The sequence below is a fragment of the Lytechinus pictus genome, chromosome 4 (genome assembly GCF_037042905.1).
Source record: "Lytechinus pictus isolate F3 Inbred chromosome 4, Lp3.0, whole genome shotgun sequence".
NCBI classification, from domain to species: domain Eukaryota; kingdom Metazoa; phylum Echinodermata; class Echinoidea; order Temnopleuroida; family Toxopneustidae; genus Lytechinus; species Lytechinus pictus.
The window spans coordinates 12009112-12077741 of record NC_087248.1 but is presented as its reverse complement, the minus strand read 5'-3'; the positions used below and the strand labels follow the sequence as shown (position 1 = coordinate 12077741).

At 35.5% G+C, this 68630-nt stretch overlaps 1 protein-coding gene, 2 long non-coding RNA genes and 1 pseudogene across 3 annotated transcripts; 2 read left to right on the top strand and 2 right to left on the bottom strand.

The window, feature by feature from the left end:
- Window positions 1–10536: 10536 nt before the first annotated feature.
- On the bottom strand, window positions 10537–35288 carry LOC129281412 (uncharacterized; annotated as a pseudogene).
- Window positions 35289–40518: 5230 nt separating this feature from the next.
- LOC129282404 (uncharacterized) lies at window positions 40519–45029 on the top strand. Its single transcript, XR_010293361.1, has 2 exons — window positions 40519–40620; window positions 41584–45029. It is a non-coding gene; the product is annotated as an uncharacterized LOC129282404 (long non-coding RNA).
- A 4176-nt stretch (window positions 45030–49205) lies between these two features.
- Window positions 49206–54743, bottom strand: LOC129270869 (uncharacterized). The gene is made up of 3 exons (XR_010293360.1): window positions 54578–54743; window positions 52927–53116; window positions 49206–51847 (listed from the first exon to the last, which is right to left on the bottom strand). It is a non-coding gene; the product is annotated as an uncharacterized LOC129270869 (long non-coding RNA).
- A 3053-nt stretch (window positions 54744–57796) lies between these two features.
- On the top strand, window positions 57797–64846 carry LOC129259013 (carbohydrate sulfotransferase 11-like). The gene is made up of 3 exons (XM_054897279.2): window positions 57797–58855; window positions 60426–60511; window positions 62528–64846. The coding sequence occupies exons 1-3, from the start codon at window positions 58735–58737 to the stop codon at window positions 63440–63442; spliced, it is 1122 nt and encodes a 373-aa protein (XP_054753254.2). The 5' UTR covers window positions 57797–58734; the 3' UTR covers window positions 63443–64846.
- The last annotated feature ends 3784 nt before the right edge of the window (window positions 64847–68630 follow it).

Below are 68630 nucleotides of genomic sequence, written 5' to 3'. Positions count from 1 at the left end.
CATATATTATGTAAGATGTATATCTTCTATTAATTTATGTACATTTTTAATGCAAGAAAGATTGTGTAATGATTGAAATGGGGCTCACGTATTCCTTGTCAATCATTCCAATGCACGTGCAGTTATTCGATAGAGTTTTTGGTCCTTTTATTAAAGGTGATGGAGTTGGCCATGAGTTAGCAGCAGCCATGGTAGCTCCTTGATTTATGAAATCAGGTTGGGGCATATATTTTGCAGGCCCTTCAGATTGTTGGAACAGAAAAACCGTATATTTGGATCGTTTAAATGACTATTATTCTTGTCAATTCCATTCAAATTCTACGTGTGCCGCATTCACGGTTAGCAGCAACAATTAAGTGACACTTCGAAGGTTAAGGAGAAACAACAATAATAGCCCTTCGGTCATTGTTCGTTTGGAGAGTATACTTGTCATGCTCTTCAAACGACTGGGTAAACACAGGACCAAGTTGTATGAATCCACCTAAACAGCTTCTCCAAACAATTATGATGGGTATATATTCTTCGTCTTTGGGTGTGTGTTTGGGAAGAGTATTGTCTAATTAGGTCCATTGTGGCAATTTCGGTAGACAGATGAGCTCAAAATGAGTATACAGTAAGCATAAATAGGCTAATTGATTCACCGGCTATTTTCACTATTTTCATATTATTATTGAATGAATCAACGACAACAACAAAAAGATGAACTATATGGTTGACCATGTGGTCAGGGTATGTAAGCGGCTGCTGACTGAATAAAGGCCATGATCGAGAGTATCGAGAAATTTGTTGCTACTATCCAGCGTGTTATTTATATATATATAATAAGTCTGCATAGCTTGTTATGAAAACAGGTAGAAATTTTACTCGTCCTTTGTAATCAAAGAATATAAAGTCAACATAAAGTTTATTCGCACTTCTGAACACCATACAGGGAGTTAATAAATAAATCGCTTCCATAGAGTTGAACGGGTCTGGCGACGATCATGGGGAAACGACCAAAAGAGGGGATGGGTGGGGTTTGGGGTGATGGGAGTAAATCCGAAATATCGATTAATTTGGGATATATGACATATTGATAATATTATATTGTCAAACCGGATAAATAAAGGTGTGAGTGTCTTTGGGGTTTATATAATTGGGAAATGTGTATTATTTTATTGTCACTATACCCGGTACAGGAGATTCATTTTTATAATGTAATAAAACAACAAAATTATAATGTAATGTACTAATAACATTTGTTACAGTGGCGATTGTAAAAAGATATATATATATACAGTATATATAAATGAATGTATGTAAATGATGTGTGTAATGAGACAATATTTAAATAATCATGCAATAATATTTTGACAGTTGATTACTATAAGTGTTGATCCGTACATGGTCCTCTCATGTAATTTCAGACAGTTCAGTTTAGGTAGACAAGACAATATGATAAATGTGGAAAATAAAATCGATAACAGTTAACAGCTGAAAGGAATCTGATAGAACTTCGGATATAATTGGTGGAGTCGAATTGAAAAGGTTATTTGTAAACATTGTGATATGTAATCAGTACACATAATCAAAGAAAATTGTTTGAAGAAAACAGTTGTGATCTTGATGATAATAATTACGAACTGTGGGTCAGTGCAGAAAATTCATTTTGAGCAGGAGTGGTGGTATAGTACTCTGACTACCGAAGGAAATTGTGTTTTTTTATGATGATGTATCATAGAAAAAACTGTCTCTAATTATTAACTACCAAATGGAAATTACAAGGGCAATAGATGATCTTCAATAGGGTTTGGTTTTTCGTAGTGAAAACGACAGTTTTCTTTTCGAGAACTTATGTTACGATATACTGTATGTAGTGTATTTATTAATTCTCGAATGGATCACTACCCTGATTACATAGATTATTGATAAATTGGAAAAAGATTATATTAATAAATATTTAGATAGCACAGCCACATGGCATATAATCAAATAGTAGTAGTCTATTAAAGAATAATAATGAATAAGGAGACACCAATCAAAATCTAGATTAACATATTTTCCGTTTCCGAACAAACGAAATACAAACATGATATGACATATTAAATATTACAGCACACGGTGAAGTCAAATATCAAACGTAGCATTTATACGCCATTAGCACAATTAACAAAATAAATATTTCACCACACTCAACATTATATACATTATGTTTGAGTTTAACAGTAACGCAATACTTTTAACTCACCGCTTGAGCACAGTCCCAATTTGAAGAAAAAAGTGGGGTACATAATTATGAAAAATCGTAAATGCATTTTCGCGTTTTTCCAGAAAATTGTTAACAAGTAATTGTATATTCCTCCTTCGTAATTTCCAAATAAAATCACAATGCGATATCCTTATTTATTCAAGGCAGTTTTGTACATCCTTCGCATCGTTGAGGACTGTACTGCGACCGAGTTTGGAGGCCACCATAAGACAACAAATTATTTTGGTTTCATCATTCTCGATGGCGCCCCCCGAGTCGACCATCGACCAGTATTGTATGCAGTTATGGCGACGGCTGCGGGCAAATACAGGGTGCGATAGCGTCGTTGATCTGGATTCAAGTACACCAGGCATTCATGCAATCTTGGTTGATGAAATTAATAATGAGCCATCAAGTATGCTATACATGCAGAAAGCACTCTTAGAATGTTTAAATGAAATCATTAACCCAAGCAAATATTTTGCTCAGATTATCAATGTGCCAAGAAGCAAGTGACCATCACCAGTGTGACCTTTGTATGGCGATTGTGATATACAGGGGCCGCGGAAGCGGGGGGGGGGGGGGGGGCTGGGGGCTTCAGCCCACCCCCCCCCCCGCTTTTTCCAAAACCGTGTACAAAAACGTAAAAATGACCATATCATTGTGATTTTTTGCATGGTCAGCCCCCCCCCCCCCCCATTTTGAAAACCGTTCCGCGGCCCCTTATATAGGTCACAGCAAGATTCGAAATCAAATCGGCGTCTCGAACTGATATAACAACTCGACAGGGCAGCGGAATGGTATTTAAGAAGGAAATGAAGACCGTATGACTTTTATCACTTTCAGTATAACTCTCTGATCAAGACCAGTCCCGTGCTAAGTCGTAACATTTAAATCCCGGTCCCGCTGCACTCAACGCCCGGTCTCGTGACACATACAGATGCAAAGCGGATGTAAAACAGATTAAAAAAAATCGTACATCCGTCGGAAAACGCTACGCATCCGTTGTGTAAATAACGCCTCATACGCTCTATCCATCGAGCATCCGTCCACTGTGATTTCATCCGCGCAAAAAGTTTTGAACTGCGCAAAACTTATAGAACGGATGGACTTCCCGCCTTGTACGATGTAAATCCGCAACATATACGAGCAACAAACGTTCCATGTCCGTATCATCCGTTAAACACCCATTATCTCCTCTCTGCATCCTCTATGAATCCTCGCAACTCAGATCCACTGAAGTTCAACAACGGAGAGAGGGAGGAAATATAAGGTACATGGAACGTCTATGAATCATACATAGCGCGGAAATAGAAAGGATGTAAGCGTATGCATCTCGTTGATAAAGTCTTATAAACCCCAGGTAACCCCTTCGGAGTTGTCATCCACTTCAATCCTTTTTATATCTGCCATTTTCCCGATGAACAATCGTTTAACACCCGCGCTACATACCACTCACGTCCGTTCTTTTTCGTTACGAATAAGTATTTGGTATCGCAAAATCGTAAAATAACCTTAAAACCAGACATACTGAAACTTTTCGGAGCTAAATCGCATGAATGACTGAAACGCTAGAGCAAAACAATAAAGACCAAAAGACTAGACAATGGACGCTAAATGGCAGTGAGGAAGAAAGAAAGAAAATGAAAAAGAACAGAAAGGAAATAAAAACAAGATGGGAGAAAAAAAGAGGAAAGAAAAGAACTGGACAACATCGGCTTGTACGAATACATTTCAGCTTTTTAGCTGCAGTATGTGTATGATTGTTTTACTGGAAATAAATAAGCCATGAAATGAATGAATGAATGAATGATTCGCTGATTGATTAATGTAGATATATTGTGTGCCCCTTTTGACCTCCTATGACCCTCCATTAGCATACTGGACCAATTATCGTATATCTAGATTACAAAGTTTCCTCCGTTAATATAATGTACGTAATTCATTTTTGTATAGTTTGCAGGAAACAATCCAAATGGTATTGACGGATTTGGCAAAATGCATTTTCGTGGACATTAAGATAACATGGTGTCAAGAGTTATTATTTTATTATTTCGGTTTGTTTCGGTTCGTGCGTGATAAAGCATCTGGGGAGCGTTTCATCAACATTTCTATCCGACAAGTTGTCAGATCTGACATCTTTCCTTGATTCTGATTGGCTGAGAGGCATTGTTACTATGGTAACTGTCGGATAAAACAGGACTTGTCGGACAAGTCCTTTCATGAAACGCTCAGCAGATGTAAACATAAAGAGTAGCGTGTGTATCCATGTGTGTGAGAGGGAATTTAAGAATGGGGGGGGGGGGGGTTGTAGCATACAGCGGTATCAGCAGTGCATATAGGAAAGAGCTAGGCCCCATCCCCAAACCTACGTGTATAATGTTATGACAACTTGAGAAGTTTCGATGACCGCATGATATATACGTTTGCCCCTCTATAAGACGAAGAGGCCCAATCGATTAGATAAATCGGCTTTATTTATATGCATGCAGCTGATAAAACCAAGTTAATTTCCGATGACTCTCCAACGATCTGACGATAGCGATTCTTTATATACACATACTTATATTAATACCACATGCACCAATGCTACACTGATGTCAAATTAAATGAATAAATGGACGGATTGTATAAGAGGGTTGGAGATTGATCTGCAGCAGTACCTAGATAATGTCAAAATAGGACGTGAATGTTATTTCATGTCAATTTGTGTTTGAATGTGAACAAAATTTGGAAATAATTGAACATTTCTGATTTATTTCGTATATGTGAAGTATTTAATACGAAACAATGTGTGTGTGAGGGTGGGTGTGTGTGTGTGTGAGGGTGTATGTGTGTGTGTGTTTGCAGATGAAAGGTTAATAAAGATAACCGGGCCCCATTCACATGATCAAAGGGTGGATTAATCTTGTTGAAAGTAGAAACAATGTATTTTGTTTAATTAATGAATTGTTGTATGATCAACAATCACCGAGAGACTAATCGGTGTTTTGAAACGTCGATTAGAAGACTGGAACGCGACGATAAACACATCAATTGACGAAATCTAAGTCATTTACTCTCTTAAAAGGCGACCAAAAAATTAACTTACACTACACCGTGCAAGAGCACCCAGCTGGTAAACCGCGTGGGTCAAAAGGTGTAACACTCGTGGAGATACTGCTTGCCGGGAGAATATTCTAAAGTTTCGCGGTGATGCCCATGACGCCATTTCATTTTATCTGATGATAAAGTGAATTGGCTCTCTTCTCAATCTAAGTGATTGCAATTATGCTATTATTAGCAGCTGAAATCAATTATTTTTACTTTGGATTACTGGACAAAGTTAGGGACTGCCATTGGATTCCAATACTTTCTAGCGCAGGATGCTTTATGACCCTGGAAAAAAATACGTTTTGGGTGTTGCGTGTATTATGCTCCATAGGCAGCACTCCCAGGTATTCTGGAAGATGTGTATAAATGTAAAATTTATTACCAAAAAGACCTTCATTTTGTAGTGAAACACTTTTTTAAAGCATTTTAAATAATTATATCGGGACCAATTTTATATCCTTTTGGTAGGGAAACCTTTTTTTCAAATTTTCTCGGAACCAAGTGATAACTTTTTGTTATTTTGCTTTTCAAATTAACTTCAGCACCCCTTTTAATTAAAAAAAGTCGTCCCCAGGGCCCTGTTATAATTGTAGAAAAGTGAGACCGCTCGCACTTCTTTATGATGTCATTTGTCCAAAATAATATTTTCATCGAAGGTGATGTTTCAAAGAAAACGTTCCATGCATGTGTCAAACTGTCTTTAAACGAAGTTAGTCATGTTAGTTGTAAAGAAAAAAAAACGGTTTCCCCCTTAAGTGGGCGCTACTTTTGACGCCGAAACCCATAATTCATTTTGAAATGCTTGTTGCCATAGTTACTTTTTGAGGTGTTTTAAATGGTCTCCTCAAAGTGTGATAAAGAAATTATTATTTGATAACGACATGGAATTTGCGACAGAGAGCATAGTCTACAAACACAGTCTCCTGTCACTCGTCAAATGATTGTTGTCGTTACAGTGATTGTAAGTTGAGACTCTATGTTAGCGAATTGCGACGACCTCCTAGCTGTGTGTGTGCACTGAAAAAAATACGAATCAGTAGTTAATACTTGTATATAAGTAAAATTTATAATTTTTAATTATTTTTTTTTTCAGTAGTTTTAACTTGTCTTTTAATTTACTTGAAACAGTAAATCTTTTCAAAGTGAATGAATCTTTGTTCATTTTTCTTCAAATGTTCATCATATTCATTCCATAATATTTATTTCACATTTTTGCACTTAACAACCACTTGTATCACTTGTTCTCTCTTCTACACATTCTCTCCAATCACTCTATTTAATGACTATTGGCAATTCAATGTATGTTTGCAAGTCTCTAACAATAAAAGAAACAAACGGGAACAGCATTTCAATTAAAACAACCATTTAATAGGAATAACAGATCAAATAAATATATCATACAAATCTATTACAATTATAAGGATTAGTTCATCCTGCTAATACTACAGCAGGATAAATTTATCTTAATTTCAAGGCTACATGAGGATAAATTTATCCTAATTTCAAGGCTACGCAAGGATAAATTTATCTTAATTTCAAAGCTACATGAGGATAAATTTATCTTAATTTCAAAGCTACACGAGGATAAATTTATCTTAATTTCAAAGCTACACGAGGATAAATTTATCCTAATTTCAAGGCTACACGAGGATAAATTTATCCTAATTTCAAGGCTACACGAGGATAAATTTATCCTAATTTCAATGCTACATGAGGATAAATTTATCTTAATTTCAAAGCTACATGAGGATAAATTTATCTTAATTTCAAAGTTTCACGAGGATAAATTTATCCTAATTTCAAGGCTACACGAGGATAAATTTATCTTAATTTCAAGGATACATGAGGATAAATTTATCTTAATTTCAAAGCTTCACGAGGATAAATTTATCCTAATTTCAAGGCTACACGAGGATAAATTTATCTTAATTTCAAGGCTACACGAGGATAAATATATCTTAATTTCAAGGATACACGAGGATAAATTTATCTTAATTTCAAGGCTTCATGAGGATAAATTCATCCTAATTTCAAGAATACATGAGGATAAATTTATCTTAATTTCAAAGCTACATGAGGATAAATTTATCCTAATTTCAAAGCTACACGAGGATAAATTTATCCTAATTTCAAGACTACACGAGGATAAATTTATCCTAATTTCAAGGCTACACGAGGATAAATTTATCCTAATTTCAATGCTACATGAGGATAAATTTATCTTAATTTCAAAGCTACATGAGGATAAATTTATCTTAATTTCAAAGCTTCACGAGGATAAATTTATCCTAATTTCAAGGCTACACGAGGATAAATATATCTTAATTTCAAGGATACACGAGGATAAATTTATCTTAATTTCAAGGCTTCATGAGGATAAATTCATCCTAATTTCAAGAATACATGAGGATAAATTTATCTTAATTTCAAAGCTACATGAGGATAAATTTATCCTAATTTCAAAGCTACACGAGGATAAATTTATCCTAATTTCAAGACTACACGAGGATAAATTTATCCTAATTTCAAGGCTACACGAGGATAAATTTATCCTAATTTCAATGCTACATGAGGATAAATTTATCTTAATTTCAAAGCTACATGAGGATAAATTTATCTTAATTTCAAAGCTTCACGAGGATAAATTTATCCTAATTTCAAGACTACACGAGGATAAATTTATCCTAATTTCAAGGCTACACGAGGATAAATTTATCCTAATTTCAATGCTACATGAGGATAAATTTATCTTAATTTCAAAGCTACATGAGGATAAATTTATCTTAATTTCAAAGCTTCACGAGGATAAATTTATCCTAATTTCAAGGCTACACGAGGATAAATTTATCCTAATTTCAAGGATACACGAGGATAAATTTATCTTATTTTCAAAGCTACACGAGGATAAATTTATCCTAATTTCATGGCTACACGAGGATAAATTTATCTTAATTTCAAGACTACATGAGGATAAATTTATCCTAACTTCAAGGCTACATGAGGATAAATTTATCCTAATTTCAAGGCTACACGAGGATAAATTTATCTTAATTTCAGTCTACATGAGGATAAATTTATCCTAACTTCAAGGCTACACGAGGATAAATTTATCTTAATTTCAGTCTACATGAGGATAAATTTATCCTAACTTCAAGGCTACATGAGGATAAATTTATCCTAATTTCAAAGCTACACGAGGATAAATTTATCCTAATTTCATGGCTACACGAGGATAAATTTATCTTAATTTCAAGACTACATGAGGATAAATTTATCCTAACTTCAAGGCTACATGAGGATAAATTTATCCTAATTTCAAGGCTACACGAGGATAAATTTATCTTAATTTCAGTCTACATGAGGATGAATTTATCCTAACTTCAAGGCTACATGAGGATAAATTTATCCTAATTTCAAGGCTACATGAGGATAAATTTATCTTAATTTTAAAGCTACATGAGGATAAATTTATCCTAATTTCAAAGCTACATGAGGATAAATTTATCTTAATTTCAAAGCTACACGAGGATAAATTTATCCTAATTTCAAGGCTACAAGAGGATAAATTTATCCTAATTTCAAGGCTACATGAGGATAAATTTATCCTAATTTCAAAGCTACATGAGGATAAATTTATCTGAATTTCAAGGCTACACGAGGATAAATTTATCTTATTTTCAAAGCTACACGAGGATAAATTTATCCTAATTTCATGGCTACACGAGGATAAATTTATCTTAATTTCAAGGCTACATGAGGATAAATTTATCTTAATTTCAAAGCTGCACGAGGATAAATTTATCCTAATTTCATGGCTACACGAGGATAAATTTATCTTAATTTCAAGGCTACATGAGGATAAATTTATCTTAATTTCAAAGCTGCACGAGGATAAATTTATCCTAATTTCAAGGCTACACGAGGATAAATTTATCCTAATTTCAAGACTACATGAGGATAAATTTATCCTAACTTCAAGGCTACATGAGGATAAATTTATCCTAATTTCAAGGCTACATGAGGATAAATTTATCCTAATTTCAAGGCTACATGAGGATAAATTTATCTTAATTTCAAAGCTACATGAGGATAAATTTATCTTAATTTCAAGGCTTCATGAGGATAAATTCATCCTAATTTCAAGAATACACGAGGATAAATTTATCTTAATTTCAAAGCTACACGAGGATAAATTTATCCTAATTTCATGGCTACACGAGGATAAATTTATCTTAATTTCAAGGCTTCATGAGGATAAATTTATCTTAATTTCAAGGCTGCATGAGGATAAATTTATCCTAATTTCAAGGCTACACGAGGATAAATTTATCCTAATTTCAAAGCTACACGAGGATAAATTTATCTTAATTTCAAGGCTACACGAGGATAAATTTATCTTAATTTCAAAGCTACACCATTACATCAACTAGATCAACAACAATGAAAAACAAAAGAAATAAATAAATATATATACTCGAGGTTAAGATTTCGATATTCATTCCCCCAACATGGTCTAAGTTCACTGATTCAGCCCCTCCTTATGATCTCGGCCATCGATCGCGACGAAAATTGGCACGCCCCTTACCCATGGCAAACTATAATATCAAATTTTGCGAAAAATCTCATTGCTCATTAATTATGCTAATTTATGCATAAAATCATAAGTTTGCTCTAATTAATAAAATAATGCCCCTAAAATTCTAATTTTTGTTTCACAGACTCAAGATAGGCATCTGATCAAATTTATTTTTCAAAAATTTCAACATCACATTTATTTTCTTATGTATTCTATTGTTTTCTAAATTTCTTATGTATTTCTATGTTTTTTGACTTTTTGTTTTTTATTGTTTTTTCAATGAAAATTGTCGGGGACTTTATTTTGACCATAAGCAAGATAAAATAAATTGATTTTAAGCAGTAAAAGGAAAAATAATGATACATTTTATGAATTTTGGCTTATAACATTATTTGCATTGGATTTGCACACAAATTCACGTTTTTGAGTAATTTTGGGTCTGCATGCACTTACGAAATGTTGCGTAATTTCGGAACCGCGTACCCGGGGATCACAATTTTGGTCTCAAAAGTTGCGCAAGACTTGAAAGTAAAAAGTCCGTGAACGACGCGGTCAAAAAATTTCGAGCGACGGATTTATCGCGAAAAATGTCGAGGGGGGGGGGGGGCTGAATCAATTCAGCCCCCCCCCCCAGTATTCTTAGGATGATGACAATTCCTCCTATACCCCCAATATGGCCAAAGTTCGTTGACCCTAATGGTTGCTCTTATGTCCAAGTTTCATGAACTAGATCCATAAAGTTTTAAAGTTATGATGATAATTCCTCAAATAACCCCAACATGGCCATAGATTGACCCTAAGTGACCTTTGACCTTAATCATGTGACCTGAAACTCAAGCAGGATCTTTAGTGATACACTATTACCCTTATGTCTAAGTTTTATGAACTAGGTCTATATAATTTCAAAGTTATGACAACATTTCAAAAACTGGACCTTGGTTAAAATTTCGATATTGATTCCCCCAACATGGTATAGTTCATTGACCCTAATTGAACTTTGACCTTGGTCATGTGACCTGAAACTCAAGCAGGATGTTTCGTCATACTTGATTACCCTTGTTCAAATATCATGAACTAGGCCCATATACTTTCTAAGTTATGATGACATTTCAAAAACTTAACCTTGGTTAAGATTTCAATGTTGACGACGCCGCCGCCGTCGAAAAAGCGGCGCCTATAGTCTCACTCTGCTATGCAGGCGAGACAAAAACTTAACCTTGGGGAAATTCCATAAAATGATAAGCCTTTTTGTACATCCGACCCCCATTTTTCTAAATTCTTACTTCACTTCATAAACTGACCGAATCAAATGTTGCATAATGAGTTCCATGGTAAGGAGCTTACCTCTTGAGCACTGAGAGGGTAAACTTTCCATTGGCAGTGGAACTCAATTCATTACCTACTTCAGGTACCAACTCTCTATCAATCATTGTGCATTTATCTCTTCTAAATGTAGATACATGTGGGTGATCAAAATTATGTGAAGATAAACCCTGGAAATTATCACCATATCCCAGGGGGGCCACTTCCGTTGACGAGTGGATACCATGCGCGACCATGGGGTCTCGAAAAGCACCCTAAACAAGTATTTTCCATATTCTGAAAATGCACCCCTTAACAAGTATTGGCATCTGAAACCCTACCCTTAACAAGTATTGGTAACAAATCAACACTCTTGGCAAGTATTCCCTGAAATGAACCCCTAAACAAGTACAGCGATATGTTATGTCACGGGTCCGTCGGTCGTCGGTTTTACCTTTACACACCATTTGGTGCACGTCCCCCACCTTCCACACCTCGCGCAAATCGGACTCTAAACACGTAGTGTTGGGGCAAAGAGGACAAACTTTATAAAACATTTTAATTTTGTTTCATTATTCCCGCAAATTTGACCCTAAACACGTAACTTTCCTAGCGAAATAGATACCCTTTTTCCATTATTTTTGTGTTTTTGACACCCTTGTTACGTACGTAACATGCCCAATCTTGAATAAGACATCCTTTTTTCATGTTTTTTTGGTCGCGCATGGTATCCACTCGTCAATGTAAGTGGTCCCCCCGGGCACCATATCCAATGTGGAAACATATAGGTACATTGTAATATCGCAAAAATACATAATTCAAGTGGCTTCCATATAGACATACAGCTTTTGAGTCCTGGACAAACAAACTCATTCCAAATTGGTATGAATACAGTGTATGTTCATACAGACCTAATATGCAAAGTATTCTTCACGTTTTTCCTTCAAGTAACACTGGATATCCTATGGTAATTTGTTTGTTTTAGTGAGACTGTAGGGGAAAGAAATGACTTCTTGAAGAGAGACTTCTCCTGTGTACGGCTGACCCTTCTGTCCTTGAACTGATGTGGTAGGTGATATCCACGTGGACGTTTCTGATCCTGAGTACCAATGCAGCTTCACACTGTCTCAAGTCATTCCCAACACTTTGCTCACTCGCGGCAACTCATTACTGAACTCTTCTAAGTAGACTGCAACCATATCTCCCAGTTTTAATACTAGCTGATGAGGCCTTTTCTGCATAGTACCTAGATGGACCTGAAATATTGCAATGAGAAAAATCTAAATATTTATTACAAAGGCAATACAAGTTAACAGTGTTATAGTGCACATACACATATTATGGGGCACAAGTGATTAACTCTGAGTGTTTGGAATCCCAGCTATGGGTTAACTTTCTTCAGCAAGAAATTGAACCACATTGTGCTGCAATCAACCCAAGTGAGGAAAGCGGGTACTGGCAGGATTAATTTGGCTACTTTTACACATTTACTTACCGCTTGAATAGGTTGCTGTTCATCATTTGAGAATTCCGAAGTTGGATCAAGATGTCTTTGTGGTGTATTCTGAGACTCTTTATCCATCAATATATCCACCAGTGGCCATTTACCAGAGTCTTCTATTCCTAAAAAAAATCCCCAATAGAATGAAAAGAAGTATATACACAAGTGGTAAGATAAATCCGACCCAAATTTCAAACTATAAGTGCTTGCATAAATGATTGGAAGTTCCAACCCTTATCCCCTATTGATATTAATTATACCTTATTATAGTATAAAAATATACCAGGCTGATTTTGCCAGTACAACCGAGGATGAATAATTCCCTCTATAGTTTTCCAAATAATGGCCTGGTATATTGGTTTTATATCCTACTTTAATAAGTTAGAGCAATAGATCTTGATAATCTAGTTCTTGTACATCCTTTTTTTTTTAAATCTGAACCAAACCAGCCGCTGACTCAGTGACTGACCTGCTTTTCCTGAAGTGCTTAGCTACGTGCTCAGTGCGCGTATTAGTGCTTGCAAGTGACGTCAGTGATAACGGAATAGCACATTTTCTTCCGTGGGCTTTCATTTTCGACATCACCGCAAAATAATGAGAATATGTTTGGTCACATGATGCTATTTAAACCAATCAGCATACAGGATTTAATCTATGTAGGATATAATAATTACTATTTTCATACAACAGGACTAAGATGCAAAACAGTCATTATATCTCTGATCCTATGAACCTGTTTAGACATGTGAATAAATAAATGCTTTCATTCTTTTAATACTTTTGATTTGAAGGGTGTACGTATAAAGGAGATGCCAGTATTGAGTGACAAACTTTTTATTATTTCCACAGGAAATTCTTCTTCTTTGTAAATTTTGTCCATCAATATTTTTTAAAAAGCTTTTGCAACACCTGTCAACAAAATTAATGCGGAAAATTACTTCCTCATATACCTAGGACTATTGAAGTTTATAATGGAAGCCACATCAAATTAAAAAATTTATCGGCCATTTCAGCAACCTTGCCCTCCCTCTTACAAACAAAGCCAATACAAAGACATGAAGATGATCTACTGTACTTACCACCTTCCTCCATGCTAGCTAGCAGATTCTCCCATTCCTGTCTTTCTTCAATACTAAAGTAGGGGGCATACTTTGGCATATCCCGTTGGAGGTTGGTAAGTGTAATAGCATCATGTACTTTAGGGACAATGGATGGTTGGCCTGGAGGGTGATGTGTGATGATGTTATCCCATCCAGTTGTAGCCTGCCATGCACTGCTGTTGCTCCACTTCTTGGTGTGTAATGTTCACAGCTTTTCCATTGTGTTTTGTGATTCTAAATTGATGTGGAAAGCTGTGCAGTGACATCTTGTTCAGGCAAGGTTTGAGCCAGTCTCTCACATTGTAGACTGCGTTGAGTCTTTCCGATGTGGTATTTGGTTTTCGATAAGAGAGTGGGATATGATGAAAGTGTTGGTATGTTTTGCGGTGTTATGCATGTTGAAACCCGGGTGAATAGCTGGTCAATGTCCTCGTGTGCGTGGCCCTTCATTAAAAATCCTACCTTTACCTGCATTGAAAATGATAAGAAAAAGAATATAACAAATAAAATGATGGTAGATTATTTTAAAACACTTTCCCGGGATACACATTGTTCTGCGAAATGATAAATTAAATATCTGTTCAGAGCTTAACCCTATCCAGCCAGGGGGGGGCTGTTTTTGCCCTCTCAACATCTTTCATGATAAATCTGTAACAAGAAAATATTGTGCTGCAACGTTTCATGACTTATTTCCTTTATTAAGCCTCATGCAACTTTTAAGACCAAATTCCGATGTTACGTAAACATTAAGTGCATGTAAGAACAAAATTTGCTTAGAAATGTGATTTCATGTACAAATCAAATGCAAATTCTGCATGCAGCTAAAATTCATAAATGTATCATGATTTTTATTTTTACTGATTAAAAGCAATAGAATTCATGTTAGTTATGACTGAAAAAATTTGCCGATGATTTCCAACGAAAAACAATGAAAAACATAAGTTTTAAAAATTGCCATTTTTAAAACATTTCATAATAATCCTGTCTAGACCGCCCAGATCAAAATCTAGCAGTTTTGGGGGTATTTTTAAAGATTCACAGCCAACTTATGATTTAATGTATAAATTACGGTAACATATTCAATTGATTAAACATAAATTTGAATTAAGTTTAGTCCAATTGACAATCGAATTGTGGAGATTACGTCTTGGGTGTGTGCATGCAAATTTTTGTCGCGATCAAGCGGAATGAACATCCGAGGTTTGAAGGGGGAAAGCAAAAACAACAGGTACGTCTCCCCGGGCTATGCCATTCTAAATTAGCCCAGGCGAAATAGGGTTAAGATAATAAACATAATTAAATGGAACATTGTAAAAGAATAGCCCAATATTGAGAAAAATATTGTCCTGAAATTCATGAAACTATTTGTTTTTCTAAAATTCATGGAATAAGAATGTACACTTTTTGTGTATGGAAAATGCAAAAACTTAATCCTAAAAGGGGGGGGGGGACTTTCCCAGACAATTTTACATCATATCTGTAACATGAAAAGCTGGTGCTGACTCATTCTAAGACTTTCTTTCAAGTCTCGCAAAAACTTTTGAAACCAAATTTGCGACCCCTCAGTCAGTACACATTTGTAAAGTGTGCATCAGGCCCAAAACTGCTCCAAAACAAGATTTCCTCTACAGATCCAATGCAAATTGTGATGTAATGCCAAATTCATAAATATATCACCATTTCTACATTTACTGATTAAAATCAAGTGATAATATTTTCTTTATATTCTGAATACAGTTGCAGATGATGTCCATCGAAAATGCAAAACAAAAAGTTGAAAACACAATAAATTAAAAAACAGACATCAGAAAAAAAAAGTCAATATCAATTTTTAGCTAATTACTCTTTGCCTATTAATATACCCTTCGCTGTTTACAGTACCAATTTTCTAGCTACAACAATGACTGGAAAGAAAGGAAAGTTGCTTTCACTGTGACCGTATGACTTTTTTCCGTTTATCCTGCACAATACTAATACATAGATCACATGGTTCTCTATGCAATGTTGCTTCCAAACTGTATTTGTTTTCGAAATTAGAAACGAAGATAATCATTCTCTACTCAGGCGCGTAGCCAGGGGGGGGGGCGGTTGCCCACCCCCCCCCCCCCCGCCCCCACCCAAACGTCCCCAAAAAGAAAAAAAAAGAAAAAAAAAAGAGGAGAAAAGGAAAAGCGAATGGAGGAAAGGGAAGAAAGGTAGCTTTGTGGGTTTTTCTTTTTATTCTTTATTTTTTTCTCAAAACAGAAACTTCTTCACTCTTGCTCTAAATTTATATGAATTTTGTTTCCGCGCTGCACGCAGTTAAATTACAATATTGCAGTTCTCCTTTGTTTCCCTAACCCTTTCTCTAACCCTGTTTTTCGACCTCAGCTATGTGTTTCTTGCCAGTTAAAGTTAAATGTAAACATTAGGGCATGGAATAAGAGTAAGGTTAGACCGAAGTATATATATATTTTCAAATTGATCGCGCAACTTCTGGTTGGGTTGACTCCGGGCGGGTAAAATCTTTATATCAATTTCTGCCATCACCTCCATATATAGGCAACTTCTCCTGCTTTTCAGCTCATTACTAAACAACCAGAATTTGGGGGCAAACAGGATCCTAATTTTAAAAGAGGAAGGTATAAAATTTGTATTTAATAAAAAAAAGTACAATATTTTTTAAATCAAATTCTATTAAAATTTCCCTGCACATTCATCTCCTGTCCTGTTTTGCGCCCTCAGTTTGAAATTTTGAATGACACTTAAGTTTCTTTATCATTCAAAATTAAGCGATTCAGGATAAATCAAATAAATTATACATCATCCTTTTTTACATAATTTCATCGATTGAATTAGAGCCGATGGGGTAGAGATATCTGCATTTGATGAAACGTCCGCCCTTTGAAATTTCAGAGTTTTATTGCTCTCCTCCCGGCATATACCCTTCTTGTTTTGCGAGTTAAAGATATGCACTGCCGCTAAATTGTTTGTAATCATATCTGATCTTTCCAAGGGAAGCATTCAGTATAACTTAGGGAATACCCTTATCTCGGGACCCTTTTCTTTAGAAAAAACTTGATAAAACGCTTTAGCTTTCACGCTTCGCACTGGGTAAATATTATTGTAATTTTCTCCATTTTATCCCTTTTTGTGCGTTCACAATCGCTTTTAAAAACAAGGTTCAAAATCAAAATATAGTCAACTTAATTGGAGCTGATATAGGTACTAGAGACAAGAGAGACGGCTCCTTTTCATTTTAATTTAAGAAACACCGAAAGCTTCGCACGGGAGGGGGAAACTCCCCCTCCCTGCACCCACCCCCTAGGGAGCGAGCTTCGCGCGCTCTGTGAGTGTTGGCACGCTTCGCATGCATTTACCGCCCCCTCCAAAATGAAATCCTGGCTACGCGGTTGTCTCTACTTAGTAAAATAAAAAAGCTTCATGAAATTTCTGATAAAAATAGGAAGTAATTGCAAATTCTAGAATACATTCTGTTAGATTACATGATGGACATCCATGATTACATGTGGTGTTGAGTGTTCTTATCCCTGCAACTCTCGCGTACCACTGAAATGTGAATTTAAATTGCCTCAAGCCCTCAACATTGTATCTCTGCATATACTTTGAAAATACCACATTTAAACAAAAGAAGAGGGAAGAAAGATGGCAAGTGAATAAAGATTGATAATTGTGGAGGCTAGTCTTCCGGGCTGACATCCATGACATATAAATGATACTTTTCCTGGAAGGCTGTGATAATTAAATCTAAATACATGTACATATACACTATCAAATATTTCATTGAAACTTACTTTTGCTGGAAAAGGTGTGACTCTCTTTCTTGCAGTAAAGTTTGTCTCTCTTCTCTGCCAGTTGTCATCTCTAGGCAAGATTTCAGTTTGGTGCATATGTCGCATTTCGAAAACCGGTTCACCTGGAATGAACAAATAAAGAGAGAATTACACAATGTATATTTTCTAAATTTTTCAAGGAATAGTAGTTAACATCATCATAGTTGGGTGCTATACCATTGTAGCAGCTGCACTGCTAAAGCCAGCAAAGTATGCTATATTATTGTAGATCACCTAAAGACCTGTGTTTATGTTGGGGAATACATAGTCAAGTATATCAAATCTACTTGGTTTCAAAACAGCTTCATGAAATGTGATAGAAATAGGAAGTTATTTCAATAAAATTTTCAATAAAATGCAAAATCTCTGGTTTTATAATTAATAATAATAATAATAATAAAGGGTATTTATATTGCGCACATATCCACCTTGTTAGGTGCTCAAGGCGCTCCTATATTACCCGGCTTAGCTAGGCGTTCACAGCTTTTTAAGGAATTACTCCCTACCGGTACCCATTTACCTCACCTGGGTTGAGTGCAGCACATTGTGGATCAGTTTCTTGCTGAAGGAAATTACGCCATGGCTGGGATTCGAACCCACGACCCTCTGTTTCAAAGTCCGAAGACTAATCCACTGGGCCACAACGCTCCACATTAACCCTATGATTCAGATTTCCCCTCAACATTTTTTGTGATATATCTGCCGTGCGAAATTGTCTGACTGCGCCATTGACTAAATTTTCATTTTAAAGTCTCACACAACTTTAGAGAATAAACTTGCGACCCCTGAATACATGGTTCCAAAATTACCCAATATTTTGTTAGTGCATACAGACCCCAAACTGCACCAAAACATGAATTTTTGTTCAAATACGATGCAAATAGTGTTTTTAGCCCAAGTTCATAAATGTATTACCTTTTCTCCTTTCACTGATTAAACATAATAAATATCATGTTGTCTATGGTCAGAGTAACAATGATTTCCATCAAAAAAATCAATAAAAAACAAAAAAATCAATCAGAATTTTAGAAATAATGACATATATAAAAATAATAATTGCGATATTGAATTATTTTTAGCAAAAGGGCCTTATTTAGATAGAGGAAAGGTTTTTTCATGCATAAATTAGCATAATACATTGGCATAATTAATTAGCAATGTAATATTTTTGAAAATTGATTTTACCATTTTGTAGATTATGCCATGTGTAATGCGAGTGCAGATTTTCATTGCGATCAATGGCCAAGATCATATGGGGGGAGGGGCTGAATCAGCCCCGCCCCAGTCTTCTAAGGTATCAAAATAGCCCAGTTTTTTTATGGTTAAAGGTATAATAGTTTTGTAAATATACAGTGCAAATACTCATGAGAATCACCTACCTTTGGAATGGTAACATGAGACATTTCCTGTCTCCATTTGCGGAAGAAGTATTGCTGACTACAAACAGAACCTCCTTGCTCTTCTACTTCCTCCTTCATAATCCAATACACATTTCCACGTGTAAGGCATGATGGAAGATGGATTTTGTTGTTGGTTGGCAGTTTCTCTCCAAACTTATCGACAAATTCACTAAGCCACACCATTGACGTCATCACAGACAAAAAAGTCCTTTATGATGGTGATTTGATGGACGAGATATCACCAATCCTTCTGGAGGTTAAATGAATACCAAGGTGGTACATTTAAAGCAAAAGAAACTATAAACATGTATCTTCTACAATATTATTATCAATAGAAAAGTTTCATATTATTCCCTGAGCTTAATTTACACTGGTCACATGTACAACAATTGCTATCACTTTAAAATTGTGATCACTTTAAAATGTTATCAATTAATTCTGATTACCTTTGATCCATAAATCATATCCTGCCTCCAAATATTTGAACTTGGTAACCCTTGTACATGTACTTGGTATTTTTTTACCCTTTGAAATTCTATTTGGGTGAATTATCCACGTTCTAAATTCCAAGCCAAGCAATGGAAAGACTGAGTAAAGAGATAGGTGACAACCACATTTCTGCTGATGAAATTTTGGGTGTACTAAATTTTGATATCCAAGGTCTTGTATGTCCAATTTTAATGCTTTTAAATCCATTTTTTAGACCAGTATTCGTCGAAAAAATTTGATATTAACGCACCTTTCATTGTAAGGAGGATTTTGACTTTCTTTACTCTATCCCTACAATCAAGCTTCCTGCAGTTGTCTTATCATATCAGCACTCCTCTTCATTACATGTATCTTTCTCTCCAGCATGCACATATAACAATATGTTAAAGACTTGTTTGAGATTAAAACAAGCAGACTCCCCTTCCCCATCTCCTAAATAAGCATAGAGACCCATTTTCACATCGAATTTGTGCTTGAATAATTGTAATGTTTGGGAAAAGACATCTGTGACTATCAAGTGAACCAAAGAATTGTCCTTTATAAGCGTGCTGGGTTTAGCTCCTGCACCAATGATTATAGCAGAACCAGATCCTAAGAGACAACATGTAAAACTATAATCCCTTATAAATAAATTAAGTGAAAAAAAAGAAAGTTTTAAGTACGTATCATGATTTAATTTTACAAGAATGGTACTAGTCATGTTAAAGGATACCTCTTGAACCATTTACCTGCTAATCCTGACTCCATCTTCCATAAGCGGGTCCTAGTAATCCCAAGGATGAGTCTCCACCCATGTTTACAAATTTGTGATGTTCAATAAGGTACTGCAAAATCCATAGCCTCTGATCTGCTAGAGTATTGTTCTGAAATCTTCTGCGGGCCTTGCTTGCATCTATTCTTGATATCTTATGAAGACAATAACTTCTGCAGCATTTCATCCTCAGTATTGCCGCTAATTCCAGACAGGCTGCATTTCGCTCTGTAAAGTCATCAAAAACAAAAACATCAGGGCATGAATGTACCAGGATGTTCAGTAATACTTGATTCACCTTTTGGCCAAGTTTCATGAACTAGGTCCATATACTTTTTAAGTTATGCTGTCATTTCAAAAACTTAACCTTCGGTTAAGATTTGGTATTGACGCCGACGTCGGAAAAAGCGGCACCTATAGTCTCACTCTGCTATGCAGGTGAGACAATAATCTCTTAACCCTAATTTAACTACGTTATTTCAGACCATGAATTACTGGGGGGTCGGGTCAAATGACCCCCCCCCCCCTTCAGATCTTGGCCGCTGATTGCAAGATCACCACAGAAATTTGCATGCACCTTGAGCCATATGTAAACCACGAGACAGTTGTATAGTTAAGCTTTTTTTAAATTTTTATTTTTTTATTTTTTATTACTAGTAATTAATTGTGCAAATAAGTATGACATTTTCCGTAAATCTTTAAGGTTTTTGCCTTTTAGTTTACTCTCACTTTATGTACATGTAAATAGTGCAATATTAATTTTTGGTGAAAATATCAAATTCTTCATTTCTAACAAATATCCCCCCCCAAAAAAATGCCAAAACATAATTAAATTGTATGCCTTTTATTTTTTTATATAGTGTATGTATGTCTTTCTTTTATTCAAATCATCATTATTATTTTACATGAAATTTGTTGGAATTTGTTTCCAGGGTTGGCGATTTTTTAAGAATTTTTTTTAGATTAAAAAAATCAGATTTATTTTATTTAAATCAGATTTTTAAAATCTAAATCAGATTTATTTGATTTTTTTTTTTTTTTACAAAAATTTCTCAAACAGAGTGGAAACACCAAAAATATAACCCTTACACTGAAGTCATAATCAAAATCATACATTTTGAAACTAAAATTATCATTAAGTTCTATTCGATTTCATGATAATAAACTCCAGTCAAAATAGAATTTATATTGAGTACCGTATTGAAAGTCATGATTACGAGGCTGTTTTCTGCATCCTCTCGTATAAGGGCTTATTATATTCACTCGCGTTCGTAATCACTCGCGTCGGGTTGGTAATCACACGCGTTTTTTATTTTTGGCGATTTTTTTTTTTTCGGTGCGATTTTTTTTCTAACGGTGTCTTCAATGGGACAAACGTACTGGAAAAATAAAATAATATTGAAATTCGAGTTTCGTTTTATTTTAAGCTGGTAAGTGCCTTAAATAAAACGTTCTCGACCACTGTTTTAAGATAACAAGCAAATTTTGACTACTGTTTTAACATAATCACATTCCACATCTTAAATCTTAGAGCCATAGGCGGCGGAAGCGGGGGGGGGGGGCTCCCCCTAAAAAAAGAGAGAGGGGGGGAGAAAGGAAGGGAAAGAGGGAGAAAAGAGAAAGAAAAAAAAGACAGACAGAAAGAAAGAAGCAAGGAAAAAAGGAGAAAGAAAGGAGAAAAGGAATAAAGAAGAAAAAGGAGGAAAGGCTACTCTCGATTTAGCTTTGCCTTTGGAGGATTTTCCTGAAGTCTGTGGTATTCTTTATAAAGCATAGTGAGGTGCTACAATTTCATAATATCACTATTTATTTCTTTCTCCCTTTCTTTGTGAATTATTCTACACTAACATAAAAATCAGGGAGGAAAAAAGTGCTGAAGAAGAAAAGCAAGAAGGAAGGAGGAGGAGAAGTAGAAGAAGAAAAAAGAAGATGGAGGACATAAGGGGGTAAAAATGAAACTAAAAAGAGAAAATTGAGGGGAGGATGTAGAAGAAGAGAAAGAGAAGATAAAATAGAGGGGAAGACTGAGAAGAGAAAAGGAAGAAGTGAGAAGGGAGATGAACAATAAGGAGAAAGGGAAGAAATTGAGAAGTAGAAGAACAGGGAGAAGAATAAGATGACATAATAATGGGAATAAAAAGAAGACTGAGAAGAAAGAGAAGTAGGAGGGGGAGTAAAGTGCACTCTGGTTATAAAGAAGTCCGAGGGACCAACAAAATTGTTCCTTTATACAAATAATTGTGTGTGTGTGTGTGATATAATTTTTTTTTTTTTTTTTAGAGTGGTCACAAAATTCGAGCGGAGTTGACCTTCCTTAGAGCAACACGCTTGTGTGTTGCTGCCCTCTACGTTCGTTGATATTGACCAAAAGCTTCGGTCTTTGTGTCTATTAATTATTATGTTGGTTGTTCCGCTGAACTCCGTTGGCTCCACTCACCAAATACAGAGAAATTAAAAAAAAATTAAAAATGTTTGAAAAAAACTCCTCGAAACAGACTGCTGCCAGCTGTCTGGGGCGGATCAAGCTTGTTATCTATTCTTGGTACTTAGAACAGTAGTCGAGTACATTTTATTTTAAGGCACTTAATTGCCGGCTTAAAACGAAACTCAAATTTCCCTGCATGTCTGTCCCATTGAAGACACCGTTAAAAAAAAATCGCACCGAAATAAAAAAAATCGCCAAAAATTCAAAACGCGAGTGATTACGAACCAGAACGCGACGCGAGTGATTATAAACTGCCCGTATAAGGTATTTAGCTCCTACTGAATGGTTTGGGTCTTGATACAGCAAAGTTAGTACCGTATTCCTATTCAAACATGAAACGAGGATCAGTTTCTTTGGAAGAATTCCATGACTCAGAAACTCACATTCTCCAAAGAGAAAAATTCTCGATTTTCATGCCAAGAACAGAAAATAATGTGTTAAAGAAAACTACAATTTTTTTTATTTGTTAAACATCCTTTGTTATTTGAGCCACAATTTGAACTTTTTTACTGTTCAAAGCATTGTTTGCAAAGCTGTGACTTACTGGGAAAAAGTTGCAAGTATATTTTAATTATTTCTTTTCGTACAATCGAGGAAGTGGGAGGTTTCTAGTACAATAAACCTGAAATATTAATTTGGCAGTTCTTAGCAGTTTTGCTAGGAATAAGAACACCTGGTTCTACAGCTTTAAATACATGTAATAAAATGTTATACTAATGGGATAAAACCAGGGACTATGCAGATTTTGTGTATTATTGCACTCAATTTTCTGTGCATTATTGACCCTTTCTCAGTGTACCTGCTGAATGAGCACAATTGTACAGAAAGTATGAACAGGCCTTGGCTAAATTCAGGCCTATGATAGTATAAATTCAGTTTTTACTCTTTGAATTCCTTTTTTTAAACATATTTTTTTTGTTCTGGAGTACCATTATTGCTGTGGGTGTACAGCTGCATATAAAGTGTTAACCGATATAGGCTACATGTACATGTACATTGCAAGATCAACCTGTCTTAAACATATGATTTCAATTGTTTTGAGTAGATATGAAGGATTTTGTTTTGATGATATAACGTTGATAAAATCTTTCTGTTTTGAGTAAAAAAAAATATTACTGCCACATGTCAATCATTTGTACATGTTTCAATGTAAGTTATTTAAAATCAATGATTTTTTAAAATCATAGTGCAAGTGGAGTAGGGGGCGAGTGTTCACCACTTTATAGGCTATAATGCAATATTATCCTGATTTTTAATGACATGATTTCAATTGTTTGGAGAGTAGATATGAAGTATTTATTCATGTTTTGATGATATAAAGTTGATAAAATCTTTCAATTTTGATTAAAAATAAATTAGCCACAAATAAAAAAAATTTCTATCATTTGTACACGTTTCAATGGAAGTGATTTAAATCATGATTTAAATCAACGTGATTTAAATCAGCCAACCCTGACCCTTTCGCAATCAATAATAGCACAAAACATAAACAAAAATAAAATGTGCATACATTTATGATTTTTGGTTGAGAAACAGAGTTTGCATTGTATACAGAATCACATTTTGGAGCAATTGCAGGTCTTACATGTACATGTACATGTGCTTTAAAAATGTTGTGTTATTTCTCAACCGCATACCCAGGCATCACAAATTTGGTTTCAAAAGATGTGCAATATTTAAAAGTAAAAGTCAGGGAGCAGCGCGGAAAAAAAATATATTCGCGCAGCTGCGTAGTGAAAAAATTTGTTGGGGACCCCCTCCCAGCCTCCCCCTGTTTAATGCGAGTTAACCTGAAATGACCTTTAATTGTGATATTGTGACATGGAAATAGCTTCAAATTAATTTCCCAAATGTTGTGACAACAGACATATGAAAATGCAATGACTACCAAATCAAGATTACTCTTGTCAGTCTAATCAGTTAGATCTAGATTGACAGTTACAAATTAAGATTCCAATTGATTTATCAAACGACAAATGCTCTCATTCGTTCCTTAGCCCATAGTAGCTCATTTAATAATTAGGGTATCCACTCATGCAGTTCTAAAACCTGATCTCCCAGCGGGCCCTGCTATTATCATCATTATCTTACAAGTTACATTTGTACAGGTAAAACAAAGTGCAAAATGTAACATAAAATTATCATTATGTAAAATTTTAACTTAAAAATAGCTTACTTTTGCTGAAGTTCCTTCTACACGTACGTGATACAGCTTCAGAGCAATGAGAGGAGTCAGACTCTGTCTCTCTGTCAGCAAAATAAACCATCAGACGTTTTCTTCCTCGGGAGGGTTGATCTTGAATAGATAGAATACAAATTAAAATGACTTATTAATACTTCAGTAGATCTCAGAACTGTTGCAAGAAGTCTAACAAAATTATTGCCTAAGTTTCAGATCTACTGTATGGTTTGGTGGGCTTAATCATTCATTCAGAGATCCATGATATCAACAAGGTTTTGGTAACCAATTAACTAAGCATTCTAAAAACTTGCCTTAAACAGTTTCAGGATAGATTTCCATTTGTATTTGCACTGATCTTAACCCGCTTGCCTTCAAACCTCTCAAAGAGCATTTTTTCTACTGAACAACAAAACATTAGGTGATGCCATGGCCCTGGGAAGCAGAGGTGCTAGATTTGCCTTGGGGTGATTCATTTATTATTCTCCGTAGGCAGCACCCCTGGTATTCTGGAAGGTGCTATAAAATGGAGAAATGTAACTTAATCATACAAATAAGTGTATGAAATTAAGTAATATCCTTAAACTCTCTTTAAATTTATGTAGCTTAGTAATAATGGTAAGTAGTAGTAAATGGTAATATTTGGGGAAATATTGATTTTGACATTGCTACATACCCCACAGAAGTCACCAGAAATTGATTTTCAGTTGAATATGCCAACAGAAATAGGGGAATCTTAGCTTCATAATGATATATAATTCATGCATGAGTATTGGATGTTAACAGTGGCGTAGCTACAGGGGGGGGGGGGGCAGGGGGGGCACGTACCCCCCCCCCCCCCGGCTGCCCCCCCTGAAAAAATTGGCGGAGCAAAAAAAAAAGAGAAAGAAAAGAGAAGGGGAAAGACAGAAGGAAAAAAGAAGAGGAAAATAAGAGGAGGAAGACGAGTGAGACTTGCAAAACAAAAAATCTTTCATGTTACTAAATAAAATTTTCGCTCGCGCTTCACGCTCGAATTTCCTGTTCGATGAGATTCATATCTTGCTCAATAGGCTAATATGGAGCTTAAAATGTCAAGTTTTGAAGTCAATATACAAAACATATTTCATCTCGGACATCGAGCTTTCATTATTTTTTTTTCATTTACAAATTTAATACACTCTGTAAAATGTCCATTAATATGGTCTACATAATTATCAACATTTTAAGCTCACGCTGCGTGGTCGCATTATTTGATTGCCAAGTTCCTTGTCTTCGTGTATTCCATAAAGTTCTCAAAATATCAATTTTCAGATGTGACTGTCAAAACGTAGGCCTATTTTTTTATTTCTAGTTGTCAAGCCTTAAAAACAAAAACTTCCACGTTGTCATTACGCATGTTAGATAAACAAATCTTTCATTATAAAGTGTGATCCACATCCACTTCACAATTTTCCTACACAGTAAATAGTTTTTTAAATTGACCCTCTTCAGATCGTAATATCAAATGTTTTCAGCTCACGCTTGCATTATTGATCTTCATGATTATAAAAATGTATTCAGAATGCCAAGATTCTAGGTCTAAATCTAAAATATGCGCACGCGTGTTTATTGAGATAGCCTGCATGTTCTTTATTTAAAATATGCTTATCCAGTTTCAGATCAGAATATCAATAATTATCAATGATACCCAATTAACCATATCCTATTCATAATATACAAAATATGAATAGAGTGTCCCACTTTAAGGTCTAAAATCTTAATTTTCTTCCAAATTGTTTAGTTACATACATGTACCTATCCCATTTATGATTACAAAAAGTGCTTAGAATGTCAATTATTTAGGTCGAAATGAAGTTTTAGCTCCCGCTTCACGCTCCCATTATTGATATATGTACCGAATTCGTGGGTAGCTGTAAACAGTCCTTAACAGGTCTGTTTCCGATCATGCCAGAACATTTATTAAAAATTTCTGCTCGTGCTTCGCGTTTGCAGTAATTATCTAGTTACATACACATCTTGTTCAGGATTAAACTGTGCCCAGAATGTTCAATTTTCAGGACAAAATAAATAAAAGATAAAAAAAATCACTTGCGCTTCGTGCTCGCACTTTTTTATATAGGGCTTATGAGATTATTTCCTATTTAGGTTGTTTTATAGAAGTGACTGATCGGGGAAAATATAGGTGAAGATAATTTCGGGCTCCACCCCCAGTCGGATCTGCCCTTGTGACATAGTATATACACACACACACAGAAAACAATGTTCCCCCCCCCCCTGAAAAAGCAAGGACCCCCCCAGGAAAAAATCCTAGCTACGCCACTGGATGTTATAACCCTCATTACCAAGAGAAGAACTTTGACTCCCACAGATGTTTACTTTTGACAAAAGAGGGATTAAATTTGGCAAGTCTATTGAAGCAAGCTTACCCTCACACTATTGTACAAGGTGACAAAAAGAGGATTAGAACTCATTCAAATCAGCCTAGAGCTACTTTGACACAGTAATTAGGCACTTCCTGTCTTGATTGCAGAGAAGTATCAATGAAAGGTTTTATCAAGTTTTAAATTTACTGGAATTCAAAATTAGGAAAATACTCTTGTTTTGCATTTTAGGAAGAACAAATTCCAAAATAATTTAGAGACAAAAAATCCCAGTCTAAATACATGTAATACTTTCAGAACATCAATATGGGTTTGTTTGGTACATCCATTTTGTTAATGGGTGGTCAATGGATGGCACATGGTCATTCTTTAATACCACATACAACTTAAAGGGATGGTCCGGGCTGAAAATATTTATATCTTAATACATAGAGTAGAATTCACTGAGCAAAATGCCAAAAATTTCATCAAAATCGGATAACAAATAATAAAGTTATTTGAGTTTAAAGTTTAGTAATATTTTGTGAAAACAGTCGTCATGAATATTCATTAGCTGGGCTGATGATGTCACATCTCTACTTTCCGTTTTCTTATGTTATTACATAAAATCATATTTTTTTCATTATTTCATACTTGTGTGAATAATATGTCTCCCTTATAATGAAATAAGTTGCAGCAATAAATATCTAATGCACTAAATCAGGTTGTCAATCCAATTTTTCTAGTTATTGGAGGAAAAAAATTGAATAAACCTAATTTCATATAATAAAATACAAAAGAACAAGTAGGGATGTGAAATCATCAGCCCATCTAATTAATATTCATGATGACTGTTTTCACAAAATATTGCTAAACTTTAAAATTCAATAACTTTGTTATTTGTTATCCGATTTTGATGAAATTTTTGGCATTTTGCTCAGTGAATTCTACTCTATTTATTAAGCAATAAATACTTTCAGCCCGGACCATCCCTTTAATGAATCTGAGTTTCTGTCACATGATACACAAGACTATTCACTTTAAGAAAAAAAAGAAATATTTCCATTCCTACTTTTCATACACTAATGATGCTAGAAGTAGTAGTACATGTAGTTACATTACAAGTTATCGGGCCAAATCATAAAATAAGGTTACTTCAGCTACTGGTGGGCTTAATCATTGACTTTAAAAAGGTAAATTAATACAATACTAGCACATCAATGATGTGGAGCTCATCCGGCAACCTACAAAGAAATTGAACACAATTTTTAATTTCAGCCCAGTTGACAATGTAGTGAATTATATTGGTGACATAAATTGAGGAAACAGAATTGAAATTGATGAATAAATGAGAGCTTTTTTGTGATTTATGAAAAAAAAAAATTTCTAGTCAAAATTTCTTAATTCTGTGTAAAACATTGGTGAACCCCATGTAGCTCTCAGATGGAACAAAAAAAAATCAAAAACGGTTAACAAATAAATAAGAAGCATTTATTGTGAGTTTTCAAAAATATGCATGAAATACATGCAGCATATTTAATGAGTTTCTAATTTTGTATCCCCCACCTAGAGCTATCATATAAAGCAAACAAAATTGAAATTGGAAAATGAAGGAGAAATAAGCATTTTTTGTGATTTATTGATAAATTTCGCATATCACAAATTAGCATAATTTTCTAGTCAACATTTAAAAATTCTGTGTGGAAGTTTGGTGACCCTCATGTAGCTCCACCAGATGGAGGAAAAAAATCAAAATTGACCAACTAATAAAGCTTTATTTGTGATTATGAATACATTTTGCATAAATTAGCATAAGTAATTTTCTAGTCAAAATTATTTGTTGAAGTTTGTGAACCTCATGCAGCTCAACCAGATGGAAGAAAACAAAATCAAAATCGATCAACAAATGAAGAGGCATTTTCTGTGATTTATGAATAAATTTTGCATAAATTAGCAAACATTTCGCATAAATTAGAATAAAAGATTTTCTAGTCAAAATTTCAAAATTCTATGTAGAAGTTTGGTGAACCTCATGAAGCTATACCAGATGGAAGAAGAAAAAAAATCAAATCAGTCAACAAATAAAGAAGCATTTTATGTGAATTTGAAAAATATGCATTAAAAAATTTCGCTTGAATTAGCATAAAAAAATTTCTAGTCAAAATTTCAAAATTCTGTGTAGAAGTTTGGTGAACTTCATAAAGCTCTACCAGTTGGAAGCAAAAAATCAAAATCGGTCAATAAATAAAGAAGCATTTTTAGTGAATTTTGAAAAAAATGCACATAAATTAGCATATTTAATGAGTTTCAAAATTCTGTGTAGAAGTTTTGAATCCCCCACCTAGTGCTATCATATAAAGCAAACAGAATTGAAATCGGACTTGAAATGACAAAGCATTTTGTGGACGGACGACAGACGACGGATGCAACGCCGCGAAATAGGCTAAAAACAAGGAAAAGTAATCAATGCAATAGCAAAGTAATACATCAGAATAAATAAAAGCCAGCAATTAATTTTATTTGTCAATATTGTGGGTGGCACCTATGTTATTTTTTGCATTAAGAACTATTTCAAAGTACCTATATATATAAGAAAGAACTCTTTTGATACTTTTCTTTGAATGGTGCATTCCTTAGTGAACATTACTATTAATAATTCTATGCATGTTATCAAGCAATATACAACAAAAATTATGGAAACTTAGTAATATTAATAATGAAATTTCCAATGCAATGTTTGCAAAATCTACATTGCAAGTGTACTCAGATTGAGTGAATTCAATAAATGTCACCATAATAAGATTCACTACTTTGGGGGGGGGGGGGTCGGGGGTGGTATTCTGAGATTCATTTCATCTCAGATAAAATAAAATATTTTATCTCTGTTAAAATCAGTGAGATAAATACCCTTAACCTTATCTTAACTGGGCTATTTCAGACCAACATATACTGGGGGGGGGGTCAATTTGACCTCCCCCCTCAGATCTCGGCGGTTGATTGCGCAATTGCCGCATAAATTTGCATGTGCTTAGAGCCGGATGTAAACTACAAGACTGTATAGTGAAATTTTCCGAAATTGCTTACATTTTTTTAATTAATTAATTATGCAAATAAACGTATGAAGTTTGCCCTAATTAGGCGTTTTTGTGTATGTTCTTGCCTTTAACTCAATTTATAAAGCTAGTAGAATTCTAATTTTTTACATTTCTACCAATAATCTAAACAAAATTGAAGAAAAATTATCAATTTATTATGTATCTTATTGTTTTTTTTATTCTTATGTATTTCTTTGTTTTTTCAAACCTTTGTTTTTATTGTTTTTTTCGATGGACTTTGTCGGAAATCCTTTTGCGAACATAAATAACATAAAATAAATCTATCTTAACCAACCAAAGTAAAAATAATCATACATTTATGTATGTCAATTTGCATTGACTTTGTACACATAATCACGTTTTTGCATAAAAACACTTTTTTCATAACTTTATAAAACATGATTTGCTCAGGGCTCATGTCTTCATTGTTCCTGGTGCTTGCATTGTCTGTTTGACGAGATATAATAGATCAAATATTTTTTCGGAATACTATAGTTTTCAAGTATATTTGAGAGACATGACGTTGTCAAATCAAGTTAATATACACCAAATACATTTCCTCGCACTTCGAGCTATAATCATTTTATGTAGTGACATATGCTTCCTTTTCATGACTTCTAAAAGTGATCGGCCCATTTTAAGGTCTTAATATAAAACATTTCCTGTCCGTGCTTACGTTCGCATTAAAGGATTGGTGAGATATCTGCTCTTCATGAATTCCTAAAATCAGTCCTTAAAATGTCCCTTTTTCTGATTTGAATATAAAAAAAATTCAGCTCGCGCTTCGCACTCGCATCATTTAGTTAGTGAAATACATATGGTCTTAGTGAATTCCTACAAACAAGCCTTAGAATGCCCCTCTTCAGGTCTGAATTTCCTTTATTTTCTGTTCGCGCTCGCAATATTTGATCAGTGAGATGCATGTGATAATCATGATTGACTACAAAATGACTACAAAAAGTGCTTCATGTGTTTAGATGTAATTCTAACCAAATCAGCAAGTGCTTGGCATTCACATTAGTTGACTATGGTAAGATATGTATACTCTTAATGGATTCTTTAAAAATATTCCTAAAGATGTCCCTTTTTCTGATTTGAATATCAAAAATTTTCAGCTCGCGCTTCGCACTCGCATCATTTGATTAGTGAAATACGTATGGTCTTAGTGCATTCCTACAAACAAGCCTTGGAATGCCCCTCTTCAGGTCTGAATTTCCTAAATTTTCAGCTCGCGCTTCGCACTTGCAATAGTGAGAAGCGTATGTTAATCATGGTTATAATGACTACAAGTGCTTCCTGTGTTTAGATATAATTCTAACAAAATCAGCAAGCATTTGGCACTCGCATTAGATGAATATGGTGAGATATCTACGTAATGTACGTAATATGGTGAGACAGGTACGTAACATAACAAAAATTTGCTTATAATATCCCTTTCTACTGTAGATCTGAATATCAAAAATTTTCAGCTCGCGCTTCGCGCTCGCATCATTTCATCTGTGAGAAACATACGGCACTGTCCTTAAAATGTCTGTATTAGGTCAATATACCTGCCAACTGAGGACACGAAGCGCGCTCATTATAAAGTGACTCAAAATTTTTGCTGGTGACCCACGGTACGCAACTGTGTGGTGCTAAGGGTGTTCCTGCACCGGCAAAATTTTTATCTATAAAAAAATCAAATGCTATAAAACACTTAGTCTCAATAATAATATCAACAGTTAATACAAGCGTCAATATTTTTTCCCTTCTAAATAATACTGTACTTCTATATCCAAAATAAGAAGACCAATTCACTGGCCCAGGGAAAAAATACACGGGGGCGGCGGCCAATTCACCCGGGAAATACTTTAAGTCACCCTCATAATCACCTAAAATCATGCTTTCAGGGGTGACATAAAATCTGGAAGTCGCCCCAAAAGTTATTGCTGAGCGATGAAAACTCAGCGGCCCCCTAGTACCTAATCTGAGTTCTCCTTGTCATTCAAAAATCATCCAAACTCCACACTCCACACATGAACAAGCCTAGAGGATAGCGAGGAGCACAGTTTCAAATTCCCAAGTTGCATTTTTTTTACTGTATATAGTCAGTTTCACTATGCAATTTTGACCAATTTTTTTTAGGAAATGAAAATTATACATTTTTGGACAGGTTATTGTATAAGGAATCAGAATAGCAATGTTTCCATTTGCACCGATACCTATATGGCCGCCATCTTGGTTTTTTAGAAAATGGCCACCAAAAACTGTGTTTTCAACAATATCGCAGCTTCTAAGTAAAATAGAATCATGATTTCGGCACCGAAACCACAGTTTCTTTAATAGGTCAAGGAATCCATGGTAGGCCTATAAAAATAATCAATTTCATTCAAAAAAAAAAATTCTTTTTTTAATTTCTTGTCTTTTTCTACGTATTTCCAGACTCAAACTCCCATTAAAAGCCAAATGAAGTGTTGCAAATTAAGTGATCTGAACATACCTTCAGTAAGGGAAATGATAAACCAGTGTGTAATACTAATCATTTATCGAGTGTTAGGTCACATGATTAGGTCATAGGTCACTTAGGCCAGGGTATCAACTTGTGAATTCTAGTCTGGAAATACGTAGAAAAAGACAGAAAATATCATGAAAATTATTTTCTTTCTTGAATAAAGTTGATTATTTTTATACGAATAGATTTCTTGACCTCATAAAAGGTGAATTTGGTGTCAAAATCATGATTCTAGGTTACTCAGAAGCTGAGATATAGTTGAAAACTTTGTTTTTGGCGGCCATTTTGAAAAATCCTAGATGACGGCCATATAGGTCACAGTGCAATTGGAAATATTGTTATTCTGAATCCTTATACAATAACCTTTCCTTTAAATATATAATTTTTAATTTTTTCAAAAAAAATCCGGCGAAAGATAAAATATGAACTAATTTTTTCCCTGCTTTTCCCTGAAGCTAGTGGTGGGTACCAATGGGAGAAACTCATGTTTACAAGAGTCTTCAGGAAATTGGCAGGCTCCCAAAATGAGATATCAATTCATACACATATATTATGCAAACTATAGACTGCATGTATACGCAAATGTACTTTTTATCGATCTTCAAGACAAAGTTTTTAAAGACTCACCTGGTGAATTAAAGTTTATATCGACTTCAGAAATCTAACAATCTGACTTTCTGAAAGGGAAATCTACTTCTGTGGAGTAGCCACCTGTAGGCATGTTTAAAGAACAAAAAATAAAACAACAAATTCAATCATTTTAGATCAAACCTTTCACCCATCATTCATTTAGAGATAAGTCCAACAATAAATGTTAGCAGAATTTTAAAGAGGTGAAAAAATGGCCGATCGAAACGGGGGTAGAAGGAGAGAACTTTTCGTTTTTTTGAGGTTCCAGTCTGTGCCCAGATGTCAGGAAACTGCCACTCGTTAGACCTTCATCCATATAATCGTGGTAATTGTATACTTTCTGTTTTCACAATTCATTTGGAGAAATATTTAGACCATAAATCACCCTAGTCCGGTGAATATGGTCAAATACACGGTAAGCTTCTGGGCTCCCGCCCGCGCAGCGGGCGGGAGCTCTCTGGGTTAGGTCTAGTCATGCTACATCTACATTGTAGATCGAGACAGCTGGGTGCCGTCTGTCTCAAGGAGTTACTAAATATTTTTTTTAATTTCTCTGTAATTGGTAGGTGGATCGAGCCAACACTAAAGTCTTTGGTGGCGGAACAACCAATTTAACAGAGACCAAAGCAATTGCTCTATGCTACAATTCATACATGTACAAATTACAATGACGCATGCATGTAGCCTAGACAAGACTCGAGGATAGCCTAAAGAAGGTCTAGACTTTAGTTTAGTCTAGTATATCCCCAGTAAAATAGTACTAAATAAACTAAAAATAAAGCCTATATTAAAGGCTAAGCTAAGGCTTAGGCTAGGTTAAGTAACTTAAGTAGGCTTAGGCGAAGGCTTAGGCTTAGCCTTTAATAATAATAGGCGCGCCTTACCCCCGGGGGGGGCACTCGACCAAAAAAGTGGTGGGGGTGTGCCGCGGGCGAGACAAAAAACGGGGGCCTTGGAGCGGGCTTATTGTAAAAAGGAGGGTCCTCGGAACGAGCTTCGGAACTACAAATGTTTGTGAAAACGGGGGTCCTTGGAACGGGTCGCCAGCGTGCGAGTGCGTATGCATCCCTATGGAACGTGCATGCAGCTGGGCTACGGCATGACTGCCGGGCGCGCTAGCGCAGAGGCGATGGTTAGACAGCGAGCTGCGGCCGCTTTTCACCAAAATTGCGACCAGAACGGCGTAACGGAAAATATGCGAAGCCCTGGAGCGGATTTTTTTTTCTTCTTTTTTCTCGAGAAGAAGAAAATGCTATGCTTTGGAGCGGCTTTCTTTGTTCTTTTTCTCAATAAGACAAAAATGCTATGCCTCGGAACGGAAATTTGAGTGTAAAAATGGGGGTCCCCTCCGCGGCACATACCCACTATGCATTATATACTGAGTGCCCCCCCCGGGGCCTTACCTCTCTCTTCGCCAACGGGATCTGCTCGAACAACGTCGTTGCTTGTTGCAATCTTCAAACCCGTAGGCCTAGCTGATGTCAAATCGCCAAAACTCGACTGTGCCTGGCCTGGGAGTCGTCCCCGGCTAATTAAGCCGTACTCCGGCCCGTATTAAACTGGTGGCCTCTTCACTTGTTGCAGCATTTTCCTCTTCTGTAAAATAGAGAGCTTCGAAAAGATGTCGCGCTTCGTCGCCATCGTATATTTTTCTTCGTTTAAATTTAGTCCACATTGCAAATGTGTGCTGAATGAAAAGTACTTAGATTTACGAGTGAACAGTTTAGATTCCGGGATGCAATTATTAAGCAGCGCAGTGTGATACAATTACACACGTGCCCAGCGTCAGCTTTGTGTACAAACAAAACACACGTGCGATTGATTGCGAAATCAAGCTTCTTGCACGCGTACTATCGTGTGGCCGTGGCCGTGGGCATAGGGTATAGATAGGCTGGACAGGGGCGCCGTCGTCCAGTGTGTGTGTGTGTGTGCTGAACATATAGGTCCACTGTGTGTGTGAGGGTGCGTTTACAGTGTATTGTTTGACACTTTTGTTATGTTATGTTTCTGGTCTACCTCCATGGTATGATCATGGACCTATAATTATACATGATGTACGGTTCCGTACATGAATTTTGAATTTGAATTTATTAACAAACTTCATTCATATGGCATGAATATTTTGTTTTAAAATATATAGGCCTACAATGATAACATAAACAAAAACATTCATAACTGTACATGTATGTCGTATAAATCAGCAATACATCAATACATAGATTTCCAATTATTATAAAGATATACATCTATATATACAAAGAGAAATTTAACATAAAGAAGGTGTAGCATAATGCAATATACATAAGTTATCTAATTATCGAATACAAATCAGGAAGTAAATAAATGTATAACGTTAGAGATATATCTTTGGTAATGGTGGCTTTGGTGGATTTTAGATATTTTGAATGAAATTTAAAAAGAAAAAATGTACTTGATGTTAAAACTCACCCCTCTTATTTATAATCGCTTTGAAGAACTTACACAAATTATCAATTATGTTTTCATTATCAAAATTTGTCTTCATCGCTAAGGTTCTTAAACTGTACATTTCAGCTATTTTGTCAAAAAATACCACCCTTTCAGTTGTGTGTACATTACATTCTATTATCATGTGATACTCATCCCCAACCCTTCCTGAATTACAATTATTGCACGTTCTTAAATGTGAGGGTATTTTATCTGGACGTCTATGTCTTCCAGTTTCAATGGGTAAATTATAGGAACTTATTCTAAATCGACAGATGTTTTTCCGTATTTTCTTATTTTTAACAGTTAATAGATATTTCTCTGTTTGTATATTCTGTTTAAAAACTTAAGTTCTCAATTTATTTTGTTCAACATCATTTGCTCGATCATTACGTAAATTATCCAATAAGAACTGGCGATTGAAAATATCTTCAACTTTGTTTTGTTATTTCTTCTTCTAATACTCTATCACTATCGACTATCTCACCTAGTTCTAAACAATTCTTATTCACATCCAAATATATGTTAAATCCCTTAAGAAGGTACATGTATATGGGCATGTCCGTAATAGATGGGAGCGGGTGTGTGTTGGAAAGTGTATACCTTTTTAAAAGAAGGGAAAGTTCTCCCTGAAGAGAAGTTTGTTGTAAAAAGTAGTCGAAAAAAAATATTGGTGAAGGTTTGAGGAATTCCGTTTAAGATTTACCTCAAACGAGGAGCACCATAATAAAACAGGCGCGTAGCCAGGGGGAAGCGATGGGGGCGGTCACCCCCCCCCCCCCAATAAAAAAACGCTCTAAAAAGAAAAAGAGGGGAAATTAAGGGAAGAAGAAAGGAAAAGGAAAAGCGAAGAGAGGGGAGATGGGTACAGCCCTAATGTTTTCTCTTTTGGTTTTTTTTTGTCAAAAGAATAAAAACCTAAATGAGACGTTCAGTTCTCTCTCTTATATAATTCATTAAAAAAATTTGCTTTCGAGCTCTATCCGAACTATATGATACGGTTTTGCCCCTTCCCATCTAGGGGAATTGTATATTCTTGCCATATAAATTATAGAGTATACATAAATTTAAGAAAAAATATGATGATTCTTTTTTAAATTGCAGTGACACAAAATTTCGGCTCTTCTGTTCGGAGCGGGTCAACACTCCCGCCACTCCCAGAGTTCCCATAATTATTATGATATCTTCCCACTTTTCAGTGAGTAATTTGTGGCAAAGTATCTGCTCAAAAGGGGCTCGAGGCATTATAAATTCATGCCGTGCTATATGTACGATGAAACTTTATTCTGTACGCTGTTACACCCATCTCCTGTCTTGTTTTGTGCGATTGATTTGAAATTTTGAATATCACTGAACTGTCTGAATCATAATTAATAAAGCGCTTAATAAGAATGAGCGAAATTACACTTTTTTTCTCCCGAAATAAATCACAGATGTTACCGTATTTCACGTGGAAGGGAAATGAAAAGTCCCTCTCATATGCTTGCATCACTGGGCCCTTTCACATTTTGAGCTTCCTTTTTCATCGTTATCCATTTATAATCTAAGAAATATCAAAATTAGAGCAGGTTAAAGTTTCAATTCAGATCGAGCTTCAAAACCATTCGCGGGAAGGAGTATTTCCTCCTTGCATACCCGTCTTCTACTATGTTTTGTGATCTAAAGACATCTACTGTGGCTAAAGTTTTTATCATCAAATATGATGCGACCAAGGGAGGCATTTTATGCCACTTCTGTTCTCAATTTTATAAAACGTTTTAGCTTCCGCGCTTCGTGCGGTATTATTTCATTCAACGGTTTTAAAAACCTTTTCCCATTTTGGGGACGCTCGTAATTTCTTTCAAATACATTTGTTTTAATCACAGCAAGTGGGGCGAGTTGATAAGGATACTAGAGATGCAAGAGACGTCTTCTTTTCATATTAAATTAATGAGATATCAAGAACTTCCCTACACCCTTTCCTTCGAGAGTGCGCTTCGCGCGCTCTGTAAGTGTTGGCACGCTTCGCGTGCACTTACCACCCCTCCAAAATTAAATCCTGTCTACGCAGTAATTGATATAAAATACATGACTTTCATTTTCATTTCTAACTTATTTTTGTTTTCTTTTCGTGATCGGGTGTGTATGTGTCAGTCAGGGACACTTTTCATCATTTTATGATGGCGCTATCATGGCCCAAAGAACAATCTAAAAAAATGATTTGTCTATTGATACGAAAAAGGAACAGAAAAACCCATATTAATTTTCAGAGAAAAGGGGCGTGTAAGAATACTCATTCCATATGTGGCGTTAATTTTGACTGAACATGCTGAACATGACATGTAAGCTGATAGCAATTGTTAATTTGAATCGTCACATATTCGTGTCCTATAATACCACACAGGGTAGGCCTATATCTCTTCCCGTATTTTGGTGATTAGAGTTGAGGCCTTTCCTAATTTTTTCGATGGCTAATATTTTTCAATTTTCTCTAATATGATTTAGGCCGATAAATAACCTGTTAGGGGCGTTTTTTGCAAGCAATATAATTTCTCCACGTCTCATCTGAATAACGTAAAGTAGACCTGCTATGCAAGAGCTACCAACAGGGGCCGCGGAAGCGGGGGGGGGGGGGAGGCTGGGGAGTATAGATCTATAATCCTCCGTGGATAGGTCCATGCCATGGGGCGCTTTGGCATTGTCTAAATGAAATCGAAGGATTTTGTGCACAATTATTATGATTGATTTTGTTACAATTTCCAATTTCCAAAGTAAAACATTTTCGGTAGGCCCTATTCATTTTTTAGGGAGGTAGTAACCCCCCCCCCCACTGCTTCTGGCAATGGGATGACAGACCAAACTTTTGTTCTCTGTGAGGGATTTTTTGTTAGTTTGAGGGGGGGGGTGGGGATGCGTAAATTTTGCGCGGTCCAGACATAACATATTTGGCAAAATCTATTTTAGAAAACAATGAGAAGGCGAAGCGAGCGAGCAAACATTTTCAAATTTTTAATCGGAATTTAATTTTGTAACAAGTTTTGACATAAACAAACATAGGGCCTATATTTATCAAATTCACCCCTTTTCTTCCATGGTCCCTATAGCCCAACATCACACACGCCAGTAGAGGTTGCAATCCTTATAAGACTACAAGTACTACGCTTTAATATACAATCTATCATGCACACATTCGGGCTCATTGACAATAGTATGATAGTCTGTATACACAGACGCATTTATACTCGAGCACAAGCGATTAATCCACATCATCCACAAAACATGAGATGCGTCATGCATGTATTAAGGTAGAACAAAATGTTACTGGGAAAAGTAGGCAGAATGACCACCAGTTAGCTGGACATTCAAATAAAAAGAATGTATACAGATCATAGATGTACGTATCATCTTTATGATGCTATACCGTACATATGTAACAACTAGAAAGGTGATCGATCGCGCCTAACGGTAAAAGCAAAATTTTCCCCAAAATTTTGAACACGCCATATGCAGGTCTTGTACTAGATGAGTATATCATGATTTTCTAAAGGGAAATTTCTTATATTAATTTCTTCTGGCGCACCATGCATGCTAGCAGGCCGATAGCATAACTGTTACCCCCTCTTAAAGAAACTTGCAGACTATATAGTTAATATTATATTAATTCATTTTTCACATTATGATTTAGTTTGATATACTAGCTCATTGGATACTTATTAGCAAAGCAATATCGATATATGTATATGCCGTAGGCCTATATATTTTTTGCGATATCAGAAATAATTTGACATAATTATTTTAGGGTCTCGGTTCGTAGAATAGCTGTAACCCTAGCTAGTAGCGTTGCAATTGCAAAACGAAAGCAGAGTCAGGGAATCGAATGGAGATTTAAGACCAATACTAGAATAATAGCCCTGCTCGCGCTAACAATAGGGGATGTGTCACGCATGCTGCACATCGCTGCACAGTGCAGTGCATGCAGCGCTGAGCTGCCACGGATCTCGAACGCATACCGGTCACAACATGGCGTCTGGTGATTACAAACCGCTCTCGAAAACCTTGTCCTTGATTAAGCCAAAATAGCTCTTCTCGACATTGTTTTTGTTTTGGATCACGTTTTTACTGTTTAAGTGTTTCTATCTTCTGAAGTTCTCTTACGCGTTATTATTGACATTTTTAATTACGAGTTAAAACTACGAGAGTTTCATCTTCTTCAGCTGGTACGGTACCGCCTACCGTATGGTAGTGGTCGTGCCATATTCGTTCACTGTCTGTGGTCACTCGCTCCCGGGCGCGGCCGTCCCAGCAGAGCCAGCCAAGCAGTTCGAGCGAAAGCGACGAGTAAAGGGACAAGAACTCGGAATCCACACTTTGTTTCTACAACAAGTCAACGGGCAACTTGCTCAATCGAAGAGGACTTGGCCTGGAGGCGTCTGGGGAGTAAAAATCATAGTACTAACGTACACTTACTGGGGAGTAAAAATCATAGTACTAACGTACACTTACTGGGGAGTAAGTGTACGTTAGTACCATGATTATAGTACTAACGTACACTTACTGGGGAGTAAGTGTACGTTAGTACTATGATTTTTACTCCCCAGACGCCTCCAGGCTAAGACAGAGGACTGGGGAAGTGTACAACAGGCCTGTCGTTTCCGTCCGGCGAAACAAAGAGATGATGGAGGTGAGATATAGTAAATTTTAATGATAATGTGTGCCTGAGTGAGTGAGATAATGTAGGTCCTAGTCGATAGTCTTGAGGACTCCATGATGATAATTTTTTAATATTTTGACATACTTCTTGAAGTTCTTCATCATGGAGTCTTGAACCGCCTGCCATTTAAAGAGACACTTGTAAACAAAGATGGATTTCCCTAGGAAATCCATCTTTTAAGATAAATATCACGTAAATGATTTTGATTTTATTTTTTTTACACCTTCATACACCTAATGGGTATGAAAGTTTCCAAAATTGGTTAATGAAAAGGCGAGAAATGGAAGGTTTCTTACCAGACCGATCTCTCGTAGATCCCTCATCCGTTTGTCAAAAAAGCAAATACAATAGGTCTCGCCCATCAACCGCTTTGTTACAGTACGTACCTGCGATTAGTGATGTTACAAAATGCCGTTTTGAAGAACAATTTATAGATACAAATTATTATCTAACAAATACTAAAATTTGATACGTGATTATAAATAATTATTATAATAATAATTATATTATTTATATATATTGCGTGCCCTTGCAAATCATGATATTTCTGGTTATTTTCATAAGTGGGCGAGACACAAAATCGCTTATGTTATGCCTTGTCTTAGTTTAGAAAAGTAAGCAAAATCACTTTGCAGAATACATCTCACATTACCATTGTTGAAATTTTGTGCTCGTTCAGCTGCAGGTTTTTTTTTTTTTTTTTTGGGGGGGGCAAGGTTTGGGTACATGTATACAACCATCTGGCCATGGAGTAGCCACAAAAGCTAGCCCATCTTAAGGTTAACAGTGAATGTGATGTAAATAAAATTGATTACTATCAGTACAAATCATTCATATTACAATATGAAAAACCTTTGCATTTCAAAATCTGACACAAAAACTAATTGCTGTATAGAGTTAAAATATTTGTTTTCCTCTTAAATGTCATTACAGAACTCAGAAGTACCACAACTGAATTGGGAAGGACAGTGAGAAGTCTCTGGAAGACAGGAGATGTGTGTGTATTTGAGTTTTGTCAGACGTGTATCAAGCAGATATGATTATTTACGTCTGGGACCGACCTTTAACATCACAATCCGAAAGACGTGACTAGGGCTCGAACCTCTGCATCAATTTGTAACTTCCCCACAGCTTGGATTACAGGCGCAAGCCACAACGCCCAGGACAGGAGAGCTGTCACAGATTATTTAACAAATTTGTTAACCCGGGTACATAGTTACATACATGTTGTTTACATAATTTGTTTTAACATGCACCACAGGCCACAAGTTAAAGGACAAGTTCATTCCTACAAAAAGTTGATTTGAATAAAACGAGAAAAATCCAACAAGCATAACACTGAAAATTTCATCAAAATTGGATGTAAAATAAAAAAGTTATGACATTTTAAAGTTTAGCTTAATTTCACAAAATAGTTATATGCCCATCCTGGCGGGTATGCAAATGAGGAGACCGTGACGTCATCCACTCACTATTTCTTTTGTATTTTATTATATGAAATATTCTAATTTTCTTCTCATTGTCAAGTGGTACAACGATTAATTCCTCCCTGAACATGTGGAATTAGCACTGTTTAATACTCCATGGTTCAGTCAAGTTGGTCCTTATTGTCAAATCTATAAAAAAATAAAAAATATTGTATACTACTGATTTGTGAAAAATAAGCGAAACTTTAAATGTCATAGCTTTCTTATTTTACATACGATTTTGATGAAATTTTCAGCACTATGCTAGTTTGATTTTTCTCTATTGATTCAAGTCAGCATTTTCCTGGGGTGGACTTGACCTTTAGAGAAAAACTTACTCTTGTCTACAAGTCCGATGCAAATTTATTGATAAATGTCATTTGCCACCCAATGAAATTACCAAGTGTTAAATTATTCTAAGGTGAATTGTGTCATTGCTGTGGCTTTGAAATTAAGGTAATTTTATCCTTGTGTAGCTTTGAAATTAAGATAAATTTATCCTCGTGTAGCCTTGAAATTAAGATAAATTTATCCTCGTGTAGCCTTGAAATTAGGATAAATTTATCCTCGTGAAGCTTTGAAATTAAGATAAATTTATCCTCATGTAGCTTTGAAATTAAGATAAATTTATCCTCATGTAGATTTGAAATTAGGATAAATTTATCCTCGTGTAGCCTTGAAATTAGGATGAATTTATCCTCATGAAGCCTTAAAATTAAGATAAATTTATCCTCGTGTAGCCTTGAAATTAAGATAAATTTATCCTCGTGTAGCCTTGAAATTAGGATAAATTTATCCTCGTGAAGCTTTGAAATTAAGATAAATTTATCCTCATGTAGCTTTGAAATTAAGATAAATTTATCCTCGTGTAGCCTTGAAATTAGGATAAATTTATCCTCGTGTAGCCTTGAAATTAGGATAAATTTATCCTCGTGTAGCTCTGAAATTAAGATAAATTTATCCTCATGTAGCCTTGAAATTAGGATAAATTTATCCTCATGTAGCCTTGAAGTAAGGATAAATTTATCCTCATGTAGTCTTGAAATTAAGATAAATTTATCCTCGTGTAGCTTTGAAATTAGGATAAATTTATCCTCATGTAGCCTTGAAATTAGGATAAATTTATCCTCGTGTAGCTTTGAAATTAAGATAAATTTATCCTCATGTAGCTTTGAAATTAAGATAAATTTATCCTCATGTGGCCTTGAAATTAAGATAAATTTATCCTCATGTAGACTGAAATTAAGATAAATTTATCCTCGTGTAGCTTTGAAATTAAGATAAATTTATCCTCATGTAGCCTTGAAGTTAGGATAAATTTATCCTCATGTAGACTGAAATTAAGATAAATTTATCCTCGTGTAGCCTTGAAATTAGGATAAATTTATCCTTGTGTAGCCTTGAAATTAGGATAAATTTATCCTCATGTAGCCTTGAAATTAAGATAAATTTATCCTCGTGTAGCTTTGAAATTAAGATAAATTTATCCTCGCGTAGCCTTCAAATTAGGATAAATTTATCCTCGTGAAGCTTTGAAATTAAGATAAATTTATCCTCATGTAGCTTTGAAACGAAGATAAATTTATCCTCATGTAGCTTTGAAATTAGGATAAATTTATCCTCGTGTATTCTTGAAATTAAGATAAATTTATCCTCGTGTATCCTTGAAATTAAGATGAATTTATCCTCGTGTATCCTTGAAATTAAGATAAATTTATCCTCGTGTAGCCTTGAAATTAGGATAAATTTATCCTCGTGAAGCTTTGAAATTAAGATAAATTTATCCTCATGTAGCTTTGAAATTAAGATAAATTTATCCTCGTGTAGCTTTGAAATTAGGATAAATTTATCCTCATGTAGCCTTGAAATTAGGATAAATTTATCCTCTTGTAGCTTTGAAATTAGGATAAATTTATCCTCGTGTAGCTTTGAAATTAAGATAAATTTATCCTCATGTAGATTTGAAATTAGGATAAATTTATCCTCGTGTATTCTTGAAATTAGGATGAATTTATCCTCATGAAGCCTTAAAATTAAGATAAATTTATCCTCGTGTATCCTTGAAATTAAGATAAATTTATCCTTGTGTAGCCTTGAAATTAGGATAAATTTATCCTCGTGAAGCTTTGAAATTAAGATAAATTTATCCTCATGTAGCTTTGAAATTAAGATAAATTTATCCTCATGTAGCATTGAAATTAGGATAAATTTATCCTCGTGTAGCCTTGAAATTAGGATAAATTTATCCTCGTGTAGTCTTGAAATTAGGATAAATTTATCCTCGTGTAGCTTTGAAATTAAGATAAATTTATCCTCATGTAGCTTTGAAATTAAGATAAATTTATCCTCATGTATTCTTGAAATTAGGATGAATTTATCCTCATGAAGCCTTGAAATTAAGATAAATTTATCCTCGTGTACCCTTGAAATTAAGATAAATTTATCCTCGTGTAGCCTTGAAATTAGGATAAATTTATCCTCATGAAGCTTTGAAATTAAGATAAATTTATCCTCATGTAGCTTTGAAATTAAGATAAATTTATCCTCATGTAGCATTGAAATTAGGATAAATTTATCCTCGTGTAGCCTTGAAATTAGGATAAATTTATCCTCGTGTAGCCTTGAAATTAGGATAAATTTATCCTCGTGTAGCTTTGAAATTAAGATAAATTTATCCTCTTGTAGCTTTGAAATTAAGATAAATTTATCCTCATGTAGCTTTGAAATTAAGATAAATTTATCCTTGCGGAGCCTTGAAATTAGGATAAATTTATCCTCATGTAGCCTTGAAATTAAGATAAATTTATCCTGCTGTAGTATTAGCAGGATGAACTAATCCTTATAATTGTAATAGATTTGTATGATATATTTATTTGATCTGTTATTCCTATTAAATGGTTGTATTAATTGAAATGCTGTTCCCGTTTGTTTCTTTTATTGTTAGAGACTTGCAAACATACATTGAATTGCCAATAGTCATTAAATAGAGTGATTGGAGAGAATGTGTAGAAGAGAGAACAAGTGATACAAGTGGTTGTTAAGTGCAAAAATGTGAAATAAATATTATGGAATGAATATGATGAACATTTGAAGAAAAATGAACAAAGATTCATTCACTTTGAAAAGATTTACTGTTTTGATTTATTTGAATGGGTTCAATATACATTGAAGAAAATTCACGTATTGCTATCTTGCTTCGATTAAGTAAATCTAACTCAATTAGGCAAAGATGATTATTACTTACAAAATCATGTTGAATGTACTTATATTTTTCTTTTAACGCCTTATTTAAATAATGCATGAATATTCATTAGAGCAAGTGTTTTTTTTAAATAACTGTCATATCTATTTGTGTTTAAAATTCTTTTGGATAAGGGTGTGCTAACTATTTTATTATTTTGTTGAATCAAAGAAAGAGCAACATTAAATGGTTATTTAGCAGAAAATTTCTGATTTCTTTTTAGGTTTTCGGAAAATGCTTATATTATTCTTACTGTTTTATTTGTAAGAATGAAACGATCGCATATAAATATCAATGTCAGTACCAATATATGTACAGGTAAGTGACAATGCGCAAAGACTAATATTTGGATAAAAGATGTCTAAGATGAAAATGATGCCACTAAAAGTGGGACGATGAGGGAGCGGGCTTTTGAATAACGAAAATCCACTCCCCCGTTTGATTAAAAAAAAAAATTAGTAATTGTTTTACTTAATTGAATTAAGTTATTTTAACTTAATTTTCTTGAGTAAAATTGATGCAAAGAAAAAAAGTTGATTTAACTTAAAACTGTCAAACTCATAAATGCTTGAAAAACTAAGGCAATCTTTTGCCACAATTTTATTGAATAATTTAAACATTTTTTTTTACAGTGTGTGAGTAAACTTCTTACAGATCAATCACATAGGATTATTTACGTGAGGGATTGACATTTTTAGTAATGTCATTTGCAAGCCTCCACATGGAGACTAATGGCACTAGGTGTCACTTAAAAACGATGGGGGTGTTTTGGCGAGGTGGGGGGGGGGGGGGTAATGCCTTACTTGAAAAGTAGATTCTGAGGCCAAGAATGAGAGAAGTAAAGGTGCTTGAAAAAAAAAAACGTGGGAGAAGATAAATTGATCATGTAGTAAGGAGGGCGAGCAATCACTTATAGAAAAGAGCGCGAGAGAGAGAGAGGGAGAAGGGGGAGAGTGAAAGGGGTGAATTATAAAGAAACAAAAGAGACAAAACAACAGCAACAAATACATTCGAAAAGCACAATGTTTTTTCCCCATGATGAAGTTTATACAGGGCAACGAATTAGAATATGGCACTCTTTCCTCTGATGCCACCTCAAGATGGCGGTAATCAACTTGGAGTGTATTCATGATAGTGCAGATCTATGGCCCCTGCATATACCTGTATATATATATATATATATATATATATATATATATATATATATATATATATATATATATATATATTTATATATATATGTTGATCCAGCTGAGGCATGATGAATTACTTAACTTAGAGCCTTCAATTATTGCGGCCCTTCCAACGGTGCCGTTGATCTCCGACCTTAGCGGAGGACGAAGAGAGAGAGAGAGAGAGAGGTGGGATGTCATTGTTCAAAACTCACCTACACCCGACAAAGGAAATTTGATTGGTGGTGTCGAAAATGCTTATTTTATGTTTTATTATTAAATTTTGTCCACGGCCTTGCTGAAAAGCAGCTTCTAGCTGAAAGCAGGCTTTTTAACCGTGATTAAAAATTAAAACAAATCTGTTTATCTGACAGTCAATTGGATCGGGGTCGCCCAAGACACTAACTCGTCTCTGTGGTCTAGTGGTTATGACATCTGCATTCAAAGCTGGGGGCCCGGGTTCGATTCCCGGCAGAGACATTTTTTCGGCATCACCAATTTTTCCAATGGGCAGATACATGTAGCTCTGGAGAACATTGATTTAAGCTACGCCTACCATTGTTCTCTTCATTCATTTCTTTCAGAACACACTTAAATACACGAGTTGCCAAAGCTGTTGTGCATGTATAATTTGTCACACACACATACAATATTATGCTCAAAAGTTAATGAACCCCTTCAACAAAGGCTCATAATCATGGTTTGACTAATACGCGGTCTTACTATTACCATTAACTTGATTGCATGAATTGAAATTTAGCTTATTTAGCTCCTTCATTTGTTTTACTTTCCTTTCTTCAACCTTGAGTAGGCCTACTATATAAATTTCTCATTTAAATGTTGTCATAAAGATTTGTTATTGGGAATATTTCTCTAATCCCCTTCTTTCAAGTCAATGATCAATTCATTTAATCCACGCGTTTATTTTATTCTGCAATATGGCTATCAACTGGACCGCTTCATTCAAGATTTAAGGTCATTTATTGTCATGTTAGAAAAAGAAAAACAAAATATACTGAATTTATATTGGGGCATATAAAAAGGTTGAACACGTAGGTTGACCACATTTTTTTATAATTACATTGTTATTTATTATATGTACCAAATGTACCATTCAGACCTACATTGTAACGCAAAGGAAAGAAAAAGTGAAAATCATATAATGATAATAATAATAATGATAAATCCATATGTCCTATACGTAACTTTTAACGTGTTCTCTATTTTTATTTCGTTATCATCACAAAATAAATGCAATGTTCCCGTTTGTGGTTTGTCCATAACTTGGTTATATCGTGTCCCAAGCCGCTATTTGGTTTCTATGGATATTTACTTCCTGGTGTCTAAATCTGGTTTGAATAATATTCATTAACACGAATCGTAATGCTATAAAGTAATTGGTATCTTCATTATACATAGTCACTTTCAATATGAAAGGACACATTCCATTGTGTTCCCCTAGACCGTGTACGTTTTGGTTACACGGGCCTAATTACAACTGACAGGCAAAATATATTCATTCGAGCCATTCATTTTAAATTTGATATTGCTGAATGAAAAAAAATTAATGAATATGATTGACAATCTAACACTGATTCTATAGGGAGGGTGCCTACTGAACTTCCTTTTTTCCAGAGTGGGAAGATATATCGACACTTTTTTTTTACTGGCGGAAGAATCAGGGCCATTTTACCGTCTCAGGTGATGAATTTGATCGTGTCAGGTGTAGTCTTCATAGATGCCTATTTATTTTTAAAATGAGCCGGTCGAGGTACCCTTTCTGGTCAGATATGGAATGTCAGACATATATCCTATCCACTGATAGTAACCCTGATAGCAGAAACTGGTAAAAATGACGTCATAATTACGTCAGTTTAACGACGAGTGTCACGTCATTTTGACGTCGTAACATGACGTCTTATTGACGGGATCTTGCACCCGCGAATAACGTCATTATGACGTCGTATATTGACGTCATTATGACGTCTCCAAGAGTGACTACGACGTCTTAATGACGTCTTAGCAACGTTTTTACAACGTTTTCCTGACCAGTATCAAGGGTCAGATTGACGTCGTGTATTGACGTGATTATGACGTCTTCGAGAGTCAACAACGACGTCTTAATGACATCCGTGCAACGTGTTCCTGACCGGTTTTAGACGTCATATTGATGTAATTATGACGTCTTTAAAAGTCATCTACGACGTCTTAATGACAACTTTGCGACGTATTCCTGACCAGTTTCAGACGTCATATTGATGTAATTATGACGTCTTTATAAGTCAACTACGACGTCTGAATGACGACTTTGCAACATATTGCTGACTAGTAATAGACGTCATATTGACGTCGCATATTGAAATGAATATGACGTCTTTTGGAGTCAACTATGATATCTTAACGTATTCTGACGTTATAATGACCTAAACATTAAATTCTACATGCAATGTACATACACACATCACTTCAAAGACCTTGTCATTGAGGATTATCTATATTTGGTGAATACTGAGGTGGTCTGACAATGTCCAGCATTCCCAGTAACAATATAATGATCCTCCATGCCAGGGCCTTGCATAACTTGTCTCGGTCTCAAGAACATGACCCCCCCCCCCTCGAAAAAGAATATATACAAAAATGGAAAACGAAATCAAATACATGTACGCATTTCAATTACGAAATCGTGGCAAATATTCTATTAATAAATAAAAGTTGCATAACATATTACCAGCAAAAAAAAAAGGAATACAAAATGTTGAAAACTCTAAATAGATTGAAAAAAAAAAACACTTTTCTATGAAAATGCAGTATTAGGGTCAAAGGAATGAAATTACAATGTTTGTTATACCAATACATACAATTGTACATGTATAAATACATGTACACATTAATACATAACAGAGGCATAATGATCTCCAAGAATAAAGCTTTTTCGTTGAAATTGTAATTAAATATACCTTCAACTTTAGACAACTATGTAATGTAGGTAAAAATATACTGTATGTAAAAAAAAAATACCCGAGCTGGAATAGTTTCAGGATTTATGGAAGCTCGCATTTGGGTGAAAGAATCATACATGTACATTAATTCTTATGAAATGTTTGGGTTGTATTACACTATCACTTAGGGCCAGGGGTAAAAGACAGTAGTTGCAGCAAACAATTATTTCTTCGGAAAGTCTTTTAAATTAAGGTTAATTGTCAAAATATTGTACATAATCTAGATCTGGGCCCTGTCTTACAAAGAGTTACGATTGATCCAATCAATCATAACTCTATGGAAATCCATCAGTGTCATAATTTTTTCTACGAAAAATTTGCACAATGTCCTTTGTATGCAAAGAGAAACGCAGCGAATTTTTGAGAAAACAATGAATGCATGAACATACATCATAGCTAGAAAATATTTTGAACAAACATGCTTAATAGATGTTAACGTTGCTGACCGTCCATAGTTGCGATTGATCGGATCAATCATAACTCTTTGTAAGACGGGGCCCTGGTAAATTAATGTAAACTTGTATCTTTGTAAAATCATGAATTTTGATCTTAAAATCAATAATTCTGATGATCACTAACACAGAAAAGCATATGTGGGACAGGACAGTGTATTATGATTGATTTGAAAAATACCAGACGTTTGATAGAATTACATGCTTATTTTGCTCATTTCTCAGCAATTACACATTTTCTTCCCGAGCTTTTTGGCACACATCTTTTATATATACATACACTTTGCTGGTAATTCTGTTGGATTCTGTTCGAACTCATTTTAAGATAGTTACTACTAGAGGTGCGCTATTAACTTAAGGCAACTATGTAATGTAGGAAAAAATATACTGTCTGTATGTAAAAAAAAAATACCCGAGTTGCAAAGTTTTCAGGATTTATGGAAGCTTGCATTTGGGTGAAAGAATCATGCATCAATAAGTCTGATGAAAATAGTTTGTGGAACTGTTGTATTACACTATCACTTAGAAGGAAAAGACAGTAGTTGCAGCAAACAATTATTTCTTGAGAAAATCTATAAAATCAAAGTTAATTGTCAATATATTGTACATAATCTACATCTGGTACATTAATGTAAACTTGTATCTTTGTAAAATCATGAATTTTTAAACTTAAAATCGATAATTCTGATGATCGCTGTAAACACAGAAAAGCATATGTGGGACAGTGTATTATAATCGATTCGAAAAATACCGGACATTTGATAGAATTACATGCTTATTTTGCTCATTTCTCAGCAATTACGCATTTTCTTCCCTACATGTAGCTACGTAGGCTTTTTATGTGAGCTGAGAGATTTCATACCAGATTTCCTTAGCTTGATAAAGTTCTTATGATAGTCTGTGTATCAGCATAGCATGTGTTCAGTGTTTTGAACCCACTGGAGATTGTGCATCATATCTTTATGTATGGAAGTCATTTTGCATCTGCGGTCTCCATGGTTTTTTCAGGATCTATGTGTTGACTAGACCAGTCCCATATTGATATTTTCGTGCTGTGTCACTTTGGAAGGCCGTCTCTAATTGGTTGACTGGTGAGTTGGCAGATGCACAGCCCATCCCACTTTTCAATTATATCATTACGTAATCTCTAACATGTCTAAGATATCCACCAGATCAAGAGGCCGCTTGCACTCGGCTAACGCATGTACACAATCCTCTGCTTCATCATTAACTGGATCTAAACAAAGCCCAGCATACCTAGATCATATTGATACAGTCGTTCAAAGAGCGGTGGCCGTGGCAATGGAACGCAAGAGACAAAAACTCAATGATGACATGGATAAGCACGAAAATAAATTGCGTGAAATTCTTGATGAAAAGCTCACTAGTCTACACGTTCTTGAAATATCTATCGATACTAAATTGAAGCAACTCCGTGATTTTGAAAAATCGGTTTCTGATAACATGACTAACACCATAATGCTTTGTCAAATAGGCTTGACCACATCGAGCAGTACTCCTGTCGCAATAATATCCGTATCCGTATGAGATTGTTCGAAATGTAGCAAAGCAGATTGGTATCGATCTTACTCCATGTGACATTGATCGATCCCATCACCTTTGCCGACCAACTAGCAGTCATGATGTTCAACCCAAAGGATCATACCCCGGCGTGGCCCTGTAATGCCAACTTAGCAGCTCCACCAATCAATGTGAAATTCACTTCATACAGGCCGAAACAAACGATGATGAAAAATAGAGGAAAATGAAAATGCTCAGGAACAGATGACTGGGTGCAGGCAGGCAAGGCAGTTCAGGTGGGATGAAAATTTATTGGCAGGACACCTTCCGTTTCAAATTACAGCATCTGCAAAAATAACAGAAGAGGAGAAACATAAAAACTTTTTCTACATAAACTATTTATTAATCTTCATTAAAAACTAGATGGTTTCAATATTAATTTCCAATTTATTTTAAATGATTAAAAAACGATGTGGGGTTTGTTACATATTTTATACTTCAAATATTAACATGTTAAGTCAAGTCGGGGGGGGGGGGCATGATGCCCTCAAGACCTTTAACCATCTCTGTATAAGGAAGGAAATTTTAGAATCAATTTATTTGACACATAAAACATATTATTTTTTTATAATTACAATTTTAATTCATGCCTTTTTTATGTGTTTTAAATGGTTATGGGGTAACCAGGACTGTCAGGACCGAGAATTCGAACTTCGAGGCTGAAATACAGCCATTCCCTATGCCTGATTTGGCTTAAATTCAGGTCAAGGATCAATTAAATATATATTTTGCAAATAAAATCTGACAAATTTTGAGGTGGAATTAGTTTTCTGGCATCGCGAGATCGACCAATGCAAAATTTTATTAGCGCCAATTTACCATCTAAACTTGTCATTGAAATTAGAACGTCCAAACCGATCTAGTACCAGTACTAGCACAATGAATCAATCAGCTATGCATGTGCACCAATTCTGTATTTCTTGCATACGTACGTCACTCGAGTTAAAGTTCATGTCATTGCGTTATATAGCGTGGGAATTGTAAGAAAGTGATCCTTCAAAATTTTTACCTTCCAACAATTAACATTTTTTAAGCCTTTGTATGCATTTAGAGTACAAAAGCTTACAAATTGGACAAATTAAATGTTTGCCCCAAAATTATTGTGGGAAGGGTGGATTTTCTAGGGAAATCCATCTTAGTGTACAAAGTTCTACAGGCAACAGAGACTTGTCTAGGCTCCGTGAATGAAAATACAATGAAAAAATATCACAGAGTCCTCGAAGTACAGTCAGGACCATTAACAGATTATAAGGTGCCCCGAGTTTGTGCACACCCAAATCTGCGTGATTCTGATAATAGAGATTCCCAATGATCCCCCCCCCCCAAAAAAAAAGGCTTTACATCTGAAATAGCCTTCTAACTTACCTACTGCCCGATGCCTCCTATCATGTACGGCAGCAACGAAGGATCTCCACTCCTGGCATCTAGCGATTCTGGGCCTTCTTCTGGAAACTCCCCCAGGCCAGGTACATGTAATATTCACTGACTTCATCTCCTCCTCAACTCCTCATGTGTGACACCGAGACAGGTGGTTTTGTGTCTCCCTCTCTTTCTCCTGAAATGTCAAACAGATCTATTCATTAAAAATCTTACTCAAAATGGTGCTTTTGGTAGAAAAATAATGAATATAGGGCATTTCATGTGACGGCCTTAACCCTTATTAAACTGGGGGGGGGTCAATTTGACCCCCCCCCCTCAACAAATTTCATCACTACGCTGTCGCGCAAAAAATTTTGATCGCGCCGCTCACTGACTTTTTACTTTCAAGTCTCGCGCAAATTTTGAGACCAAATTTGTGACGCCCGGGTACGCGGTTACGACATAACGCAACATTATGTAAGTGCATGTCAGACCCAAAATTGCTCATAAACATGATTTCATGTACAAATCCAATGCAAATTGTGTATTTAGCCAAAATTCATAAATTTATCATTATTTCTACTTTTAGTGATTAAACTTAATTAATTTTGCCTTGTTTATGATTAGAATTAAGTCTAGAACGATTTCCATCGAAAATACAATAAAAAACAAAATGTAAAAAAACAAAGAAATAGCCTAGGCCTAGCCCTAGGCTACATGATTTAAAAAAAAATAAAATAGGCCTACATAAGAAATCGGTCTTGGTACCAGATTTTTTTTCATTCACAATTGTTAGGAATGCTATAAAGAATATTTTCACCCAAAAAATAGCATTCTAGCTTTATTTAGTGAATCAGAGCAAAAAGTATGATTTCATGAATAAATTAGCATAATTAATTCATATAAAATAAAAAAATATGAATTTAGTGAAATTTACCAATGCAACTACGTAGATTACGTCATTCTCTACCATCATGCAAATTTTTGTTGTGATCGTGCAATCCACGGCCGGGATCTTATAAGGGGGGGGGGCAATAATACCCCCCCCCCCCCCCCGGGAATGACAAGAATCAAAATACCCCGGTAGATTTAGGATTTAAAAAAATTTCAGTACGGTATATCATCGAGGATCTACATAGTACATGTAGATCTGGTACAGTTACATAAACTGAACTTTGTCTTTGTGAAATCTTGAAATCTACACTGAAAAATGTTCAAACTGAAGATCACCAACAGATAAGAGCACGTGGGACAGTTATTATTGCTCTGATTAATGTCGGCCCGACGCTTGCCTTGGCTCGAGTTGACCCGAATCCTGTGCTTTTTTTGCTTATTTCGCAGCAATTACACAATTTCTTCCAGAATCCTTTGGCATACGGTATATTATTTATAAATATAGACAGACACTTTGGTGGTCATTTCATTGGATTCTGTACGAACTCATTTTGATATCGTTACCACAACTGGCATTTACCTTAAAGTGTGCACTGTGTCTGTGCAGACTTGGGCCCTGAGCCCACCAGCGCAGCCTGTCCTATTCAGCATGCCGGCGCTCGGGGCAGCCACCCCGGCCGGGCAGTGTCAGTGCACGAAATCTAAAGCCATAGGCAAGCCGCGCTCCGAAAAGAAAATCTTAGAAGATGGTTATCTAACTTACTGTTTGGTCTCCTGCGAATGCCTTCGAAGTCGTTATCCAAATCTGAACCGTGTTCTTAAAGTAGTAGAACTATTATTAACGGCCATCTTCGTCGCACTTAATTCTCGATCCAAAATTAGGCTGCAACATTTAACGGCGAAAAACGAGCGCATTCCTTTTTCAAATTAAATGGTTGCGACTGCGCCAGTTGCATGCAGTGCAGCGCGCATGCGCAGGCTCGACGCCCGGCGGCGCGTTTCCGTTTTACACCCTGGCGAAGGCATTTTCCGCAAAAATAGCCACAAAGCGACTAGTGAAGAGTCTACACACGTCGCTGGTTGCAGCGTGTGACACAGGCGAGTCCCACACCACCGCGTGTAATCTGCACAGTTACTGATCAGAGCATAGAGTTCCTCGGCACTTCATGTACAGAGAGCAGTTATATGAGTGAAATCCGAACATGCTTTTGCAGTTACGTTTTTTTTATGAAAAGTTATGAAAAAGTTTTTTTTTTCTAAATATAAATTATTAACTAAATGAATAGAATGACGGACAAAATAAAAATAAACAGATACATATAATAGAAAGAAAATTGAAGTCTGATGGATTGATACACTTAGATGCCGAAAGATAGATATAGAAGACTGATAAATAGATAGAGACATAGATAGATAGATAGATAGATAGATAGATAGATAGATAGATAGAAGATAGATAGATAGATAGATTGATAGAGAGAGAGAGAACTAGAGAAAGACAGATGGATAGATAGAGAGACAGAGAAGATTAATAGATAGATACTGTAATTACATAGATAGATAGATAGATAGATATATAATTTGAGAGATAGATACATAGACGGATAGAGAGAAAAAGACAGACAGATGGATAGATAGATAGAGAGAGAGAATTTGAGAGACAGACAGACAGATGGATAGAGAGAATTCGAGAGATAGATAGACGGATAGAGAGAAAAAGACAGACAGATGGATAGATAGAGAGAATTTGAGATATATATATATATATATATATATATATATTGGATTTTATTGCAATAAAAACTATCAAAATACAATCACAAGCAGTCAAAGACTGAAATAAGTGAATGTTTACATACAAATAGAATCATAACAAAATATAAAGTAAACATTATAAATAAATATCAAATACAATACAAATTCATACAGATAAAAAAGAAATGTATCATAAATAGATACAAAAGGCCAAAAGTAAAGTGTCAGCAAAGAAGAAAAAAGCGGAATGAAAGATTAAGAAGAAAGAGGTGAGAGAAGGGAAAGAAATTGGGATAAGACAAATTAAAGAGAAGGGAAAGCAAGAGGTGGAATTTGAAAGAGAATAGGAGGCAACCTTCAGAAAAAAAACTCATTATGCAATACAAGACATTTAACAATGGTAACAAGTAAATAAAGTAGTAATTGAATCGAATCGAGCACAAAAAAGGGAAAAGTAGAGCTGAGGAAATAGACTCCCGAAGGAAGTCGAAGCAGTGTTGATATTGCACATGAGTAGATTAACAGATGGATAGAGAGAAATAAAAGAGAGACAGATGGATAGATAGAGAATTTGAGAGATAGATGTTAGATGGATAGATAGATAGACAGATAGATAGGTAGATAGAGAATGAGAGAGACAGAGTAGATAGACAAATTAACAGATAGATATATCATGTAGTACCATAGATTGATTTATAACATAGATAGTGGATAGACAGATATGATAGATATAAGGATAGATATAATATGAAAAAAAAATAATTATGTGTTTTATTTTTCAATATTTTAGCTATTATTCGTTTTCATTCATATAAACGATCATGTGCGATAAAGTAAAAAAAATCATGAAGCCAACGTATATAGTTCAGCGGAACAACCAAAATACAGAGACTGAAGCTTTTGGTCTATAAGCTCAGCTGCATTTGCACGTATGTTCTGCGGATATCTTCGGTGCGGACTTTTGGATCGCGCGCCCAGCTGACTATGTAAACAAACGTAGACGTAGACTCTTCACTAGTCGCTTTGTGGCTATTTTTCCGGAAAATGCCTTCGCCAGGGTGTAAAACGGAAACGCGCCGCCCGGCGGCGAATTAATTCTGCGGATCATGATTTTTTTTATAGGGGGTGAGCCCGGGGGGCGTGCATGGGGGGGGGGGGGGGGTGAGCTAACTAGATAGGGGGTTTGCATGACACCGGGGCATGACACCACTTGCGAAAAAAAAGTTTTAAAATAGATACAAACTTCTTTGACACATAAAGCTTCCTCTTGTTTGGTTTGGTTGGCAACCAGTTAAGAAATGATTATTTTTGCCACTGCTTTTGAAACTTTTTTTCTTTGAAGAATTATATACTTTACCTAAAATAAAAAAAATTCTGTACTATTTTTTTTTAGTTTTACTTTTCCTTTTATAAGTAGAAATAGCCTTGCTAACATGGCAAGGTTGAAAAAATGGCAAAATAGTATGTGGCTTTGAAATTAAACTTGTAAATTTCCTCGTCGTTGATTGGTAAAATTTGATGTCATAATCACGTCGTAATGTGGTCATATGAAAACGCAAATTTCTTTGTCGTTGTTTGGTAAATAAATGATGTCATAATCACGTCATAATGTGGTCATATAAAAATGCAAATTCATTTGTTGCAGATTGGTCGATAAATGACGTCGTAATCACGTAATAATCTGGTCATATAAGAAAGCAAATTTACTTGTCGTAAATTGGTCAGTAAATGACGTCGTAATCACGTCATAATCTGGTCATATAAGCGAGCAAATTTACTTGTCGTAAATTGGTCAGTAAATGACGTCGAAATCACGTCATAATCTGGTCAAATAAAAATGCAAATGAAAGTTGCCATTCTAAGTCGTCAAAATGACGTCGTAAGAACGTCATAAATACGACGACATGACGAGTATTACCACTTTACGATCAGTTAATGACGTCATTACGACCGTGTCTGCTATCAGGGAAACATATAACCCTCGAATTTCATCCTTATTTCCTATTATTTTTTTTAACTGCCACTTTAACACGCGAGTCTATAGGAAATGTTTAAGGCCTGTGATACCTGTTGGAAACAACCTTTTTTGTACTCGACGCCTCCACAAGTAGGATAAGGTCCCCCCCCCCCCCCCCGCGTAATCCCAGTGATGCGTAAAAGAAGAGATTTAATTTTGTTCAACGGCCCGTGGTTCCTTTGTCCGGGTATCGATCCTAATGCTTTGCTGGAATTGTTCCTTGTTACGTAATGTAACACCATATAAAGGTCTATTGCTAAGGAACCTTGGGAGCAAGACAGCAAAGGCTCAATAATCAATAACCTATTCTAGTACTCCGCAATCAGAACCCTTGGAATTTCATCTTCATAGTGGTCCTCCACAGTCATGCAATTATCATAATTATCGCCAGTAGTAACACTCACTCTCTACCTGTGCGTCATACTTGAATTGTAACAAGGACTCAGAGAAAGCGTCTTGCGTTGTCTTAACATTATTCATCAGGTTCATTGCAACATGTTCATAGCATCCACGGAATAAACTCCACCGATCTTTTACTGATTTCGAGCGAGTATTTGTGATACATTTTGGTAAATATTCGAAAAGCATTATCATGATAATCGTCGATGTTCAGTCCACTGGAATTACCACGAGTTATTAACCAACAGGGGGCCTGCTCATCAAAGTAATTTTGACCAGCTTATTTGGCCTAATCACGGATAAAGCATTGAGAGCAAGTATATCTTAAAAGGCACTGTATCTGCATAAATAGCTCTATGGTATCTGGATGTAAATGAGTAAAAGCATTACATCGAATTTTATCATCTCTCATCATAGTACGATTTCAATTCGCTTTATAGTACCAGATGCCGGACCGATAATATGCTTCTATGATTGCTGTAAGAACCTCTGAACATTTCCCATTGTCTTGTGCGACTCTTTCTCCTGTCAAAATATTATATCCAAATTACGTGCTCCTTATCAAGGCCTGCTTTTAAACGCAGTGCTCAATGAATTTCATTGGTTGATTATTGGACAACGTTTAAACCATAACTCAACGGATTTATTTGCGTATATCAGCCATCAAACGAATACAACTCTCGGATAAATGTGCAGTGATACAGAACCTTGATCTCACGTTTTCCTGCTAGAAGCATTAGAGTAGCAGGATGGCGCGAAAACCCAATCTTGAAACACTATGTGGACTTATATTCTTGGTCGGGATCGCATGTCTGTTCATGCTCACCAATGGCAGTACGAAAGATCGCTCGTTACACAACTACAGTAAAGGTAACACAATGCAAATCCGTTAGTGATATATAAAATATAAATCCCCTTTATTTTGAGAATTGTGCCCGGTTTTGGGGGCCATTTCCAGTGACGAGTGGATACCATGTGTGACCAAAAATGCCTCGGCCACATTTGCTCTACGGTGGCCGTACTCGGCGAGTCGAAAACAGCCGCTTTAACATTTTTTTGTACCAGCTACATATTGGTTTGATTGAAGTTGATAAAACGGCTGTTTTCGACTCGCCGTACGGCCGCCATAGAGTAAATGTGACTGAGGTATAAACAACTTCATTTTTTGAGAAAATGACATTTCACTGACTTATTTTAGTCATGATACATGGAAAGCTGCTCGCATTAGACGTCACAAATAAAGAAAATAAACTTCTAATAGCTCTTTCAAAAAGGATCTTTGGAGTTTTCCCAAACCTTCACCAATATTTAATATGCTTTCGGCTGTTTTTACAATTAACTTTTTGTCAGGGTAAACTTTCTCTTTAACTAAACCATGACAACGAGAATACCACCCATTCTTTCTATTACATAACATGCTCCCATGATTTTTTTTTCATACATTTTTTTTTAACCAGAATATATACAAGTTTTGATCCAGTTTCGATTCAACGTATTTTTCCGCACATTTTGCTATGTTTGATGTTCAGTTGGATTTTAATGATTTCCTCAAGAAAAAACAAATATATCGACGCTGATGATGACAATGTCGATGGTGGTGATATTAACTCGTTTTCTGAACATCTCACCGTGACATTTACATACTTTTGGCAGTATAAAGTATTCCGAAATAAAGGTCATATTTCTCCATTTTGCCACATCTACCAGAATTCCAGGGGGCGTTGCCAAAGAAAATAACACACACAGCACCCCCAACTTCCCAGGGCAATATCCCCCCCAAAAAAAAAAAATATATAATAATAATAATGAATAAAAAAAGTATATAAAATATATATATATATAAATTATAAAAATAGAATGTAATAGTAATGATAATAATAATAATAATAAGATAATAATAATGATGACAATTGAGTAGAAGAAATAACCAGTTGTCTCACGATGTAGCAAACGAAGTGGGAAAACTGGTTATTTCTTCTACTCTACCCTTCACCACGATGAACCTCTTCCACATGAATAATGACAATATTCATTCTGCATCACCTTGGTCGAGAGTGGCAAAAGATAGCCGAATATCTTCACTATACGATATGACTTGATCGTGTTAGCAAAATCATGGACCTATTACGAAATGCAGCATTTTATATGCAGGGCATTCATGCTATAAATTAACTCTCTCATGTCTGTATGCTATACATGTATGCAATACAAACTCCATAACTGTGCCGTAACTATGTACATGATGTAGGCCTACATGTATCTTAATGTAGCTACTGCACGTAAGCATGATAAACAAGCTTTTGAACGATGGACATTATCAGCAGACTCTGCAATAATGTACGTAGTAAATGATATGACTGTACATGTATATCATGCTGTTATAACTATGTATGTTAAGAGAGATCAAATACGTACTTTCTTTTCTGTTATTGATTTGCAGATGTCAGAAAAATACTCGGAGAAGATGAAAGAATGACAGACTCTGAACAACGTAAACATGACAGATTTACAAAGGACCAAAGCCTCGTAAGTTTTCTTTCGTTATACCTATTATTTGACTTGACTTGTAATCGATTTTGTTCTTAAAGGGGTACTGCAGTCCGTCAAAATGACGGATAAAGAAAAATCAAACAAACAAAACACTGAAAATGTTATCAAAATCGGACAAGGAATAACAAAGCTATGGCATTTTAAAGATCTGCATATTCCGGTGAAACAGAATCTAAGCATGTCTTCATAAATATCTTATGGGCAAACTGATGATGTCATCCCCACATGTTCTTTTGTATAATGTGAAATTTGGTTTATTCAAGTTTTTCCTCCAAGAAGTAAAAAGTTACACTTGATATTCATTGTTGCAAATTACAGTACTTTATTAAAGGGAGACCAATAAGTAATTCATTCACGTATGTATGAAAAAAATAACAATTATGATTTCATGTGATAACATAACAAAAAGGAGAGTGGGGTTGTGACATCACCAGCCCAACTAATGAATATTAATGATGATGTGCATATAAATGTTTTCAAAAAAAATATTGCCAAACTTTAAAAGTCAATATCTTTATTTGTTATCAGAATTTGATTACCTTTTCAGCATCCTGCTCTGTGAATTTATTTCCATTCATTTACATATAAACATATTTTCAGCCCGAAGTACCCCCTCTAAGTTTTAAGGTCAAGTCCACCACGACAACAATTATTGGTTAAAAATAAAATATTAAGCAAACATAACACAAAAACCATGACCATTGTAAACACGTTAACATAATTATGCCAATAGGCTAACATTCCTATGCTTGACTGTATAGCTACTATTTGTGACACTCTCTTAATGTGCCTTTGCGCCAAATAAAATTAATAACAACAATAACAGCCACCACCACCACCATTACCAGAACCTGGAACCTTTTTTTCTGATTTAAGGTAATTGAGCCCCAGTTATTCTGCTCTCCGCTTTGTTGCTTCACTTTTATGACTTTGTAAATATTGTCAAAAACTAGCAAAATTCCATTCTCATTTGCACGTGGAATTACTATTTTCTTATCAATTTTAGAAATGCTAAATAACAACTTATTAAATTTATTAAAATTCACATTGGAATATCGCGAGAAAGGGGATATTTTAGTGTTATGGTTTTGAAATCAATAATGGATATAAAAAAAATGAAATTACTAATCGCGTTTCTTCTTGCGCAGAAGAAAAAAATACCGGAACTTGAGAAGTGTATTTACAAAGGGAAGTGACCGATTATATAGTAAAAAAAATGAACAAGAAATGAACAAACAAAACTATTAAGGCGACAGAAAGGGCACTGATCTGCTGATCTAGTTGAAACTACTCATCTGTATACGAAAAGTAAATTTACAGATAAGTGATTGAAACTTAACACTATTTGGACAAAGGGTATACTTATCGAATCCAAATCGGCGGTAAGGGGATTGAGAAGGGGTGATGAAGCTGCCGGAAATAATATATTTTATATGTCGTTTAAGAGTAATAAATGGTACATGTTACATAGGAATGTCCATAGTGAAATGGAAATGTCTGAAACAATACTTTCTGTTATTGTTATCTTTTTTCCTTATTTTGTTTGGAACTCATTGAGACTACTTTGTTTATTTTCCCCTGTAATTTAGTTGTTATCTCGACATAGCATATTTCATTAAACGCACTGTTTAAGTGTAAAAAAATGGCAGGACGATACTAGGTGATAAACATCCCAAGCCCCCCCCCCCCCTGCCAGTGTAATAAGTTTTGAGTTTCCCTTCTTTATACAATTTTTTTCTCTCTCTCCTGTAGTCTAGGCCGACTATGAGCAAAAAGAAATGTAGTATCTTAATATTCTTGTATTAATGTGTTCAAAGAGGTGAAATACGGGACAAAATAGCGCCCGGGCAGGTTAATGTGGGACGCGGGATTAAACGGGACTGTCCCTTGAAATACCCGACGTCTGGTCACCCTGACAGTGCCTGCAGTAAAAGATGCCCCCTAGTTCAAATATAATTGTGAATGTCCTTGTCTTCTTGGTTTTTTTCCCAGACTGCCCTTTCAAGTAGCACGGTCGAAGCAGATCGCCAACGCATCTCTATTCTTCAACAACGCAAGGCACGGTTAAAGGAACAGTGCGCCCTCATAAAGGAACACCATCAAGTCCAAGATGTAGCCCTAGATCCGCCAGAACAACTCATTGTCAACGAAGAGTATCGGATTATCTACTGCAACGTACCGAAAGTAGCCTGCACTAACTGGAAGACCATTTTCCTGGAGCTAGGGGGGTTTAGCGAATTCAATACTTCGAGAGAGGCACACCTTGGGGCTAATAAGAAAGGTCGGCTCTATCTTGATTACCTACACAAGTACAATGTCAGCCAGAGGCGATTTATGCTGCAGAACTACACGAAGTTCGTCTTCGTCAGGCACCCTTTCAATCGCGTTCTTTCTGCTTTCCGAGACAAGCTTGCTCCAAACATTTCCGTCTTTTTCCGGAACGAAGATCGAAAGGGGACTTGGATCTCGCAGTACGGGCAGCGGATCATTGACCGTTACCGCGGTAAGGCTGAAGCTGATAGAGTCAACTCGAACTGGAAACAGCAATACGACCTCACCTTTACAGAATTTATCCGCTTTTTGGTTGATCCTGGAATACAGTCGCACAACAAACACTGGGATGATATCCATTCTATATGCAAGCCTTGTGATATCAATTACGACGTCATCGGCAAATACGAGACGATGAGCGATGACGCAGACTTTGTTCTCAGACTTGCGAACATTGACCCCAAAATAAAATTTCCTAAACCACATCCGTCCCATGTGACGAATAGTTCGGACGGATCGCTGGCTGATACGGTCTATAAAGGTGTTCCTAAATCACTTATGTATAAACTGGCGATGCTGTATGCTGCCGATTTTAAATTGTTTGGGTACGATGCTGACCCATATTTACAAATCTGAAATCTGAAGTGATGTGTGTTATGTTGCCGATTTTGTAGTGTAATTCATAATTCGTATTGGATAGGGACTTAGGGTTGGTCTATCGAGGTATGCAAGCGATCGACCCCAACATGGATAAAAAAAAAAAGAGCAAGGAAAGAAAGAAGAAATAAAGACGACTTAAAAACAAGGTCTCTCTAAATATGAGAAATGAAAAAGACGTCAAAAAAAATCTTGCCGCATATCTATTAATACCCTGCCGTCATCCCAGGTCTTGGTCGTAAATGTAATATCAACGGCAATTATTCAAGTGGTGTTTGGCTTTGTTTATCCAGGCAAAAACTTCAAGACAGTCTCACCTACCTTCCAATAAGATTTAATTCGGATATTTCGTACAAAAATATAAGAGTGTACAAATAAGTTTTGAAGGATATATGTATGGTGTTTTTTTTAAGATCGCCGTTATCAGCTGTATCTATTATTCCTGTGTGCCGACATTTATAGTCATCAATTATTGAGGGAGATATCTTATATCATTACTTTTCAAAACAAAGCATCGTACGGTGAGTGAATAGGTCTCTAATTAGGTTGTTACATCCCATGTTTATTTTGTTTACCATAAGATACTTTAAATATTTGTATTCAGAAGTAGTATTACTTTTCACATAAATTTCAGACACAAACATAAAACAAAACCGGAGCACTAATTCCAATTTGATACCATGTATGGCAGTGAAGAACAGAGATGGTTTTCATGAATCAAATGCACTCTGAAAATTAAATGGAGGAAATGGGTAAATCGCCCTTTAAAACGATCGCGGAGTGACAGCTTTTTTGCATTTTTAATAAGGTTGGACGTCTTTCCTCGGCGCTTTTACTCCTTTTCGCCTTCTGTGTATAGAGTATGTTATGTACATAACCAAATCTTATTTGACAAAACAAATTGAAGGATTTCAGTAGCATATATAACATTAATTTGTAACTTGTCATCGATATCATGATGCGTTTGTCAGGGGAGTATATCATGAAAGAACTTGTCTGAAGTCTTATCTGACACGTCCTAATTTATCCGGCAGTTACCATAGTAACAATGATTCTCAGTCAATCAGAGTCGAGGAAATTTGTCAGATCTGACAACTTGTCGGACAACAAATATTAATGAAACGCTCTTTTGAATTAGGGTCGAAATCATTGATGTATTCGATCTCCTACCTTGTATTCTTGTTTATTATTTATAATTTAACCTAGTGACAAATTTGTTTCATATAATTTAGTAATGCCATAAAAATATCATGGTTTTGTATTTCAACTCGTATGCTTTCGCGTTGTCCAATAGAATCAGCAGCGTTAGTATATACATAGTATATATACATGTATATATATATATATATATATATATATATATATATATATATATATATATATAGATTAAATAGAAGCTAGAAAATGGTAAAAGTGAAATTTTCTTCGGCTTTTCTTCAATTATTCAGTTGGTTATCTTCAGAAAATGAAATGAACACGCAAATTCATACAAAAATTGCACTCTGACCCACATACATGTACGCTTTATAACTGGATACGCTATGTGCGCTATATACGCTATATAGCTGGATGTAGATAAACAAAAGTCTGATTTGAAATTGTTACCAATAAACAATGACTGAAAATAAAATTAGCCGCCGCTGCATTATTTGTAAGATTCAATGTTTGATGATTACCAAGTATAAGCATTGACCCTATATGCATGATATGTACAATATTTTATTAAAGCTTTGAAATAGATTTTTTATCATGACTGTAGAATATATTTTTTTTGCAATCCTTAGAGGAATCTTTTTAAATTTTGCTTTTTATCTGTCATAAGTTAATAAAATGGTTTGCATTTAAATACCTCCGTTTCCATCTATGTTGACGTTCTATAGTAAAGTGATTATTTAAGTTACTTTGAAACATGGGGAGAGTAGTGCATGACCGTACGCAGACATTTTCTTGCTGAGGGGCAGCACGCGTAAACTTTTTCGAAAAAAAAAATCGAAATTGGGGAGCGAAGCGATCGAGCTTGTCATAGGAGCACCTTTGCAGTTTGGAAAGACACATTGCAGGGTTTCGTGCATGCTTTAGGTGAATTTTGTGGAAGTTTTCAGTTAAAAAATGTGACTTTTCAAAATTTCGGAGGGGGGGGGGGCAACTGTCCCCCCCCCCCCTCCGTTCCGTACGGCCATTAAGCGTTGTGGTTGGGAGTGGGGGTCACTTTCCACGTACTACGCAGGCCCGTGACGAAGATTTTATAGGAACCCTTGAACATTTATTGAATAAAAAAGCAAGTGAAGTAAGATGGCTAAAAAAAATAATTATGCAAGAGCGAAGCACGATCTTAATTTTTCTGATCTACTGATATGAAATGGGACGTTTCAAGCACGGCTTTAATTCATGAAGTGAGAGAAAATAATTGCATTGAAAACTGTTATAAGCGTTACAAAAATCATCTACAAGCACAGCCCCCTTACACCAAGCTACGTGAAATGGCAGAGGATTGCATTCTTTAATTCTCCTTACCCAGTTTTACTTTTACCTCTCCCTTTCCCTTCATTTATTTCATTATTTTGCTTCGCATTTTTCATCCTTCCCTATTCCTTGTCTTTCATCCCTTTCTTTCCCTTCTCTTTGTCTCTCTCTTCCCTTCCCTTCTTCTCTCTTTCCTTACTTCTCTTCCTGTTTCTCTCCATTTCTATCCTTTCTCCTCTCCCTTCTTTTGCTTATTCCCTCTCTCTCTCTCCTGCCTTCCCTAGTCTTCATTCTTTTTCTCTCCATTTCCATCATTTCTCCCCCTTCACTTATTTTGCTTCTCTTTCTATTTTTTCTTTCCTTCTTTACTTTCTCTCTTTTTTCCTAGCCTTTCTTCTTTTTCTTTCTATTTACATGCTTTCTCCACTCTCTCTTTCACTTACTCTGATTTCTTTCTCTCTCTATCTTTATTATCTAAATACTTCTGTTTTTCCTTCTTAAACTTTTTATTTATATTTTATGTTATTCTTTCCATTATGTACACTTGCATTCATTTTTAAGGTATATTTTCCAAGTCATCGTGAATAAGACTACAAGCCCGGCTCTTTCTTTCATATATTGTATAACTGTTTTTCCGGAACTCTACTCCAAATGAATATGATATGAGTTATGTAACCACTTAAATCTCCGATTCTTACGTTCACAGTATATTTCATTTTATTCGACATTCAATTGATTAATTTTTGTAAAATATACAAAATGAGCTATAAACTATACTTTAAATATAGCACGAGACAAATGAAATTATGAAATAAGACAAATATCATTGAATGACAGAAAGAAAATGAAAAAGTTTATTCTCGATATTCAAGTTATTGCAATCCATATGCACCACATTATTAATTGTACAAAATTATACTCCGACCCACCGATAAAGCAATAGCTTACTCGGACAATAAAAAATGCAACATTCGAGCCTCGTTTAGATATGATACGACAAAATTCTAAAGTATTTCATAGCATTAAAAACTGTAAAAACATGGTTAGCAAATCTAAAAAAAGATACTATTAGTTTAATATTAAGACCAGTATGTGATCTAATATCTTAAATATTTCATTTTGATATCATGATGTGTAATTTGGTGCCGACGCGAGCCCCCCCCCCCTAAAAAAATGATAATAATAGTAATAATGATAATGAATGAATAAATAGATAAATAAATACAAAAAATTAATAAATTAAAACATGTCTAACATATGGCTTTTGTGCGATTCCATGCTAAAAAAATCAGCTATTTTCGAAACATTTTTCAACATGTTGTCCAAGCAAACGAAGAACTTCAATTTGTTTTGTGGTACTAGAGTACTACTGCATAGGTAGACATATGAAAAAATGACAATCAACAGAAATATGCTGTCCATGGGTGAATTAAAGGTGAAAATGTTGCGTGTCGTACGGGACATTTCTGAGTCCCGTACGACACACAACATTTTCGCCCTTAATTCAGCCATAATCAAATATTTTTTGTTGGTAATCAGTTTTTCACATGACTACCCACTATAGCTTTATTATTGACTAAAAATAATTGTTCAGTGCTCAAGCAATTAGCTAAGAGACATTGTTGACAAAATGTCCCGTACGACACGTATGGAATCGCCCTTTTTCATGTTGACCAGTTCGCAGGTATTGACTCTTAAACCTCCTTTCATTAACCGTTTGCAAATGTTAAACTTTGTTCATTGGTCTTTGAAATTGTATCTTGATCTAAGCAAATCAAGAATATACAAGTTTAAAAACCCTACAGGTAGCTAGTAATATGAAACATACTCAATTATTTACCCAAAAAAAAAACATTCCTAAAATACACTACTCAAAAAAAGTTAAGGACCACTTTTTAATGTGTGTATACAATTTTCAAACCGGGTGTTGTATTTCTAGAAATACCCGAATATGGCTGTCTTGAATCTCCTCAAACACCCTGTAACAATTTCACACATGGGTGGTTTCAGTTGTTGCATGATGTCTCTCGCATTATTGCATATCCTGAAAAGTGGGCCCATTGTGAAGTGGTACAAATGTGGATTCAAATGCATTTTCTGTCTTTAGTCTCTACAATCAACAAATTGCTGACAACAGCAATGCCAAGATACAGCTGTCCAGGATGCCATCAAACACAATGAAATCAATTTCACACATGCAGTTCTTTCATGTCTCTTGCATCATTGCAATGTGCCCGTACAAAAGTGGCTTCCAAAGCATTTTCTGTCTTTAGTCTCTACAATCAACAACTTGCTGACAATAGCAATGCCAAGATACAGCTGTCCAGAATGCCATCAAACACAATGACATCAATTTCACACATGCAGTTCTTTCATGATGTCTCTGGCATCATTGCAGTGGGCCATAAGACAAGTGTCTTCCAAAGCATTTTCCGTCTTTAGTCTGTACAATCAACAACTTGCCTACAACAGCAATGCCAAGACACCACCTAAGTGAAACAGATGTAGCCAGAGCCCTAGGGATGCTGGAAGCTGGCCTCAGTCAGCGAAGAGTAGCCAGAATGATGGGCGTGTCACACAGTGTCATTAGCAGAGCAAATCAAAGACACCGAGAGACAGGGCTATACTCCGAGAGACCCGCAGTGGCCGACCAGTTTCGACAACCCCTAGAGATGATCGCTACTTGACGAATCTCAGCCTCCGC

Bases quoted from the DNA above. Each gene is read 5' to 3' on its own strand.
- LOC129259013 (XM_054897279.2), top strand. From the start codon at position 58,735: ATGGCGCGAAAACCCAATCTTGAAACACTATGTGGACTTATATTCTTG. The intron at 58,856-60,425 runs GTAACACAATGC...ATTGATTTGCAG, and splicing joins GTTACACAACTACAGTAAAG to ATGTCAGAAAAATACTCGGA. The intron at 60,512-62,527 runs GTAAGTTTTCTT...TTTTTTTCCCAG, and splicing joins TTACAAAGGACCAAAGCCTC to ACTGCCCTTTCAAGTAGCAC.